At 50.6% G+C, this 68,110-nt stretch overlaps 4 protein-coding genes, 2 long non-coding RNA genes and 1 other non-coding gene across 11 annotated transcripts in view; 5 read left to right on the forward strand and 2 right to left on the reverse strand.

Moving 5' to 3' along the window:
* Positions 1–5,720: 5,720 nt before the first annotated feature.
* PIAS4 (protein inhibitor of activated STAT 4) lies at positions 5,721–27,510 on the reverse strand. 2 transcript variants are annotated; one of them, XM_050910481.1, is made up of 11 exons: positions 27,455–27,510; positions 23,609–24,044; positions 17,506–17,590; positions 15,692–15,733; positions 15,185–15,275; positions 14,701–14,829; positions 14,508–14,613; positions 11,009–11,082; positions 10,685–10,845; positions 7,031–7,161; positions 5,721–6,082 (listed from the first exon to the last, which is right to left on the reverse strand). In XM_050910481.1, the coding sequence occupies exons 1-11, from the start codon at positions 27,479–27,481 to the stop codon at positions 5,877–5,879; spliced, it is 1,488 nt and encodes a 495-aa protein (XP_050766438.1). In that variant the 5' UTR covers positions 27,482–27,510; the 3' UTR covers positions 5,721–5,876. The 2 variants fall into 2 exon arrangements, with proteins under 2 accessions (XP_050766438.1, XP_050766439.1); XM_050910482.1 differs by lacking the exon at positions 27,455–27,510 and adding an exon at positions 27,317–27,359.
* Positions 27,511–30,619: 3,109 nt separating this feature from the next.
* EEF2 (eukaryotic translation elongation factor 2) lies at positions 30,620–39,903 on the forward strand. Its single transcript, XM_050910478.1, is given in 16 exon segments — positions 30,620–30,693; positions 31,514–31,728; positions 32,493–32,674; positions 32,761–32,972; positions 33,780–33,958; positions 34,350–34,455; positions 34,768–34,881; positions 35,069–35,207; positions 35,618–35,683; positions 35,686–35,812; positions 36,003–36,261; positions 36,589–36,696; positions 36,804–37,157; positions 38,128–38,310; positions 38,397–38,529; positions 39,464–39,903. Coding segments are annotated over 16 exon segments (2,574 nt in total). The 5' UTR covers positions 30,620–30,690; the 3' UTR covers positions 39,658–39,903.
* On the forward strand, positions 34,514–34,582 carry LOC127025724 (small nucleolar RNA SNORD37). The gene has a single exon (XR_007767694.1). It is a non-coding gene; the product is annotated as a small nucleolar RNA SNORD37 (small nucleolar RNA).
* A 463-nt stretch (positions 39,904–40,366) lies between the features above and the next one.
* Positions 40,367–46,657, forward strand: DAPK3 (death associated protein kinase 3). Its single transcript, XM_050910630.1, has 9 exons — positions 40,367–40,389; positions 41,440–41,583; positions 43,243–43,603; positions 43,812–43,941; positions 44,122–44,170; positions 44,328–44,354; positions 44,455–44,607; positions 45,220–45,265; positions 45,469–46,657. Exons 2-9 carry the CDS (start codon positions 41,522–41,524, stop codon positions 46,009–46,011), a joined length of 1,371 nt encoding a protein of 456 aa, XP_050766587.1. The 5' UTR covers positions 40,367–40,389; positions 41,440–41,521; the 3' UTR covers positions 46,012–46,657.
* Positions 46,658–51,599: 4,942 nt separating this feature from the next.
* Positions 51,600–58,401, reverse strand: NMRK2 (nicotinamide riboside kinase 2). Of its 3 annotated transcripts, none has more exons than XM_050910556.1 (7): positions 58,294–58,401; positions 56,803–56,893; positions 55,321–55,369; positions 54,951–55,122; positions 53,223–53,294; positions 52,597–52,703; positions 51,600–52,180 (listed from the first exon to the last, which is right to left on the reverse strand). In XM_050910556.1, the coding sequence occupies exons 1-7, from the start codon at positions 58,317–58,319 to the stop codon at positions 52,095–52,097; spliced, it is 603 nt and encodes a 200-aa protein (XP_050766513.1). In that variant the 5' UTR covers positions 58,320–58,401; the 3' UTR covers positions 51,600–52,094. The 3 variants fall into 3 exon arrangements, with proteins under 3 accessions (XP_050766513.1, XP_050766514.1, XP_050766515.1); XM_050910557.1 differs by having other exon boundaries at positions 55,321–55,377; positions 56,796–56,893; XM_050910558.1 differs by lacking the exon at positions 53,223–53,294.
* A 226-nt stretch (positions 58,402–58,627) lies between these two features.
* Positions 58,628–60,421, forward strand: LOC127025619 (uncharacterized). Its single transcript, XR_007767686.1, has 3 exons — positions 58,628–58,768; positions 59,046–59,237; positions 60,334–60,421. It is a non-coding gene; the product is annotated as an uncharacterized LOC127025619 (long non-coding RNA).
* Positions 60,422–62,590: 2,169 nt separating this feature from the next.
* Positions 62,591–68,110, forward strand: part of LOC127025530 (uncharacterized) — an 11,140-nt gene continuing 5,620 nt past the window's right edge. For both annotated transcript variants that reach the window (XR_007767680.1, XR_007767679.1), the window contains exons 1-5: positions 62,591–62,699; positions 64,581–64,787; positions 65,198–65,336; positions 65,435–65,642; positions 67,328–67,443. This is a non-coding gene — a long non-coding RNA (uncharacterized LOC127025530). The remainder of the gene's footprint in view (positions 62,700–64,580; positions 64,788–65,197; positions 65,337–65,434; positions 65,643–67,327; positions 67,444–68,110) is intronic.

A 68,110-nucleotide genomic window follows, 5' to 3' on the forward strand; every position in this document is an offset into this window, starting at 1 on the left:
ATTGCACTTTGGGGGGGGGCTTTAAAAAAAAAAAAAGAAAATAAACTATATATTAAAAATACACACGCAGCCGTTTGGTCTTCTTGGGAGGCGGAAGAGCTTATCGAGGGCGCCAGCCCTGGGGGGGGTCCTCTATTTCGGGGCTGGTTTATGATGGTTTTTTTCTTTTTTTTCTGGGTTTTTTTTGGTTTTTTTTCTTTTTTTGGTGGTTTGGCGACGCGGCGGGAGCTCCGCAGGCCGGGGGGGGCTGCGCTGGAAGGGGGGATCCTCGGCAGCGTGGAGCAGGGCAGGTGGGTTGGGGGGGTTAACCCTGATTTGGGGGTGTCCAGGGCTGCAGAGGGGTTGTTGGGGGGGGGGGGGGGGGTGTCAGTCCCAGCCTGTCTCCGTGCCTCAGTTTCCCCAAACAGAGCAACCCCCCTTTTTGCAATATAATGGCAAAGGGTGGGTTCTCACCACCCCAGGGCGGAGTTGGGTGCCCCTGCCCAGTCTGCCCAGTCCCCCCATGGCCGGATCGGGCCCCGCTGGGGCAGCTCGGCCCAGTTAAGCCGCTTGCGGGGGGCCGAGGCACGAGGGGGTGGGGGGCGGCGCGGGGCCCTAATCCCGTTTGGGCACAGATTAGGGCCGGGGCAAACGCCGGCACCCAGATGGCCACGGTTTAAGGGGCCTCCGGGGACGGGGTTTGGGGTGTGGACCCCCCACCTCCCCCCCCGCCCCCCCCGAGGCCGGGATGGGGGTGGGGACCAACTGCAAACAGGGAAACTGAGGCAGGCAGGGGGAACACAGGTGGCACCGAGGGGACCCCACAATCCAGAGCCCCAAAATCCCTCTGCCATCCTGTCCCCAAGGGAGATCCAGCCTGGCCTCCAGCCCCCCCGCCCCCCCCCCCCCATCACTGCCATCCCTGGGAGCCCCCCCCCCCCAAAAGGGCACGGCCAGCGTTAACGGATTAATTTGTGTCATAAGCTTCCTAGTTTTCGGGAGCGCGAAGAGCTTTGGGGGTTTTATCTCCCGGGATTTAGTGGCCGAGTCGTCTTTCTTAGCGAGACGCCCTAATGCCACTTAACACCTGGGAGCCGTGATTTTCATTAGGGGCATCAGGGACAATTAGTAAGAAAATAATTAGGGCAGGGGCCTGCCGCTGGAGGGTTTAAGCCCCATATGTGCCTGGGCCTGCGGGGGGGGGGGGGAACGGGGGACACCCCTCCCACGGGTGACACTGCTGGGATGTGGGCAGCCTTGATGGGGGACATGGGGCAGCAGGTCCCCTCCTGGGGCACCCTGTGAAGGTTGGGGTGGGGGGAGTCCCTAGGGGGGGGTCCCCATTGGGGCATGGGGACAGGAGGGTGTTGGGGGGGTCCCTCAGGGGCACGCGTACCCCAGGCTCTGGCCCCATCCCGGCACTGGGGGTTCATTGGTGAGGGGGGGCGACACGCACGCGACCTCTTGGCTTGGCGGGGGGGACGGACATGGGGCTGGTGACATCCAGAGCGTCCCTGGAGCTGCCCCCACTTTTTGGGGGGCTCCATCTAGGTGCACAACTCCCCCCCCCCCCCAGCCCCAAGCAGGGGGGCCTACAGGAAGGGGGGCCGGGGATGGGGAAGGAGGGGGCCAGGGCCACGGGGAGCGGGGACCCGTCCCCAACCCCAGCGTGCCCGCTCGGGCAGGCAGCGGTGGGGGCCCACAGGCAGGGCGAGGGGGGGCAGCGCAGGCAGGGTGAGGGGGGGGGCGGGGGGTGCCGGGGGGCAGCAGGGGCAGCAGCAGCCGAGGCTGTACAGGGCGTAGGGGTGGTAGTAGCCGACGTTCACCCTGCGAGGGAAACAGAGCACCCGGGTCAGCCCCGAGCCCCAAACCCCCTCCCCGCGACCCGCCCCCCCCACTCAGGACCCCCCCCCCCCCCCAACCCCACTCACCTGCGGACGCGCCGCCGGGCCCGCCGGCGATGGTAGTCGCCTTTGGCGAAATCCTCCAGGTTGGCGGGGTGGATGGCCCAGAAGTGGCCTTTGCCGTTGTCACTGCGGCCGGCTTTGACGAAGCACTCGTTAAGGGAAAGGTTGTGGCGGACGCTGTTGCGCCAGCTCTTCTCCTGGGCCGAAAGGCGCCGTCAGCCAGCCCGCGGCCACCACCACCCCGCCACACCTGCCCCACACACCTCCGGGATGTCAGTAGGTACCAGAGTGAACAGCACCTGACCCGCCTGGAGAAACCAGCCCCCTGGCACCGCTTGAAACTGTCCTGAGATCCGGACGCCAGCACACACGTTTTCCCGGTGGATTGGGGTCAGCAGAGACGTGGTGAGTCAAGCCCAGCCCCATCCCTCACCCGACACCAGCACCCTGGGCTCAGCACCCAGTTTTGTCCACCCCAAAACACCAAAACCACACCAAAACCGGGGAAAAAAAATTCCCCCACATGGGTCCGGCTCTGGCATGGCAGCCCCTCACCTTGTTCTTGAAGTAGGGATAGTTGTCCATGATCCACTGGTAGATGTCGGAGAGCAGCAGCTTCTTCTCCGGGGAGGAGAGGATGGCAGTGGAGATGAGGGCGATGTAGGACTGCGATGGCTTGTCCCCGGGCTCCGGCGGGGGCCGGGGGGCTGGCGGGGGGCTCCGGCCGGGGGAGAGGGGGTGCGGGGTCCCCCCTCACCCCGCTCCGCCAGCAGGTACTCGATGGTGAAGGAGACCCCGGGCGGACGCCTTCCCCCGGGCACCGTGTCCCCCATGGTCCCCGCGCCGCCGCCAGCCGGAGGGGAGACCTCCTGGCCCGGCCCGGTAATTAGTGCAGATTACAGGGTTTGCTAATTGTGTTTTCACAAACGGGCCGCCTTCGTAAAGCAGGCTGTTTATCTGGCAAAGCCCCGGGTTTAGCGGGATTTGGACCTTTAAGCCTCATAAATAAAATGATTAATCCGCTGGAGGTGGAGGAATTCGCAGTGGCACCGAGGTGCCCGCGGGGACGGGGCCCTCGCACGCACCCACCTTGCTCTGGGGTCCCGCTGCCCCCCCGAGGGTGCTGGGGGGCTGCCCTGGGACCCTCCTGCCCCATGCACAGACACCCCCACCACCCCCCCAGGCTCATTTTGGGGTGAGCTCCCCGCAGCTCCTGGGGACCCCGGGGAGAAATCCCAACAAGCTGACACTGAATTAAATGTAAATCTTTCTTTTTATTTAACAAACACTATAATTTGAACTTTGAAGAATGTGTACTGAGGGAAAGAAAAATAATTTTCTTTTTGTTTTTTCTCTTCTCTTTACAAAAAAAGAAAAAAACAGGATATAAGAAAAAACATATGTACAGGAAGAGCTGGCCAACTCAAACAGAAAGCAGTAACAGAAGCATGATGTTTCCAAACAGTGGCTTGGCCTGGAAAATTTAAAAGCAATTAAATTAGAATACAAATATTAGAAAAAACTGGACTCTAAAGCTACTGTGCAGCCAGGGATGCGAGCCACAGAACTTTATACAGTAAAACTTAATTTTTGAGCTCTACCCAGGTTGGTTTTTTTTTTTTTTGTTTTAATCCCCCTTCCCACCCCTGCCCCCATTTAAACCTGAAAACATATTGCTTACACGCAAACAGAAAAAAAAAGGAGAAGAAAAAGAAAAGCCTATGTCATACAAATAAGAGTTTCTCTGTGGGAGCAAGACTGGAAACAGCGGAAGAGCAAGCGAGATGCGGCTGCCTCCCTGCCTGCTGCCCGCTCCCCCCTGCCCGCAGCTGCCGGCCGGGACACCCTCGCAAGATGCCTGGGGAGAAAGCATGGTTGGTTGGGTTTTTTTTAACCCCCCCTCCTTTTGCCTTCAAGTTTTCGTTTGCTAAGACAAAATACAGATGGGCAGGAAGGGCTGGGAGCGACGGACGCTCCCCCTGCCAGCGTCTGCAGCCCGATGCGGAGCTCGGTGCTCTCCCGTGCTGGGCAGGGGACTCAGGGATCCTACGCCACACGCGGGAGAGACCAGGGAGAATTTGGAGAGGAAACCTCCAAATATGCCAGGTCGAAGCTTCCTGCTCAACAGCATTTAGAGGATAATTCTTTGCTTTTGGGCAAGTCACTAACAAGGATTTAAAACAGTTCGGGGTGGACCTTGGTGGCTTTTCTGTTGACGTGAGATCGGCCGTGCTTCGCTTTTTCTCAAACACAGGACGAGCGCTTTGGAAAGCGCCGTCGCTTTGGTTCTGCCATTTCGCTGCCGTTGCCTCCCCGCAATGCCCCGGCTGCCGGGAGGCGAGGGCCGAAGGGAGGCGGAAGGGTTCGGGGTGTCAGCAGGGCCATCCCTGCAACTGGGCTCCGGCAGCGCCCAGCGACGCCGAGCACCCCTTGCCCAGAGCTCGGGGGTCTCGGTACGGCGCAGCCGGACGCTGCCGAGGCGGCCCCGGCTGCAGCAATGCCCCTCACGTTGGGCCCGGGGGGCATTGCTCCCGCTTGCCGCCCGTCCCGTGGGCACGGCGAGGGGCAGAGGCAGAGGCCAGCTTCCTTCCAACATTTATTCTCACCTACAGATGAGAAAAGTCAGCGAGGTCCAAAGCAAAACAGTTCAGAGGCGTTAGTGGGAACAGCAGAGCTGCTTACGCAGAGTTAATTACAAAAATTCTCTAAGACAAAGTCAAAAAGGTTACCATTTGGAAACTCAAAAGCAACATTTTGCCATCAAGAGCATAGCAGTAGCTTTGGGTCTGGGACCAAAGTCTTGAACAGAGAAGTGGAAAGTCCAGAGGCTGTCAACACGTGGTCGCAGGGCTCCACGCATCGTCCCTCGGCTCTGTCCTCAACACCCTGCCAACAGTGCCGCCAGCAGCGCCGGTGCCGGGCCGCACACTGGTTCGTGACTGAAAGAAACCTGAATTGGAGTTTACCGAGGTAGTTGGCTAGAAACTGAGATTCCCCCACCTGGCATTTTCTCGAAGGCCCAAGCACCCCTCGCCCCCCACCCCGCTCCTCCTCACGTGCCAGGTGTCCAGCTGTCCTGCAGGTCACTGCCACCGCCTCCAGAAACAAAGCCTTCTCAAAGAAAAGGGAATGCGCAGCCCTTTTAAGTCTTCAAAAACACCAAGTTATTGCACTTCAAAAATACAACAGATTTGTGGTTCGAGCCCTCCCCACCCTCCCCATGGCTTCTGCTCAACTAAAACGATTCACTACGCACAATTTCTACATTACCTTCAGATTAGGTTAAAAGATTCAAAACGTGTCTCTTTACATGAGGTGCAGAGCTGCTGGAGCTCCTATCTAGAACAGTGCGATTCAATCGTACGTCTCTTCCCTTTCACCCCGTGCCCCCCATCCCCACCCCTAAAAATCCCCTCTATGCTTGCTGGGTTATACAAACCTCCCTCACCCCCCCCTCCCTCTCCTGTCCCGCTCCCCCCGCCCCTCCCCGCCCCGGACTCACACGTCCAGCAAAAACTTTAGATTAATTAAGGAATGGTTATTTAACAAGACAATAAAAATGCACACAGCTTTGGAGATGCACGGGAGTTGGATGTCCTGTAGATCCGCAGGTGAACTCCACCGATTCAAACCGTCCTGGCGAAGGGCAGCAGAGACCAGCGAGCTGTGGATTCTGACTGCCTGGCTTAAGACACTTTCCTTACTTCAGACTCCAGTTCAGGGTCAGGCTTTGAGTGGGGTCGTTTTCCAACCAAGAAGCAGCTCAATGGTTTGTTTTTCGTTTGTGGTTGGTTGGTTTTTGTTGGTTTTGTTTTTTTTTTTTTTTTTTCTTTTTCTCTTGTTTTAATGATTTATTTGGAATAGGAAAGTCGAAGGAGATCAGGGAGGAAGGGAGATGAGGTGGGAGAGGACATTCTCCCCCTCCTCCAGTTTAATAAGCACCAGAGTATTCAAGTCTGTCCATTCTGAGATTCAGAGCTGCTTCCGCAGTCAGCAGGCAGAAACTAAACCTTTCTCATAAGAGCAGCGTCGTTTTGGTTGGGGTCCCTCATCATCGTCATCTTCTTCCTCATCTTCCTCCTCCTCTTCCTCCGATGATGAGCTGTCCAGTGTTAAATCCACAACATCGGCAGTGGCCTTGCCGTTCTCACCGTTACCGTTAGGAGTGGGCAACAGCCCGTTCACATCTGAAGAACCTGAAAGAGGTGAGGGAAGAGAGGACTAATTAAGACACTTCACGCCCAGTTTAGGGGATGCTCCGATCTCCTCTTGGTCTCTCACAGCTGTGTGGTACTTAGACTAGACTAGTGCAGTCGGAAGGGACCCACAACGATCATCCAGTCCCGCTGCCTGACCGCTTCAGGGCTGAGCAAAAAGTTAAAACAAGTTCTTAAGGGCACTGTCCAAACGCCTCCGAAACACCGAGAGGCTTGGGGCATCGACCGCCTCTCGAGGAAGCCTGTTCCAGGGTCTGACCGCCCTCTCGGTAAAGAAATGCTTCCTGGTGTCAAGTCTAAAAGGCAAAGGGGTGCATGAAACAAACTCCATTCAAGCAGCTGCCTAAAAAAAAAAAAAAAATAAGAGCCGATGCCACAAACCTGACACTCTCTCTGGGGTCAGGACTTGCTACAGTGCCCAACGGCCTGGTTCTCTGCCCGAGAACCAGGAACTGGCTCGGCCAAAGCAAGAAGCTACACAAGTACACTGCCAACCCTGTCAGTAGACGTCACCGCTGCTAGAGGACCCGGCCTCGCACAGGCTGTCCAACAGACAGCCCTTCTACTCAAAATCCTCTTTTCCCACAAAAGAAGTACGGTGCTTGGTCTTGCCGATGACGTTTCAGGGGTTGTTGCAGAGGTGCATATACTGACAAACTCGTTCGATGCCATTCTGGCAACAACCCAGCTTTGCTGAATAACCCCATTTGGGCTGGGCCCTCCTCCGCAGGGATGTGGTGCACCCTGGCGATGCTGTTCGTTTCTGGAGAGGCTGAAAACGAAGGGGCTACCCAGAGGAAGCTCTCCGAGAGCCAAACTCATGTTAAAGTATCACACAGCTTTTCCCAGGGCAGCTGGGGAACTCTAGTTTTGCAATTTGTGCACATTTCCTACAGTAACTTGAAGTCTTTAGCCCCAGAGACTCACCTAGAACTAATATTGGACATTGAGGGCTGCAGCTCCGCTCTTTCTCAGCTCTGATGGGACACCAGGAGCCATCCACCAGGTACTCTATTTCATCCGCATCTTCACATTCTGTCAGGATCTTTGACAGGAGCCTGGACAGGAGAAAAGATGCCATCTATTAAGCTCGGGGCAATCAGCAGAATGCATTTAGTGATGGGCCATCAACCTGAATCTTCACCTTAAACAGCCCTAAATTAAAAAGAAATTTGGTGTTAGCAGAAGGCTGCCAAACAGATAGCCCTTGCAGCCGAGGGCTTGTTTTATTTCCCATAAAACAAGTACAGGTTCTGACAGTGCAAACCATCCCAGTCCTTTCTGACAACGCACCTAAACCATGAACTAACATTTTAATTATGTGCAATTAGAAGACAGTCTTGCCTCTTCACCCAGTTTCCCAAGTCTGTGGCACCGCTTCCAGACAGACGTCTGATGCCCCATCTAGAGCTATGTCAGGGCTGGTGCAGGTACGTTCACACCAAGGCATTAGCAAAAGACAAAATATCCTCTGACATGAGGAAATAAGCAATCCAACAAGCAGCACTTCACTTCACTCCTTCCTATTTTTATTTCCCAAAGCCTCCACAGCAGCCACCAAAACAATATATGCAGCCTCCTGCAACAGGAAAAAACCCACTGAACCCAGTGTGGATACCTCGATGTCAGCCATCTCCCATTGCAGAGACACTAAGCAGAATGAGGCCCTTACTCTGGCTCACTGTGCCTCAGAAACCGGGTACTTGCTTTATTCTGATGTGTCCCACCATTTGCCTGGGATGTTTATCTGGACACGCTCTTGGAACCACTGTTCTGCAAGGCCTTACGGACTTCTGGATTTGAGCATTTCCTTTCAGTATAAAGGAGAACTAATAGCAAATATCTTACACGCTCAAGAAAACTATTTGTGGCACACTAGTGGGAGAAAGCCTCTGCTTTCTCTCAGCTCAAGTAAGAAATGCGTTTCCCCAGACAGTCCTGTCATCCAGCAGAGCAACCACCAAGGCTGCAATTCCAAAAAAGCTGACAAGGCCCAGAGGATCTCAGACTCGACCAACCACCTCCCTCCTCGGGAGCCTACGCCTCTTTTTTGACTAACAACATCCAGCTGCGACTGCCAGGTTCCCTCCAGCTTACTTTCAGGGAGGTCTGAAGACTACCTTCATCCAACAGAACCGGCACTGAAACCCGGTCTTGAGCACTGCAGAGCAGGGACAAAGAAATCTGCTGAGCCTTCACCAGCGATGACCTCCTCCTCCTCGTCCAGGAATGACACCTGCATTGCTGACCCGTGGAGGTCCCACAATCCAACCCCTCGTACCTTCCCTTTCAGTCTCAGCAGCCTTGTTAGAGATCTCAAAGGAACTGGATTTTCCTGTCGGTGTTGGCCAGAGGACAAAGCAAACAGGTTATCTATGCGAGGCTGCTTCAGACTGTCTAAAAAGCCACAGCTCCTGGATCAAATCAGTACCTACAAATGCAGTAATGCTCAGAATATTATCAGCCTGACCCTGGGAATATACCACCCAGGCGGAGGCTCGTCTGCTCGCTTCGCTGCCTTGTGTGCCAAGGGAGCTGGATGCACCTGAACAATTTCTCTAAACTCTTCCTCCTTTTGAGGGAACCTGCATTAGAGGCCTATTATACAAGCCATGAGGGTGGAGATCATTTTCTAGAAGCCAACAACCATACATCTTGCTCCACTAGTCCTCAGGGTTGCTCTCAGCTTGGCTAGCACCACTATGGATGTCGGTGGTCCCAGCCCATAAAACAGGCTCCCCGCACTTTGAGCCAACAAAGCTTCATCTGGGGGTGGGTGGAGATCACTGTTCGCATTAATTCACTCCTTGTTCCTTCCTTTACTCTCGGACAAAAGCCAGGCAATTTATTGTGCTCTTCTCTAGAGACAGCCTCTGGAACCCATATTTCTGGAGCTGACAAGCATCGTTGCCAGCTTTCTGGCTTGCCTCAGGTGGCCCCTGCTGTCAGCCTACCTCGTTCTGCAGTTTGCATATAGGACTCCGTCCGCCAGGTCTGCAACGAGGAGAGGGAGATCTCCTGCTTTTTAGAGTAATCCTCTTGGCACACAGCTGCCTTTTCAAGCTTTCCAGTATCAAACGTCACTCAGACATACGAGCATCACCTCCAAAGCGTTCTTGTACTGCTCAACTGTAGCACTCCAGCTCTCCTAGCTTATGGTGAGCCCTCTGCCCTTCTCTTTGGTAGAAGGACAGAGCAAACTAACTCTAGTTCAGAGATACGGGAAACACCATTCCCATATGGACTGAAAACCAGATGACAAGTTGAGTGCCAAGACTAAAGCAACCTTTCCCCAATTCACGGCCGGAGAACTCTTGGCAAGGCTCAGGGCATGCATTTCTTGCCTGACCCTTTTCCAAATGCTGTTTGGAATTTACTTTGCTTGAATTCCCTCCTGTGCTTTTACAGCACTACTCCAACTATGCCACATTCAAAACGAGACAGTAGAAAGAGAACATCCCTCGTGCAGAAGAGACAGGGGCTGCCTTGCTGGGAACACCGAGAATGGGGATGCTGGTCTGGCTCTGTCCTTCTGGCCCGCTACAGGGCAGGCAGCAGCCCCAGGACGGCAGCCAGACCCAAACGCACAGCTGGGGCAAAACTTCGTGGGCTGCCCTTCACAAACCCACTCTAAAAGTGCTGTACCAAAAGCCAGTTCCCTCCCAGCATACCCCATTTGCCTGACAAGTGCACCGGTGTCCCCTCCCACACCAAGGGGGCTGGTGACACCCAGCAGGGAGCCCCCGAGGCCCCCTGAGCACCCCAAGGTCCTGCTGCAGAGGCTCAGCCTGCTAGCAGGGATCAACCACCACTGGGTGTCCCCACAGGAACCAGAGCGGGAGGCCCAGGGAGCCCAGGTAGATCCACAGAACCTCCAGCCTGGACAATGTATCCAAAGCATTTTAATTCTGTCCGTCCAGTGCACCTGAACCTGCTGCTTTTTTCCCCTACAGGCATGCAAAACACAGAAATAGTCCCTACTGAGGCATCCTTCCCATCCCTGACACTAAGACATTCACAATGGCCACAGAAATTGTACTGGAAGAGTCACACAGACTGCACAAAAAAATCTTTCCAAATACTGCATTTGTACCTCTATCTCGAGGGCAGGACGTTCTGTTTAATAGCAGGCAGAGGAGATCCCCCCCCAATCAAATTTACAGCGTGCCAAGAATCGCTTGTCAGCTGATGAGCACCGCACACCGACAGGAAAACAGGAAGATCTTTCCTATCAAAAATCATCTTAGTGGGTGCTTAAAGTGGTTTATTCCATGCAGCATGATATCTGTCAACCAAGACGGCTAGTTGTGTGGGTTCATCAGCCTGATGAAAAGAGTGAGGCAGTAAATGCTTGATTCTCAGAACGCTTTAGTGTAATCCAAAAATTAAGATCGGCAAACAAACAGTCAAGTCTTGCTCTAACACACCAAGACAATTAAGTCAGAATATTATGTGCCAGCAGAATAAGCTTCCAACTTTGTTTCGAGGTGAACTTCAATCAGATGCACACACCAAAAGACAAGATGCCGCACCCAGCGGAGAAAAGAAGGGGGTTGAGGACAGAGAAGTGTATGTACTCACCCATCAATTATGAGCTGGTCATAGGGTGCTGGTTTGTCACACACAGGGCACATCCACGTGGGCTTTTTCTCATTCATCTGTAGGTAGAAGACTGCATCAAAGCACTGCAGATGCGCACAGGTCTCCGCCCGGCACGGGACAGACAGCCGCATCTTCACTAGCTGTTGAACCAAAGAGCAGATGATCAGCAATAAAACCCACCCAAGCTATCACCAGCCAGTTCTCCTCCTAAGTAAAAAGGTTTGTTAGCTTGCAAAGCTGGTCTGGCAGCAGAATAGGGTTTCTTGTCAAAAAAACAGACTAAAATATATTGCAAAGACTTACCGGACAGATAAGAGAGACACGAACACCTGTAGTGGCAATTTCACTGTCTGGATCCAAGCGTAGCTTCTCTTTTACTGCAGTAAGAGTAGAGAGCACAAAATTTAACAGATGCAAACTTAAACACCTTGGAAACAATGTGTAGCAGAGGTCAAGCAGCTCACCAACAGCCCTTGGCTGCGTACGAGTCACTTGCCCCACAGATGACAACCTCTGCCCGTCAGGGACAGGGGACACAGGAGACAGAAAGCTGTTGGATCGGACCAGGCTTGCGCAACCTGCAGAGCTCAGTAGAGACGCTGCTTAGCTAGCCAAAAACCTCGTGCATGATGAGGCAGTTCATGGCCTACAGGCCAGCTGCAGTATTTATTGGCTAAGGAAGCTCACATTTTTTTTTTTACAGATCCCCTTTCCCAACAACCCAGGTCTCCCAGCCAAACAGCACGTGCTGCCTCTCATCCAGGAAGACCAAATGAAGGAGCCGGGACGGACTTAGGTGTTGGGATGAGGGCAACCATCTGCATGCTATCTGCTAGCTACACTCTTAACGCTCTCTCAGCGACCCTTCCACCTCTCATTTACAAACTACGGGCTGGGCGGCTGGGGTACACAGAGGAAATCACACTGCTGACCAGCTTTTTCATGTTAGTATTATACCAAGGCAGCCAACTGGGAGTTAACTTTGTCCCCCTTCGGAGGGGACTGAGACACCCACATACCTGGACTTCCCGCAGGGAGTGAAAGAGTGGGCAGATAGAGCTCTAGCACATGGCAAGACTTCTGGAACTAAGTCACTTTAGGCTTATCTGGTCATTAGCATAAGCACGACGGATTTTATTCCCTTCTGAGATCAGTGGCAATAGGACAGGGCTAACTGCCTCCCCCTGCCCCTTGAAATTCAGAGAAAGTCCCCCCAGAAGTGAGCAAACACGGGATACAGTCAAATTGACAGGAAACCACATCCCATCATTTCCCCATCAAATAAACAAGCCTCCTTTTAGTACTACTGGGCTGTAACTCTTCAGCTTATATGCTGGCCAGCTCATTTATTCCAGCAGACTGTTTCACAGGAACCACAAACAGACCCAGAGGTACCAGGGCAGACAGCTCAAAGAGCAAGGCAGCCATGCAAAAACAGTCACAAGCAGCGATCCAGCATATATTTGGAAAGAATCAGACGTTAGGAAAGGAGGTAGAGAATCCTGCCCCCGCTGCTGCATCCTGAAAGGAAAACCCAGAGGAGCTGCAGGCAAATCAAGAAGAGCAGCAGATGTGCAGGTCCCACACGTGCAGGTCCCGCATCAAGGTGCGGAATCAACATAGAAAATTAGCTTTAAACTACTACACAACTCCTAAAGAGTAGCTGCTGCTACCACTGCTGTCTGAAAAGGCCTTTGACATTTCCATCACCATTTTTCTTTGGAGCAAGTCAACCATTTATTTTGCCCTTTTCAGATCATAACAAGATGTCTCCAGACAATGAGGCTACATGCAGTTTTGCAACACACAGCTCTAATTAGAGAGTGACTTCTCAGATGTGAAATTCCCATGAGATTACAAGATTTGGTGGTGTTTTCTTCACATTAGGCGACTTTTCATCCAAGCTTAATTTTTCATAAAGTTCTTTGTAAGAGTATTCTCTGTGCATCAATTACTATGATACATGGGAAGGAGAAACAGGCATTTTCTAGGACCTCCTGATCAGAATCAAGCTGTCTTAAAACTGCTTTTCGATCCACAGCCACGTATGTAAGCATCTCTGTTTCCAGACAATGTTCCTATACTAAAGTCAACAGAAGCATATGCAAAGGAAGATGAGTCAGCCCCGAGATGCAACTGAAGTCAAAGGGTAGCTTTAGTGAGTACTGAGGGATATTGCAACGAGCACGATACAGAATCATTTGCAGAACAGACCAGAGCTATAAAAGCAAAGTTTACAAGCTACTTTTGCTTGCCAGTTTCAGATGTCCAAACAACTTCCAAGCAGTAACAGGCCAAAGGAACTGAAACAAGACAACGTTCCTATTTGCTTAAATTTAAGGTCACCAAATGCAACTCATCTCTGCCCCGAAGTCCAGCCAAAGCTGTTAGTTATCTAACTCAGTAGAACTGGAGGCACACACTCGTTACCGAGTAGAAAAGGCAAGAAAGCTGCTTTGAGAACCTCTGCCTGCCACTCTCAGATCGAGAGGCCATCCTGCAACTGCTCGCTTTAACGGGAACAGCACATACTGCTGAGCCTGCTTTCAAGAACTGTCAGAGAAGAATGAGAGGATCTTCTGCAGTTTAGGACAACTCAAAAGCCAGCCTCTGCTCAATGCACCTTAAGGTTCTGGTGAAGAGCAAAAAAGGGAGCACAGCCAGTGCCTCAGGCTTCTGAGAACGGTGGATATTTAACAAATGGAAGTTTTCATTTCTTGTGTCAATAGATAAGTGCTGACTGTCAGAGTGGTCTAATATGATCAAGATTGCCACGGACACTACTTGGTGTGGCACACAGATACAGAAGCGTTCAGCATCTGCTGCAGAAATGCTGCACTTAACACGAAGATCAAAAGTTTGGCTGAAGCAGCAGTGTCCCCCACCCACAATGTGCATTGGGCATCTGAAGACCGGCCATGTCTGAAATCATCTCCTCCCCTATGAACTACAACCTAGCTTCAAGATTATGTTCCTTATACTCGGTAAGAGTTGTCCATGATGTGAACAGTATGTTTTAAAGACCATCACGATCCATGGTGTTAGTTCTCCCATGCAGAACTAAATAGTAAGAACGCTCTCTCCAGTAACGTTAAATAACTGAAATCCTCCAGACTCTCAGGAGCTGCAAGTCAGATTCTGCCTCGGAAAGGTAATTTCCCCTCATTTTCAATAATGTTTTGCATTTGCCTCATACCATGATGATTTACCTGAGTGGTCTAGGATAAGCATCTCTCGGGATCATCTCTTCTCTGAAGCTCTCAACGCATATGAAAGTGCTGGTGGTGAAATCCCACTGCCAGCCCCTAGGATTCGCGCGGGGGTTGGGGCAGCAGGACATTTTCACCAGGATCCCTTGCTCCAGAAATCTCCTTTGGAAATAGTGCGGGTCAAGGCCGAGGTGCTGTGGTAATGTTCGTCAGCTCATAATTACTCAGGTGAAGGCATGAAGCCATTCGCGTCAGAACGACACTGGCCCTCAGCGGCACTCACCACGATACGACCTGGGGACAAATTCTAAATCCAACTAAAGTGATTCAGAGCTTCTGCAGAGCCACGAGAAACACGCGCTGCAGAAGTGCTGCACTTGCACACAGATTTGGGCCAATTTCACACGACTGACATACAGCTTAGCAAGTCTGTTCAAATAAAAAGTGTCTTTATACAACTGGAGGAAAGAAATCGTATAAAACTTGGCAGCTGTTCCCAAGCACGTTTCTAGTAGCCTGGCTATTAGGAATGCTGCAGGCTGACAGGCATACAGCGGACCTCCCCGAGCCACCTCATAAGCAGACATACTCACCAAGTGCTTTGCAGAGTTCTGGATGTTTGATCCCAATGGTTTTCAACCTCTGCAGCAGCTCTGCTGAGGTCATCTGCCGCACTAAGTACAGCCCCACGGAATAGCTCTAATGAGAGACGGAAGGGAAAGAATGAGCGAGGCTGCTCTTTCGCACTCGTTTGTGCAGTTGTGTGCAATTTCCTTTGGCACGTACCTTCCCGTAATTCCCCCAGGTAACGGTGATGCGATTGGTCGCTGCAGACAAGTACATGAGATGGGTGAGGTTGATGGGACGACAGGGCCTTTTAGGTTCCACTCCAGGTTTGTTTGATGGATAGTAGCCCTAAGGCAGACAGATTAAATATATCTTTTTTTTTTTTTTTTTTAAACTCAAGATGCTTCTACGTGGTACATCTATTCATCAGCTTCACTAAATTCTACTCACCCACAGTTTTGAAGGAGGGGGGTAGAAGGGAGCTGAAGAGTCAGACCAAGCACAAAGTAAAAAGGATCGAGTCTTTTTGCAAGAACAGTTTATTAACAACGTAGCTAATCCATTAGAAAATTAGCTTTAAACTAAGCAGCGCACTTTTATACTCTGGCTTCTTGTCTGCATTCATCAGGAAACCAATTTCCTTCTAAATTACACAAGTCCTTCCAAAGTTGCAATGTCACACCTCCTGGCTGAGCTGACTTACCGGCACTGAGCAGTAACTATGATTCACTTTCACTGCAATGTTCGGAGGGTACTGATCCTCCTGAGGAGAACTAGTGTCTGTGTAACAGATTCTGTAAAGAAACGACACGTCTCTCAATATCCCCATGCTGTTTGCATGTTCAAAGCTCTCTGCACATCAACAGCTACCAGCAGCCAACCATCACCACACCAACCCATGCTCCCTCATCTGGCCAAAGCAAAGCCGATTCCACTCGGCTCTCCCAGATCGGATGCAGGCTTGATACCTGGGCAGCAAAATCTGACACACACTGCTGTTTTCTACTGCAGCACTAACTCAAGCAGTACATGTAGGAAGAGGTTAGAAAGTAGAGTTTAAGATGCTTGCGTTAGGCATGTGAACAAACAATTTACTGTAAGTTATCTTTGTAGCTATGAAAACCACACTGAAAGTTAATTTATTTTGGTAGCGTATTCCCTCCTCCCCTGTTCTGCACCTGATGTTCAATCAACCCATGCTCAGACATACCTTAGCACAACCTGAACCGATTTCACACCGGGTTGCAACTCCCTAGTAAATTAAAGAAGAAACAGAAACTTCAGATTAATTATGTAAAAGAAAAAAAACCAACAAAAAACCACCACCAAAACCCACACCCCCCCAGAACAACCAAAACCAGCTGTCACTTTTGCCAGACCAAGAGGTTTAGTTCTTTTTTTTTAATAGACCTTTAAAGAATTACTTTACAGAATTTTATTTAAATTGTACAATTCCCCCTGCAAATATCAGTGGCCCTGTAATTATTTTTTTTTTCCTAATGCACCATCCTACAGCCTTTCTCTGGGTTTTCGAAATTGTAAAGGTGTTGGGTGAAAGATATCAATTTGCCTGGCATCCTTTTGCTGATTTTTGTAAGCATTTACAAAAACTAGATTTTAAGGTCAGGTCTACCTGACAGTGTTCTTTCAAGACTCTCTTTGTTCAATTATTCAGCTAAAGCTGTTCATGCAAACCAAGGAACCAAGTATTATGGCACCAGCAGAACAACTGTTAATATTGCTAACTTCAGGAGTACTATTCAAAGCATTTCAACTGGTATCAGGAAAGCAACATATCCCAGAACAAGGGTATTGTATGAGCAGTCTTTACACACAGGTACAAAACATACTCTAATTTCTGCACGGGACTCAAGGCATTAGATAAGATCCCAAAATCAGTCTTGATTTGTCTCTGAAAGTGTTTCACATTCCCATTCAGTGTTTTAGTATAAATGTTTTGATTTTGGGGGTAGAAGGGATGGAACCTCAGTTCAGCTGACAGACAGGAGCTGATGTGGCAGTTTTATATCTGGGGGGAACACATCTGGATACCACCCACAAGCAGTGAAAGAAGATGGACCTGCGCTGAGCGATCATTCAAGACAAGGAAAGACTCACTGAAACTCCTGCTATGAAATATTTAAGTTGTTACTGACAGTGAAAGTTTTCTCACAAATCTGAATATATGGAGAAAAGAGCGTCAAGAATCAGCTACAACACGTGTAGTCTTTTATCACTAAAGACTTCCGTGGTCTATCATTTCCTTTCTGTTAAGTCTTCAAACAGCTTCCCCTGCACTGCTTCTGTTGACCTACTGAGATCACAACAGTAATCAAGCACTGGATATTCAAGAAACATCATCTTTCTCCGACTCTGTGGTAACAGTATGATTTTACCATAAAGAGAAATATTTAAAAGGTTTTATGCTCAGTTTTGGAGGACCTCTTCTGCATCATTGTCCTTTCACAGCAGCAAGGACCAGGGGAGCAGGTCAGCAGAAGAGGAAGCCTTACTGCCTGCACTGACATCTCTTAGGCGTTTCATTGTTTGAATCAAAAGTTGCATCACGACAGAGGTCAGGGTAAATCCTAATCGGTGCAAGATGTTTTCTTATGCAGTTACTATAGCATCCTTTACAACATGGAAGCTTTCTTTCAGATGCTAACAGCGTTACATGTATAGCTTTTGAACTTTTGATGCAAAGAAAAATCTGCAAATACTCAAATTTCTCAGAGCTCAACAGAGAATTTAGGTCATCAATAATTTCATACTGCTTTTCCTGCCCAATGTACTACTCAAAAGTAAGATTAGAGGAGCAGAAGTGAAACTTAGGGACTTCGATGGGCAAAATTGTACCTCCCACCTCCCCCAAAGCTATTTGCTTTACATGAGAAGTAGCCTGTCTGCTAATGTTCTCAAACAAACTGTGTTTCCTTGCAGAGAACAAAAGCTTCCACAGAGAGGGAACACAGAGGAATTATACAGCCACATTTTCTTGAACTGTTAATACACAACGAGAAGTACCTGGAATTTCTGATCAACTCCACTTGTCTTGGTGTTAATGCAAAAATGCACGGACTTTCCTGAAGCTTCTCATTATTCTGTGGAACTGAAGAGGAAAAAAAAGACTGTACATCAAACTGAGAATATCTAGCTCTTCTTACCTTGATAAGCACAAGGTGATTCTTTATGTTCTGGCTACATTTATTCTTTAAGTCTTGTTTTCTGCCATACAGCTGCACAAGAACTCCAATCATCATGCATTTTGGCAAATTACCGTTGATTACAGCTTTGCTCATTTATTGCTTGCCTGTTTTGCTAGTTAGCACACTAATAGTACACAGTGGATTTGGACCTGCTTTCCCCCCGCCCCGCTCAAATAATCAATGAGCCAACAATCGTGTTCATATAAGAACAAACCATAAGTGGCGTCACAGTGTGGAGACTAGAACTTAAAGAAGCATAAGAAGAGATCTATGCATGACATGAAAGCATAAAACCACCAGACTGATCAGACTGATTCTGGAAAAGAAAGGAAACAACAACGATCGGCTTAGATAATAAAAAAGCATCACAAAAAACAGCTCTAAGAGCCAAAACATGACTTACAAACACATGACCTTGAGGGTACATTTATAGGTAGGGTGTTACAGCACTTCACTTTCAGAAACACTCAGCGAAAAACCCAGCATTAATTGGCCTTTTATCCATTCACAATTTTAAGATCAAATGCATTTAACATGGTTAAAATTAAGCTTGAGATGTGGAAAACTTATGTTATGACTTCCGCTTGGTATCTTTTATTAAATTCAAACACACTAAATTTTATTGTCAGTACACGTTTCCAACTGAAGTCAAGGCCCTGAGCTGGTGAAAGTCACAGGACAAACACAAAGAACAGGAAGTGATAAAACAGCTTTTATTTTTTCTTTTTAGCAAGAATTGGACTTTTTTCTTTGCATCACTTCAATTGCTGGTTTATTCAAAGCCAATATACCAGAATTTGAGAAGGAGAAAAGTGTGCTTTACTGTCTATGAATAAGATGAGGATGAAGGAAGGAGAAAACCTCAGCAGCTCTGAGATCTTGGAAGACACAGTGACAATCTGATTCACTGACTACGGATACTTCCCTTTGGTAATTCAGCTTTAAAAATGCAAAAAGGGCTTTCAGAAATAAATAAAAAAAAACTAAGGTATCTTTATGAACTTTTAATTTAATTCCAGTTTCCATCCAAATGTCTCTTGACCAAAACAACCATCGAGAAGTAAAGCATTTCATAAGGACTGTTATTTTTAGAAAGTGATGAATGATAAGAACAACAAAAAATCATTTTAATGTTGTTGCTTAAACAACTGTCTATAGACACACCGTCCTCCTGATTGTTGAGCTACAAAAGACAAAGCAAACCTGATTAGGAAAACTGAGAAGCTGTTCATGTTTTATTTTGTGTATCAGCTCACCCTTCTTTCACAAAAAAAGCGCCTGGCTGCCGAGAGCAGCCTGCCCGCAGCACTGACTGGCACTGTCAGAGGATGCCATCAGAGACAGAAGTCAAACTCTGTGAAGCATCCAACAAATTTGCTATCACCTCTCCATTAAAATATTCTAGTATTAAAACCAGCACGCTACCGAATTTCAAAATAGGTAATTTGCTCACTTCTGTGACACACCAAATAGTTGCTGACAACACCAGAAGCGAGTGCTGCTCCGGGGCTGAGGCTGAAAGACCACCGCTACCACGAACAGGATACGATGGCGAGTTTGCACAGCAGCCCTGGCCGTGAAGCACCAGCTACCGGGCTACGCAGTTTGACTGTGCAACCACCGGTACAGGAAGACAAAAAATAGTGAGGTGCCTACATTTCTCTACAGCTACTTAGTTAACAACTCTCCTCTTTGTGCGTAAAGTAAGAGAAATGAGCAGCAGCGTATGGTCCCCATTTTCTTTATTTCTCACTGTGAAAGACCCTTCTCCAGGCACGAATCGAGGGGTACTTCTCAACTGTCCTCACAGAAAGCTGCTGGAGAGTAACACAAAGCACTCCAATGTTACCTGGACAAAAAACAGCTGAAGGGAAAACAAAAATCAAAAAGATACAGACTCAGGATGTGTCCATGCGTACCTTGTTGCCAATAGCAATTAGAACTGGATGCTTCGGAGAAAAGTGCAAGAGAACATTCCCCAAAGGACTGGAAGAAAAACCTCTCTTGAGACAGACCTGTGTAAAGACCAATTCTCCTTCAAAATCTTAATGCTGGAAAATAAGCCGAACTCCAGGAGGTACACTTTCAGAGTAGCTAATCAGCTATTCATTTCTTCGCTGAGCAGCCAGAAAAAAATTTACAGTTTTTTTTAAAAGCTAAATATTTTAAGATAACTGAGTTTCATTCTTTTTCCAGGACAGATGCCTCAGCACACAACTCAGCTCCTTGACTTGTAAAATGGCTGCTGGGATCAATTTATTTTAACAGTTGACAATAGCAGGAAATCAATTTTTAAGACTGAGCTCGATCAGCAATCCTCAGAATGAGTCAAGACATAAAACTTCCAAAACCCAAAAGGACTTGGCAAACCATATTCAAGACTTTAGCCCAACGTAATTGCAATGGATTCCCATTCTGAGAAGCCAACCTCATCTGCAGTTCTCGATCTGGCAGGCTAGACCATGCCATGCAAAATAAGGACTACGTGGATTTCAGGGTTTTAGGGTTTCCCTGCACCAAGGTTTTTTTTTGTTTTGTTTCTTTTTTTTTTTTTTAAACTTAACATTCTTCACTATTATACTTATTGGTCAAACTCTCTAAAGGCATTATATACCCCCAGGAAAGAGAGATCATATTGTCATCACCGTGGCCGGAGATCCCAAAGGTAGATCAGCCAGAGATGAGCTGCTGGCAGGAGGCTTCCATAGGGCTGAGGAGCTTGTTGCGAGTCCTCCTTCACATCCCTACACCTCCAGAACAGCCCACCTCAGGGCACAACACAACAGACGGGTGGGTTTTTGGCTATTGGCACTACTCTGACTAGACTGAGGGGCATTTGTGTTCACGTGGGTCTGGGGAGATGAGGCAAGTTGACTGTATGGCATCTTTTATTTTTGTAAGCAGCGGAAGCACTCATTTTAATGCATACCACAGTTTGTTTAGGTGGATATAGCAACAGCGTGAGCGCGTGCTTTTGCTGGGATTCCTTGGAGATCGCTCAACGCAGCAGTGTTTGCTCTGCCGTCAGGGGAAGGCAGTTGCCTTTGTCACAAAATCGGTGGCCCTGTTTACAGCAACTGAAGTCCGGCTTCAGAGGAGGGGGCTGGAGCAGCAGTTTCACTACTTAGAGATGAGAGAAGAGCAACGCCACCACTGCAAGGCAAGTATTATCAAAGGGAAAAAACCAAACAAATCCTGTTTACATTGACAGTGGCAGGACCTCCCAGCCTACATGGCCTTCTGCTCCCACAGCTGTACCGCAAGATCTCCTTTGGCACGCCTCCAGGAGAAGACCAGAAGCCTCAGTATCTACAGCGAGACAGGCTGTCACAGCTAACATTCGGAACAAAAAAATCATTCAGAATTCCCTACAGCACGCTATTACCGTCATAAGCTATATTCACACTGCTTACCCAAAAAGGTGCCAGAGGATAAGTACGCTTATCAGCAAGGTGCTCAGATACCACAGAGCTCACACAAATACTCCGCTTGTTAGCTACTTAAAATACAATGCAGGAAGATTTTAGTATTCATACCCTCTAAAAAGGTATCTGATCAATCTTAATTTTAAGCCCTATCTACCCAAGAGAATTGTGGCGCTTTCAGTACGTTAGAAGAATTCTTTCATGTTGACATCCTTAGACCAAACCAGAAAGCTGCGGCAGAAGCTGTTTTCATGTAGATAGCTCAGATGCTAAACTCAATACTTAAATTGACTGAAATTGTGCGTGCAGTTACCAAATATGAGATATTAGCTGGTTCGCAATGGACCTAATTTATCTGCTTTTAGCTTAAGCCACCTTTGTCTACAAGTATAATAGCAATTTGATAGTTCCTCAGGGAATCTTCTTGCCTACAGACCCAATTAGGCATCGCCCACCTCACCTTTGATCTCAAGGCAATCATCTCAAAGAGGCAAGAAAGCCTTTTCATTAATAAAGATGCTTCCAATTGAAGTCTGGAACATATAAATTAAGCTTCCCCTACTCCCACCATGGCTATATGCTTAAAATACTTCTTTCGTAGCCTAGGGTAATGGGGTACTACAAGCAGCTGGGTGTTTCTAAATGGATGCGAGATCTTAAATCTCTTTCAGGTACTTCCACGTTATGGGTTTCTGAGGTTGACAAGGAGCTTATGCTTGGTCCAGATACATAATGGGAAATCTGGGCAACACAGCACGAACTGGTGCAGCTTCCATATGGAAAAACTCTTCCTCAGAGTGCTTTGTTTTATCATCCTTCCACACTAAGCAGAGCCCCAAACAAGCATAACTTCTGATGTCGAAGTTATTCCAGCACCCGGCTGTTCCAGGTAGCAATGGGGAGCAGCTGATATCCGTGCAGTGTTGAAATAACCCCAGTTTTACAGAGAAACAAACGCTTCTTTATTCACATCTGTTTAGGCAGAAGGAATTATAGTTGCAGGTCACCAGGTTGGGAAAATAAAACAAGTGTCTAGAAGATGTGGTTAGGTTCTGAACAGCTGACTGGGACAATGAAGACCGAACATCTGTTCATACCCAGCTATTCACCACCAATCCCCACCGTTATGCAGAAAACACTCTCACCAAAAGGGAAAATTAGTCAAATACGCTTTAGGGAACAAGCTGACCCGAGGGAGGTGTCAGCTAACAGAGGTGAGATACTAAATTTAATGAGACCTTGGTTCTGATGTGGAAGATTTAATGTCAACTTTTAACAAAATCTGTCAATCACAGTTAGTATATCCAGGCTTTCCTCCTACCTCTGGATGTTTCCACCTCTTGAAAATTTGTTTTCCTTCAAAATACTACATTTGCGTTTCTGACTAACAAATGCCACCCCGCATTTAAGACTGAACTAACCCATTCCCCAAACAGCATCTAAAATATTTTAGCTTTACACTGGCAGTCACCCCTCAACTGTTTTAATGGTCACAGCATTAACATATTTAATGCCTCCAAATGAAGATGAAAATTACATAAAGTCTGATGAATCAGTCTTTTTTTTTTTGCACCTGCACCATCATATCTTCATCTGCCTTTTTTTTTCCCCCTCCAATCCACATGCACATCAAGCATTTTTTCAGCAAAGACAGACCAGTTTCCCAAGTTCTAGGTTCATTTAGCAGTGAAGCCTGATATTACCACATTGACTTTATAAGACACTGTGGCTCAGCAGACTACAATGGTATTTCTCCTCTCTATACACTGCCTTCACTACAAGAACATTATAGTTAACATCAGTGATAATACTCTTCGTTTCTCACAATTAAAAGGATGAAAAATCAGTCTCCTAGCCCCAGGCTGGGAAAAAGCACTTCTTCCAGTTTTCCTAGTTGCGCCTCAAAATACACAGCATCACGCACAAATAACTATAACAAGCACAAAAGAAAAAAAAAAGAGTCAGAAATACTGTTTGATGTGTGTACCACCCTCTTTCATCCATAGGAGGCTTTAGGTCAGGTATTTTAAGCACTGAAAAATGGCATTAATGTAGAATATGCCAGCATACTTGCTTAGCACAGGTGCGACACCAACACAGAAAGATTTTCATCAATATACTGCCAAATTATGGAGATAGAAGACAGATTATGATTCACAGCAAAAGACTGCAACGTGCAAGGAACTGCACGTTGGACTGCAACATCCAACGAAGGATATGAAAGCTACAGCCAAACAAGACGGGCTTTCAAATGACGTCTCAAAGTGACCACATTCCTGTTCTAAGGCAAGGGAAAAAAACCAGACACAAATATTCTTCTCTAAACTCTAAGTATGAGGGGAGAGAGGAGGGCATCCACCACTGTATTAATCAGTCTCTCCTCTGTCACATGACTTTACAGATCCTTGAAAACACTGCTTCCTTTTGACACTTCTGTTTTACTTTTCTCTCCCAGACCGACTCCATCATGAACGCACCAGCATATTGAAAACTCACCTAATTCTGTTGGCTTCAACAGTTCATCCAGGGTCGTATAGAAGGGAAGTTTCACCAGCCGAACTTCAGGCTTCGCAACTTTGGGTGGCAACCTTCCCAGTCCGTTAAGGTATTTCCCATAGAGCGCAGGATAGTCAATATTAGTCGTGGAGATAGAAGTCCGAGCAACGGTGCTCCCGCGGTCATACGATGAATGTATGGAGAGTGCCTCGGGAGACCGGTGCTGCTGTGGCTGAGGCTGCGTGACTTCAGAGCTCTTCTTGGCGTAGCGAGTCTCATAGAGCTCCTTAATTTTCTTGAAAACTTCAGGGCTGCAGTCAAATTGGACCAATTGCAATGCTCTGGTGACTAGTTCATGTTTAAGTCCGCTTTTACTCCTGCCAACAAAACCCAGCAACATCTGAAGATCTGAGACTCGGAAACTCATCACCATGTTCTAGGGGATAAAAAATTAAAAATGTTCTTACAGTTATAAAAAGGCAAAGTGTCAGTTCTCACTATACTCTATAACTGGAAAACAAAATAATAAAAAAATCCCTTATAAGACAGACACCAAACCTTCTGTTCAAATCAGCTGTTATTCACCTGATTAGCATCCCATTTCTTAGGTACTTGTCTGAGCAAAGCAAATACAGAGGACACCATCAACTGAAATAACACCAAATTCAGAGAAACAACACGATAGTCATCAAATCACTCAACAAGCATTTGTGATAGATGTTAAGCATCCTCAAGACAGGTTGACTGAAAGCAAGAGTGACCACAAAGGAAAACATCTCAAACAGCAGGCCCCACACGTGAAAGAGCACATTAACTCCTTTAGCACAGAGGCTCAAACCATCCAAACTTCCCAGGCACCTTTGGGTATGAGAGCTACATTCAAAACTTCATCTAAAATGAAGTATTAGCATAAGGCAAAGGAAGAAAACAAATGTGAACTGGAAGGCAGATGACATTTAAGTGAACTGGGGCTGCCAGTTCTGTTGTACTGTATTTCAGTGCACCTGTATGTTATCTGTACGAGCAAAAAACCCCTCCAGAATCCTTCCTATGTATACAGGATCTTTACAAAAACATCATGTATTTTAGACTATGGAAAGATATTGCTCTCTTTAATAGTCTTCGAATACATTCCCATGAGAACAATGCCTCCAAACTCTATTTGGGTGCTTTGCCAAGCACTCCCCCCGATCACAGCCAGCAGCTGCCTTTGCTGTTGCACTGCTATTATCAATTTCAGTGTTTTGATAAGCAGCAAAAAACTCTCTCTGTCTTCAAAAATTTACTGTCTTGCTGCTGTGGAAACTCAGAAGGCCTGTAACTGTCAACAGATTCAAAGACCATATTATGCTATACGGCAACTTTCCGTCAGACTAAGAACTAGAAATTATTTCTGTTAAAACTACTGCTAGAGTCTGGTCAGACTGATGTTTCAGTTCTCCCTCATGACAAAGCAGCCTTATGAATGCACAAGACAAGCTTATCAAGTACGTGTTTTTGAAAATTCAAGCTGCTCTGAAAATACACTTGACCAGTATGCACACGTATTCACTCAATATCCTTCCTGGTTTGTGGAAAACACAGGAGTTCAAGAAACCCCAGCTGTCCCACAGTTTAAAAAAAAAAAAAAAAAAAGAGGCAGAGAGATCCAGCAGGTCTCTTTTCCTCAACCTATACTGCACTCTCATTTGTGGATTAAATAAAAAAAAAAAAAAAAAAAAAGCATAAAAGTCAGATTTCTGTGGAAGTTAATAGTAGCCTTGTAATTTCGTGGAATAAAACAGCTATGGATTTATTTATTTATTTCAAATTAAGAAAGCTACTACTGACTCCAGAAACATTTAAACAGCCGTTTTTGCATGTGTGGGAATTAGACTATAGAGAAAATGCCATTTTATTTTCTCCTTTTTCATTAAATCTGTCATTTAATCTGGAAGCCCAAAAGATGTTACACAAATGTCACTGGCTGTAGTTAAAATTTTTGGCAGTCGTGATGTGTCCCAAAATACCTTTGATGAGAGGAAAAAAAGGCAGATAACTTTAAAGAGGAGAGAAAGGATGTTTAATTGCCAGAAAGTCAGGATTCAAGAGATCTGGATTCATATTGCTGCTTCACTAGATACCACCTGTGCAATCTTGGAGAAATCTAGTTTCTGTGTCTCAGTTTTCTTCAACTACAAAATGGAGAGCGTACTGTCCCCTCTGAGGCACTTTGAGAATAAACAGTGTATTTGCAAAGATAAATACATTGAGGCAGCGACGCATATCAACTGCGCGGTACCAGGGAAGCCACAGGAGCACAGCAGACAGGTATTCCTGCACTCACTGCTCCTCCACCACCGGTCACTTGGGACTGTCAGTACGTAAAGCGGAGTTTGAGCTGACAGTCTTCTGCAGTTTACATTTAGAAGGATTTAAGATCCAGAAGAATGACCAGATTTGAGCAGCAACAGAAGAACAAGCTTCAGACAAAGAAAACCTGTCACTGAGGCTTGGACCTGCACGATAGTATGAGTAATAGAGAGATCACATTAACTACTGAGATCATTAACGCTAAAGTCTATTCCTCCCCTCGAGGAAGCCTTGCATGTGAGCGGCAAGGAGTCCGTCAAACACCCGCTATGGGGGCAACCACGACGCCTTGGAAGCACACCTCCTCCTCCTCCTCCAGAGGGGTCCTGGGCTCAGCTCACAACACGGAGAGGGGCCCAGCAGCAGGGAGAGGGCGGTGCCTCCTAAAACAAGCCTCTTCCAAATCTTATTTTGGCAACCATCTAGCCACATCCTCACTGATGGGCTGATCCTGCAGGCGCTAAACACTTTCCATCCGTTGGCGTTGCTCAGTAAGCTCCCTCAGCACCAGCTTCCCCATGACGCTGTTGGATACAGCCTGCTCAAGTGCCGCCAGCCCGTCCTCCGTGGTGCCGTGCACCAACAGCGGGACACAGAGAAGTCCCAGCTCCTAGAGAGCTGCCAGTGAACTGGGACCCAGAGGGAAAAGGAGAAACCCGCAGCAGAGCGGGGGCCCCTTCCCCCAGAAGGCCCGATGGGGTGCATGAGACACCCTGGAAGCACAACGCAACTTCAGGCACGTTTGCTGTGCAAACGCTTCACCTCACCCCACCGCGGAGGAGCTCCAGGGGCTGCCCCAAGCCTCCCCGCCACGGAGAGCCGGGGGCTCTGCCCCAACACCCCCAGTGCCGGGCACTGCTCGTCCCACCGCCATCCCCCCAGCCACGGCGAGACAGGCAAAGCCGAGCCGGGGCCGCTGCGATGGCTCCCGGGCCCGGCTGGACAGCTCCGCTCCGCGCCCCAGCCGCCACCGAGCACACCCGCACCCCCAAACCGGTCAGGGAGCCCAGGGCAGGCCGCGGAGGGGAAGACGGGCACCGGTGCACGCCTGGCCCGGGGCTCCGCGGGGAAGGGGCGGGGTCCCGGGGAGCAAGGGAAGGAGCTCCGCCGGGCAGCGGGGGAAGCCACCTGCGCTAATTAATCACTGGGAATTAACTGCAGGGGAGGCCGTGGCCCGCCCCGGCGGCCCAGGGGCGGGCGGCTCCCCGGGGCTGTGAGCCGGGCCGGGCCGGGCCAGGCCCGGGGTCCGGCGGGGGCTACGCCAGGCCCAGAGACTGGGGCGGGGCAGCCCCTGAGGTAAAAAGGGAGGGGGGGAAGGGGGGGGGCGGTCCCGGGGCGCCGCCCCCCGGCTCTCACCGCTGGGGCCGGGGCTGAGGCCGTGCCGCCCGCCCGCGGTTCCCCCGCGGGGTGCCGTGCCGTGCCGTGCCATGCCGCCCTTGCCCTGCCCGGCCCGGCCCAGGCCCCGCCGGCGGGGCGGGGGCACGGCTCACTCACTTTCGCCTCCACCAGCTCCGCCGCCATCTTGGCCTCCAGCGTCCACCGCGCCGGGAGCCGCCGCCGAGTCACGTGACGCCCGCGGCGGGGGAGGGGCCACGAGAGGCGCGCGCCGCCCAATCCGCGCCCGCGCTCTTCTCCCCGCGGGCCGCGGCCTCTCCGCGCAGGCGCAGTGGCCCCGCCCCGCCCGGTCCCGCCTTCCCGGGTGGCTTAAAGGGACAGCGCTCCGCGAACCGGGGCGGTGGGAGTCATAGCGCTGTACCCCGCAGGAGCGGGGCTGGAGACGCCCCCCCTGCAGCGAGCAAGAGATTGAGAGCGAGTGGGCAGGTGGCAGCGCAGCCCCCCAGGAGGGATGTGTGGTGCCCCCAAAATGGCGGCGGGTGGATGCCCCCGGCCAGGCCCCACCGCGCCCGGTGTCGGCCCGGGCCTGCCCCGGGGCCCGGTGGGCTTGTCCCGAGGCCTCGCTTCCTTGTGCTAGCCCCTCCTGCTGCCCCGGAGCGTGGCTGGGCCCTGCTCACCCTCCCCGCTGAGGAGGGCAGCGCTGGGGCCATCCTGGAGGAACCTGGCCGAGGCTGCGGGCCCCGGGAGGGGAGGGCTGGGGAAGGGACCCCCCCCCCCCCCCCCCGCACCCTGGCTCCCGGCCGAACGCCGGGGTGCTTTGCTTCGGGCTGGGGTGTCTTTGGCACTGGTGCCTGGGGGCAGTTCTGTGCTGAAACTGGGGAGCACCGGATCCGATCACTCGTGGTTTCACTGGGAAACGCTTTTGAAGAGCAGGCGGCTGTCGTAGGCTTTTCTGAAGGGAAAACACTCTGGAGAAAAACCCAAGAAAACAGCGCTTATGGATCTGTGTCTTCATCGGAGAAACCCAAAGGACACCGGCCTAACCATCCTCCTCCTCACCCCGCGGCAGCCTCTGCTTGAACTTGAACTGGCAAATCCCAGATTTTCCTGTTGGATCTCAGACCTCGGAGCTGCCCGACCCTCTGACGTCCTCCGCTAGCGAGGGATGCCGCTCACCCCTGCCTGTCTGCTTCAGGGGCCTCAAGAGCCTCCCGCCATGCCTTCCCCTCAGACACGCTCCCTGCCAAGGCACACGTGGCACCTCGCGGCCAAAACCAACCTGCTCCGTGGTGATGGCATCCCAGAGATCCCCCAGCTCCCCATTCCTGCCCCCCATGGGCACCTGGGGAGGAGACTTTCTCTCCAAAAACCCATCACTTATTCAAAAATACCTTCTACATAGGTAGAAATTATTTCTCCTAAGCCCGATACTGTTCCCCCTGGGATCTGGCTGCTCCATTTCTAAGAAGCAAGCACACAGCGACGTCCTCTCCAGCTCCAGGATGAGTTACCAGAAGGTAACCCCAGTAGTCGGGGTGAAACGCTGCACTGGGAGAGGTTTTCCAGCACTTTCCCTTCCTTATCATCAACCCTACAAGCTAATTAAACCAAAAGGCAATTAGCTAGTTTCCTAGGCAGGCCAATATGTTAATCAGCCTCCCCAGTGTTCCCTTCCAGTGTGGCAAAAGCCAGCGTTGGTGCTAGAAATTCAAATGATTGCTATGGAAACCCCAACAGCTGATAACTCATCCTGTCACACCGAGAGTGCAGGGGGCCAAATCCGTCCCGGGTGTAGCTCCTCTGCCGTCCTGCGGTCCCTGCCTGTGACCGGTGAAGGTGGAGGGGACAGACAGGCTGGGGATGCGCCGGGAATTTGGCTGCGTGGGGACAGAGCGGCTTGGATTTGTGTGAGCTTTCTTAGGCTGCAGCTGACGGAGGTGGAGCGACGGCCTCCCGCGATGCTGAAGAGAAGGAAAAGGCAGCAAAATGTTTATGCTGTGGAGATGGGGAGCTGCATTCCCCCCGTCTGGAGCCCCTCTTTCCTCGCCCGTGCGTGTAACCTCCCTTTAACGTGTTCCTCACTCGGGTAATGCTCTTCACCGCCTAGAGCTTCAGCTTCCCAACGCGCTGGGACACAACGAGGGGAGTTTGGCCCTTCCTTCCCACGCCGGGTTGGAAGGAATCCTCCCCAAACCGCGCGCAGGGTCTTCCCTGGCGTTGCGCAGCCATTCCGCATCCTTCAGCCGGATCACCCCGGACTCGGCTCCACCGGAGCACACGGAATCACGCCACGATCCAGGGAGGAGCGGGGCTGCTTGGGCTCCCCAGAGGGACCTCGATGGTCCCCGGGGTCCCAGCCGGAGCCCGTCAGCCCTGGGCATAGCCACGGCGCCGAGCCCAGCAGCACGGCCCGGGCCTGCAGGGTGAGGGTCCTGTCCCCGTGCAGCACTGTGCGCCCACCGCCCCCCTCACCCCCCCGGGACGTGGTGCAGGGGCGATGAGGGCACGGCCAGGGCACGCGGGGACGCCTCGGTGCCCGAGCTCTGTCGCTGCATGACAGCCCCCAGCCCAGCCGGGTGCGGGGCCCCGCGGGTTCCCCCGGCTCCGGTGCCCCCGGCCCGGCCCCGCCGCCGGGCGCCGCGCTCCTCCCCGCCCGCAGGGGGCGCTGTAGCGCCGGCGCCCCCTCTTATGCCTGGGTCTGTCGGCGCATGCGCAGCGCGGGGACCCTGCGGGGTCGGGGCGGGCGGGGGGCGCCGGGCCACGGCAGTGCTCGACCGGCGTTGGCGGGCAGGGCCCGACGGTGGCCGGTGCTGGTGCCCTGGCCGTGTCCGACACCGGGCTCTGCCCTACCGCCTCTTCCCGGGAGCCGAGACCCCAGCCTCGCCTGCCGCTCTGGTGGGGCCGGCGGCGGGGGTCCTCACCGCTCCGACAGCGGCGGCGCCGCCGCCCCGGGGATTACCGCTCGCAGTGGTCGTACCGACTCCGGTCCCCCGGGCCAGTTCCCACCCGAGTTACCGGCCGCGGGTGGGGAGGACTTTCCCCCCGCTGCGGCCCGGGCAGAGCCACGGCAGGGCGGGGTGGGAGCTGCCGGTCCCAGCTCCCCCGCAGGCCCCGGTGCAGCTCCGGTGAGCGGCCACGTGGTCCCGCCCCGGCGGAACAGCCCTCGCAACCATAGAGCCTGTGAGCCGCTGCGGGCCAGAGAGGCGCGGTAGCGCATGCGCATTGGGTGCCCGGTGCGCAGGTTCCGCCCCCCGGCCGGCGCCGTCGTATAAGAAGGGGGCGGTTGACGTCAGCGTTCTCTTCCGCCCGCTCTGCGCTCGCCAGCGAGACAGGGCTGTTGCCGCCGCCATTGCTGTAACCCCCCCGCCCCGGAGAATCCACCGCCATCCGCCACCATGGTGAGGCCCCGCGTCCTGCCGCTGCCCTGGAGGGGCTGAGCGGGCACCGCGCTCGCCGCGTCGGTGGGGATGGCTGCCCCGGGAGGGTCGGGGGGCCTGCGGCGGCGGCAGGGGCCTGTCGTGCTGGGCTGGGCCGCTGCTGAGGGGAGAGGGGTGGGGCTGGAAAGCGTGCCGGGGGGAGGAGAGCGTCCCCGGGGAGACTCGGGACCCTTGCCCGGCGTGTGGGGCTCGGCGGTCCTGGGGGTCTGTGTCAGCCCCCGTAGGGCCCTCTTCTCCCGGTGCTGGGGCTGCCGCGGCCGTGCCGGTGGGGCCCGGTGGTGCTACGGCTGCCGTGTGGGGAGGGGGAGCGGCGGCGGCGGTGATGTGGCACCGGGGAGGTGTTGACGCCGAGGACGGGCCTTTGCGGTGGCCAGCGCCTGCCTTATGTAACGCTGCGGCCCGGGCGGGGGCAATCATACCGGCGCACAGGGCTGTCACCCGCCCGCCGCGGAGCAGCGACCAAACGAGGGTTCGGTTTTAGCGGGGGTTTGCCTCAAGGAACTGTTTGTTGACGCTGCCGCAGTTGGCAGGACACTGAGCCAGAGAGGGAGCGCGCTGGGTGCTTGCGCCACAGGCCCAGGCCCCTGCGCTTGTAACACCGGTGTCTGCGGTGCCCTTGCTGTGGGTTGTCTTGCAACGCAGGCTGCACAGGCAGAGTTGATGTCGGTGTGACTGCGGCAGGTATTTGTGGCATTGGTTGGGCTTCCTAGAATTGCCGAAGCCGTTTCTATATACCCTGTGGTTTTCTCTCCCCCTCCTCCCCCTTCTCTCATTCTTCAAGGTGAACTTCACAGTAGACCAGATACGGGCCATCATGGACAAAAAGGCCAACATCAGAAACATGTCTGTGATTGCCCACGTTGATCACGGCAAATCAACCTTGACTGATTCTCTGGTATGCAAAGCTGGTATCATTGCCTCTGCCCGCGCGGGGGAGACCCGTTTCACCGACACAAGGAAGGATGAGCAGGAACGGTGCATCACCATCAAATCAACGTGAGTTCCCTCCCTTCAGGCGCCTCAGTGCTCCCACTGCATGGGGGGGCTGAGCTCAGGGGGACTTTGAGTCCTCCACTGGTTTGATCATGAGATGAAAGAAGACAACATCAGGCTTTCTCTAGTCTAGTTTAGAAGCTCGTCTCTTGCTTGTGAGGGTTGCTTCAATGAAAGAGCAAGTATTGATTGGCTTCTGGTAAATGACAGAGCGCTACCTTGGTGACTGCTGGAAGACAGATGAGCGGCGGGAGCTTCAGCCTTCTGTTTTAGTACTGGGACTGTTGGATGTGGCTGATGTCCGCTGGATTCCTGTGGATGCAGTGCAGAGACTGTCTTGGGAGCATCTCTGGCGACATACCTGGCGCCTGTGTCGCTACGGGTGGTTTGAGGATCCTGAGGGGCATGGAAAGGGATCAAAAAAGAGGTTGGGCCTAGTAGAAAAAGCATAAATCCTTGATTGAAAGAAATGGAAGCCTCTTTGGGCACTTTAAATTGCACAGAGTCAGAAGAGGTTATGATTTCAGAAGAGGTTATGATTTCAGAAGAGGTTATGATTTCAGAAGAGGTTATGATTTCAGAAGAGCATAGGAAGGGCAGATTTTAGCCTGTGTTCCTGGCTATCTCCCACACTGACCTCCCAGGAGTATGCTTCAGGAAATCCTTAAGCCCGGGTGCAGCTGTCTGTGTGGGATAAAAGGCTGTTTCTAAGCATTTGGGAGGGGTGACATGTAGATAGTATTTTAATAGCTTTTCTTTTATTTCAGAGCTATTTCCCTATTTTATGAGCTCTCTGAAAATGACTTGGCCTTCATCAAGCAGAGCAAGGATGGTTCTGGTTTCTTGATCAACCTGATTGACTCTCCTGGGCATGTGGACTTCTCCTCAGAGGTCACTGCTGCTCTTCGTGTCACTGATGGTGCCCTGGTTGTTGTAGACTGTGTCTCTGGTAAGGTTTTCTGCAGCCATATGCAACTGGAGTGTATGTTGGGCGAGTTTGAAGACGAGGATAACTAATTCCCCTGTGTTTGGCAGGCGTGTGTGTGCAGACAGAGACTGTGCTGCGTCAGGCCATTGCAGAGAGGATCAAGCCTGTCCTGATGATGAACAAGATGGACCGAGCGCTGCTGGAGCTGCAGCTGGAGCCAGAAGAGCTGTACCAGACCTTCCAGCGCATCGTGGAAAACGTGAACGTCATTATCTCCACATACGGAGAAGGAGAAAGTGGCCCCATGGGAAATATCATGGTAAGTGGGAGGCTCTGAACGCTGTGTTCGAAATAATCCCCTTTAGTGAGAGGGAGCAGTTGTCTCCGTAGTTGTTCTTTCCTATCTCAAGTGGAGAAGTGAGAGTAGAATAACAAGGACGCCCATACTGCCCAGGCTTGCGCTGGTTTGGAGCTCTCGCTAGCTTTCCTCTGAAATCTTCTGTTAGTTCAAGGCTTGAGCAAATAAAGACTATAAATACAAGAAAGTATTTTCTCCCTCTACCAAGGGTGCCCTTGTTTTGTAGGACACCTTCTTGCCCACGTCACATCTGTGATGTCGGGCGATGCGAGATCCTAGGCTCCTACGCAGCATCCCTCCCCCGGCTGTCTTCTGAAATGGAAGGCCAGTAGGTGTTTACCAGTCCCTGCGCTCCGAGCGCTGCTCCCCGCTGGGTTCCTGGGTAGCGAGCAGGGCTGTCAGTTCTGAGAAAAAGCTTGCGCTTTGTTCCTGTTGAGTGCTCTACTGCATGCTGCAGGCTTTCATGTACTGCTGATCCTCCCGTGAAGGACAGGAATCTTAACCTGCACGCAAATCTGCGCAGCTGCTGAGCTGTCTGAGCGCGTAGTTGGTCAAAGTGATGGAAAAAACTGATCTAGTTCTGCGGTACAAAGCTAAAATGGTGGGTGTGTGGCCAGGCTGTCACAGAACTGCTCGAGGGTCCCATAGTTCTGAAGCTCGATCTTCAAACTCTTTTCGTACTTGAGTGTTGTTTGGGACTGAGTAGGCTGCTGTAACGCTCCGTGGCTGTTCCTCTGTAACCCAGCTCTCCTGTTCGTTCCCTTTCAGATTGATCCGGTGCTTGGTACTGTCGGCTTTGGTTCTGGCCTGCATGGCTGGGCTTTCACTCTGAAACAGTTTGCTGAAATGTATGTTGCAAAGTTCGCTGCCAAGGGTGATGCCCAGCTGAATGCATCTGAGCGTGCCAAGAAAGTAGAAGACATGATGAAGAAGCTGTGGGGAGACAGGTGAGGAATCGCGGCTGTTGATTTTAATTCCTGATCAGCTCTGTGGGGCTGTAACCTGATGCTGTAGAAGATGGGTAAGGAGGGAGGATGTGGTTGTGCCTGCTTGCAGCCCTGTCTCGGTGACTTGGTCCCTGTGCTAGCGAAAGAACAGTTTCCCATGAAATCTTTGCAGAATAGGAAACATACAGATAAATGGGGAGGGGACGGTGAGTTGGCAACATGAGTTAAATGCATTTTGGTGAGCTCTGAAAACCTGAGAGTGGTGGGGGAAAGTATGAAGACGGTTCTTACTCAGCAGCTCTTTCTTCTGGCCTGAGCAAGTAGAACAACTTCACGTACTTCTGCTGCTGAACTGAGCACCAATACTTGTCTGACGTGATTCTTTCTCCAGATACTTTGATCCTGCTACTGGCAAGTTCAGCAAATCTGCTACCAGCCCTGATGGAAAGAAACTGCCCAGGACCTTCTGCCAGCTCATCCTTGATCCCATCTTCAAGGTGAGTTCCTTAGCGTTCAGCCCTCGCTGGTGCCTTGCGCTCTCTGGTTCAGTTGCAGTGCGTGATGATGGAAAATTTCTTCACTTTGACCTGACTTGTCTGATTGAAGAAATTTGAATATCTGACACAGCTTGTTACTCTGTGCGGGCAGGGAGGCTGATAGTCGATAATTGTGCAGGCAAGTATGTGTCTGAGCCTCCAAATGGATTCAGCTGGGTGATGAGCAAGAACAGAGATTCTCTTTAGAGACATTTGTGCTGCTGCTTCAAACTGGGTCACTGGTGACATTCATGACTGCTGCTGTTGTTCCAGGTTTTCGATGCAATCATGAACTTCAAGAAAGAGGAGGCGGCTAAACTGATTGAGAAACTGGACATCAAGCTTGACAGCGAAGATAAGGACAAGGAGGGCAAACCCCTGCTGAAGGTGAGATTGGTCTGAAGTGTCTGTGGGGAGTTGTGCTGCTCCAACTATGTCGGCTTACTAAGCAGCTACAAACCCTGCTTGGGTAGGAAGATGCTGTTGGCAGCTTGGAGGTTGGGGAAGCAAGGGAAGGTTAACTGGCAGGTTGTGAACAATCTGCCTGGCTCTTACTCCCCTGGTCTCTGCTCAGGCCGTGATGAGGCGGTGGCTGCCTGCCGGAGATGCCCTGCTGCAGATGATCACCATTCACCTGCCTTCTCCTGTCACAGCCCAGAAGTACCGCTGTGAGCTGCTCTACGAGGGACCCCCTGATGATGAGGCTGCCATAGGTATGATGAGCTGCTGCTTTGCTGCCTGGCATCTCGTCACATAAGTGCTCCAACACGCCCGTAGCCATCTTGTTCTCCAAGTACACAGCTCGGTAGCTACTGCAATTCTTGAGTCTGTAGCTTTTCCAGTATGGATCAAACAAGCTTATGAGCTTTACTCTGGAGGACTGAGCTAGCTAAGGAACTGGAGAGTAGCCAGGGTATGTGCCAAAGGCTCAGGCTGAGCCTGTGTTCGTTTAAAACATCTCCTGGTGATGTGATCTTTCTGGTTGGGCTGGCCAGCTGTCCGGGCTGGGACAATAGTGGGTACAGATCTCGTGTTGGGATTTGGGGTGAGTTGGGGGGACAGGGCACGTATGCCAAATGTGAGAAATGGTACTCAACTAAGTTGATCTCTCTCCCTCTCCCAGGTATTAAGAACTGTGACCCCAAAGGCCCCCTGATGATGTACATCTCTAAAATGGTGCCAACCTCTGACAAGGACGTTTCTACGCTTTTGGACGTGTCTTCTCTGGTCTCGTCTCAACTGGCTTGAAAGTCAGAATCATGGGACCAAACTACACACCTGGCAAGAAGGAGGATCTGTACCTGAAGCCAATTCAAAGGTCAGTCCTGGCTGGGCTGTGCTCTGTGGTTCAGATTTGTGGTTCTGGTACTGTCTTGGGTCTCCTCTCATCTCATGAGGCCAGGCAAGGCGCTTGGCCGTGGACTTCCAAGTCTGCTGCTGAACTCCAGGATACTGCTTGGTGGGACCTCCTCTTTCAGACTTCATTAAAACAACTTTCTCTTTCCCAGGACCATTCTCATGATGGGCCGCTACGTTGAACCCATTGAGGATGTGCCTTGTGGAAATATTGTTGGTCTGGTTGGTGTTGACCAGTTCCTTGTGAAGACTGGAACCATCACCACCTTCGAGCACGCTCACAACATGAGAGTCATGAAGTTCAGCGTCAGCCCTGTCGTGCGTGTGGCTGTCGAAGCCAAGAACCCAGCTGACCTGCCCAAGCTGGTGGAGGGACTGAAGCGTCTTGCCAAGTCTGACCCTATGGTGCAGGTGAATGTCCAAAATGGTTTCGGGGACAGGAGAAATCCTGGTCCTGCTGGTGCAGGAGGCTTCTGCCTTTAATCGTGATTGCACTGGGGGTGCTGGCGGAAGAGTCTTGAATTGAGTATTGGTCCCAGTGCTACCAGAGTGGGAGGGAATGCTGCGTTTCACCTTGGGGTTAGTGCTGAGTCATCCCCGGATCAGTGGAAAGAACATCTAAAAGTAGCTCTGTGAGTCAAAGACAAAAATTGGAGACAGTCACTAGTATTTTATGTGCTAGAGCTTTCATTGCATTGCAGTTGAAAGCCTCACCTGCTGTATAAATGGTCTTTTCAGTGCATCATTGAGGAGTCTGGGGAGCACATCATCGCTGGTGCAGGGGAGCTGCACTTGGAGATCTGCCTGAAGGATCTGGAAGAGGACCACGCGTGCATTCCTATTAAGGTAGAGGGGCTGCAGTGGCGGAGCTGTTGGTGAGCTCTGAGCGGGTATCCGGCGAGCTGAGGTTTGGTTGGTGGCTCACTGCTCTTCTCGGCTCTTTGTCACTGCAGAAATCAGATCCTGTTGTGTCCTACCGTGAGACGGTCAGCGAGGAATCCAACGTGATGTGCCTTTCCAAGTCCCCCAACAAACACAACAGGCTGTACATGAAGGCCCGGCCCTTCCCGGATGGCTTGGCCGAAGACATCGACAAGGGTGAGGTCTCTGCTCGTCAGGAGCTGAAGCAACGAGCTCGTTACCTGGCTGAGAAGTACGAGTGGGATGTGACCGAAGCCAGGAAAATCTGGTGCTTTGGTCCCGACGGCACCGGTCCCAACATCCTGACGGACATCACCAAGGGAGTGCAGTACCTGAACGAGATCAAGGACAGCGTGGTGGCCGGCTTCCAGTGGGCGACGAAGGAGGTAGGGGCAGCGCCTGGCTCTGGTCGCAGTGGGGCTGGGATTGCTCCGGGGCAGGCGGTGTGCGGCGTTATAAACGGCTACTGCACGTCTTTCTTTCCAAAGAAATTTCAGGAAAACCTGTCACGTACAGTGCAACGTATTTATAATTCAGAATTATAATTTTAGGATAAATGAAACTCAGTGGCAGCTGGAGTGAAGATGTCGTACCAGTTCAGATGCACACAAAACACACAGCCTCAAGACAAAAAGCTTTCTCCCAGGACTGCAGAGAAGCTCGTCATGGCAGCATGTACTTAAAATTTCAAAAAGCTTTTCAGAGAGCAAAATGCAACAGCAGGGACAGAAACTATTGAGGTGAATAACACAACTGGCGTCAAAAGAAAATGGGTGGTACTCTGAGAGCCTCAGCAGAGATCTGGCCTTGTTTACCAGTTATTTTTTCAGGACTAGACAGGAGATGACTCCACAATAATGGGTTGACAGGTAGACTGGGAACAGCAACAGGAGAGGTTTTTTCCCCGTTTACTTTTTTCTTTATTTTTAACGTTAGTCTCGGTCGGAAGAAGACGATACCATGCTGACAACTTTTTTTGTCCCAGTAATGTGAAAAACTTCTTTTCCTGGCCAAATATTTGGGTTGCAGCATCATAAATGTGTGTCAGCACTTCTGCTGATGTGAACCTTGGAGCTGTTGCATGAAGATACTGGTAAAAAATGGCTTCAGTGCCTGAAGCCTTCTCGGAGGAGCTGCAGTGGTGCCTCGGAGGCAGGAGTAGCTGGTTCTTAGGTCCTAGGCGAGGAAGATGGCTTGCCGAATGGCTCCTTGCTGGGCCAAGCGGGCTCTTGCGCTTCCTGCTCTAGGACCCGCTTCCAAGGAATGCCTGTAAGCCGAGGGACCGGAGCCTTCTGGTAGGGAACGCCAGCTGTCCCCCGACACGGTGTTGGCTGACCCCCTGCTCTGCTTTTCCAGGGGGTCCTGTGCGAGGAGAACATGCGTGCCGTGCGTTTTGATGTGCATGATGTCACCCTGCATGCCGATGCCATCCACCGCGGAGGCGGGCAGATCATTCCCACTGCCAGGAGATGCCTGTACGCCTGCGTGCTCACCGCTCAGCCCAGGCTCATGGAGCCCATCTACCTTGTGGAGATCCAGGTGAGGAACCTCTGCTCAGCCCAGAAGATCCTGCGTGAAGAAAATGCGAGCGAGCTGTTTGCGGTCCTAACACCTCTCTCTTGCAGTGCCCGGAGCAGGTGGTCGGTGGCATCTACGGTGTGCTGAACAGGAAGCGTGGCCACGTTTTTGAGGAGACCCAGGTGGCTGGCACCCCCATGTTCGTGGTCAAGGCCTACCTGCCTGTCAACGAGTCCTTTGGTGAGTGTGCTGGTCCTGGGCGCTCCCCTGGGCCTGCGGCAGCTCCCGGGAGCTTGCTACCGACCCTGGGAAGGAAGGAGATCCTTTGTGTCCAGCTGTCTGACAACAACGATCGTAGAATCGTTTAGGTTGGAAAAGACCTTTAAGATCGAGTCCAACCGTTAACCTAACACTGCCAAGTCCTCCACTAAACCACGTCCCTAAGTGCCACATCTATGTGTCTTTTAAATAGCTCCAGGGATGGTGACTCAACCACTGCCCTGGGCAGCCAGTTCCAGTGCTCGACAACCCTTTTGGTGAAGAAATTCTTCCCAATATCCAATCTAAACCTCCCCTGGCACAACTTGAGGCCGTTTCCTCTTGTCCTATGGCTTGGTACTTGGGAAAAGAGACGGACATCACAGAACGGTTTGGTGGGAAGGGACGTTTAAAGGCCATCTAGTCCAACCCCCTGCCATGAGCAGGGACATCTTCAACTAGATCAGATTGCTCAGAGCCCCGTCCAACCTGACCTTGAATGTTTCCAGGGATGGGGCATCTCCCACCTCTCTGGGCAACCTCGTCCAGTGTTTCACCACACTCATTGTAAAAAATGTCTTCCTTGTATCTAGCCTGAATCTCCCCTCTTGTAGTTTAAAACCATTACCCGTTGTGCCATCGCTACAAGCCCCACTGAAGTCTGTCCCCATCTTTCTTCTAAGCCTCCTTGAAGTGTGGAGAGGCTGCAGTGAGGTCCTGGAGCCTTCTCTTCCACCCCAACTCCTCGTGGGAGAGGCACGCTGTGGTCAGCATCTCTGTAGGCTTTTGGGTGCTGCTTTGGGTTCCTTGGCTCTAGACATGCCGGTGGTGACCCGAAACGTGGGTTCTGCTAGAGGTGACACCGAAACCATGCCTGTTTCCCCTTCCACCTCACCCGTTCTCTTCTTCCTCACAGGTTTTACAGCGGATTTGAGATCTAACACGGGGGGCCAAGCTTTTCCCCAGTGCGTTTTCGACCACTGGCAGATCCTGCCCGGGGATCCCTTCGACAGCGCCAGCCGTCCTTGCCAGGTGGTGGCCGAGACCCGCAAACGCAAAGGGCTGAAGGAAGGCATCCCCGCCCTCGACAACTTCCTCGACAAACTCTAATTAAACTCGTCGGACTCTGGGAGGAGGGGGGTGGGTGGGAAATTAATTAACATTAACGCCCGTGCAAAGGGGTAGACGCCGGTGACCACCACCATCTCTTTGCATCGTTAATTAATTGGTTTCATAGCGATTTGAGACTTTAAATGAGGAGACAAAAAAAAAAAAAAGGAAAAAAAAAAAGCCTTATAGGTTTCTGTGTTGCACATGACTCATCTTTGCCATTGTAACTAAAACATTTCCACTAGATTTGCCCAATTCTGTATTTATTTGACTCGAAGCGTTTCTGCGGAGGGTCGGGGGGAGGGGATGCTGCTCCTTCTTTTCTTCCCCAAAAATAGGGTAAATCGATGCAAAAATGAGGAAAAGGGGGTGGGGTGGGGTGGGCTTAGGGGAGGACGCCCGTCTGCAGTGTGACTGTCGTGACCATCGCCGCCTGTATTAGTGCCACTGGAATTAATAAAATCGGATCATGGTGATCGATGTGCTTTGGGTGCTTTCCCAGGCGAAAATGGGGCGCCTCCTGGCGGGCGGGAGGACCGGGTGGAGAAGAGGGGCGACGGGTGGGAGGGGCTGTACTAGCGCGCCCACCCTCGGGTCCACCCCCTCCTCCGCGCGGCGCCCCGCCCCAAGGGGGCGGGGCGCCGCGCGGAGGAGGGGGCGGAGCCGAGGGTGGGGCGGAGCCGGCAGCAGTGGTGGAATGCGGCGGCGGCGACGCGGGCGGCGGCGGCCCAGGTGGGGCCGGGGGGGGGGGGGCTGTGGGGGCGGGAGAGAGGCGACGGCCTGAATTTGGGGGTGTGTGAGGGGTGGGATGGGGCTGTGGGGATGGGGCTGTGGGGCCTGTGGGGCAGGAAGGGGTTGTGAGGGATGGGGGGGGCCTGTGGGGCAGGAAGGGGCTGTGAGGGATGAGGGGGGCTGTGGGGCCTGTGGGGCAGGAAGGGGCTGTGAGGGATGGGGGGGGGCTGTGGGGCCTGTGGGGCAGGAAGGGGTTGTGAGGGATGGGGGGGCTGTGGGGCCTGTGGGGCAGGAAGGGGCTGTGAGGGATGGGGGGGGCTGTGGGGCCTGTGGGGCAGGAAGGGGCTGTGAGGGATGGGGGGGGGCTGTGGGGCAGGAAGGGGCTGTGAGGGATGGGGGGGGGGGGGGGGGGGGCTGTGAGGGATGGGGGGGGGTTGTGGGTTTGGGGGCTGTAGGGCAGGGAGGGGCTGTGGGTCAGGAAAGTGCTGTGGGGGATCGAGGAGGGGGGGCTGTGGAATTGGGGCCTATGGGGCGGGGAGGGGCAGTGGGGGATCGGGATGGAGGGGCTGTGGGGCAGGGAGGGGCAGTGGGGGCTGGGGCAGTGCTGGCTGTGGGCAGGGTGGGGGCAGCGGGGTGCCGCTGGCTGGGTTGGGGGTCCCTCCACCACAGCCCGGTGTCACTGCCTGCAGTGACAAGAAGTTTGGGATTGAGGATGGCCCACAACCATGGGGCCCATGCAGCCACCGCCCCTATTCTTTCCTCTCTCCCCCCACGGTGTCCCCGCCGGGGCCAGGGTGGGCAGCGGGTTCCCACGGGCCTTGGGGCGTGATGAGACTGGGGGGTGTCCCCGGGACTAATCTGCGGCTCGGCCCCAGCCGCCCCACGGCGCAGCACGGCATGGGGCTGCACTGCTTCGAGGCTTCCTGCTCTCTGTCCCCCTGGGGGGACAGGTCCCTGTGCTGGGTCCTGGCCCCGAGCTGCCACAGCGGGTCTGTTGCTGGTGTTGGTGTGTGGCTCCCGGAGCATAAACCCCCTTTTCTGGTGCCGCAGGTGCTGATCCCCGGCTGCTCCTTGGCGTCCTCCTCCGCTGAAAGGGTCGGGGCGACTTCAGCTCCGTGAGGGCCCCGCAGCCATGTCCACCTTCCGGCAGGAGAGCGTGGAGGACTTCTACGAGATGGGGGAAGAGCTGGGCAGGTGAGTGACATCCCACTGCGCTTTGGGGGGGTCTTCCATGGCTGCACCCCCTGCCCAAGCACGGGGACAGGAGCTTCACCCGGCTGCTGCAGCCCTCGTGGTGTCCCCGTGCCGGTGGCATCCCCTGTGCCACCTCTGTGCTACCTGCAGGCAGTGGGTCTAGGGGCCGGGGGCTGTGCTGAGAGCCAGGCGCCTCTAGCAGCTATATATTAAAAAAAAAAAAGGCGTTAATTAGTGTTAAACTCGCTGCTATATCTGGGCAGGCCTAGCAGGTCCCTGTAGAGCTCCCATCCTATCTGGGTTTGGCCAGGGCTGCTGGGCCGGTGCTGGCAGCTTCCGGCCCTTCTTGGTCGCTGCCGCCCGGCTCTGCGCCTGCGGGACAGATCTGGGGGTGAATCACTGCATGCAAATGGGATTTAATCATCCGGGATGCAAAGGCGGCGGCGGTGGGGGGAGTGTGGGCTGGGTTTGGATCCTCCAGCGCTGCCTCGGCCACGCCAGCCCCGTGCCGGCACCGCCGGGACTCAGAGGTCTGCCGCAACCATGGCTGCCTGGGCACAGGGCTCCCTGGGGGTGCTTCTTCTCGGGCACTGGGAAATAATTGTGCAGCGGAAACATTTTGGGTGGTTTTAGCGTTTTTTTTTAAAAGGGGGGGAGCTTCCAGGGGCTTGCTCCGGGTCCCCTTCCCCTTCGGGGCTGCACTGTAGCTGCGGTCCAGTGTGAGCCGTGGGGATGGATGTGGTGCCCGGGGGCCAGATCCCACCTGGGCAAGGCTGGTCCATGCCCGGGGGGGGCTGTGGGTGGCTCCGGCCATGATCCAGGGACGTGTAAAGGAGTCCTGGGTCCGGGCGGGCGCAGAGGCGGGTGACGGGGACTGCACGTCACTGCGTGCTGGCGGGGATGGCCAATGGCCGGGGCGGTGGGGAGGGGAGGGAGCAGCCTGGGGACGTGGGACGGATCCCGTCCTCGGGGGAAAGGTGTTGAGGGGCCCTTGTGCATCCCGGCAGAGGGGCCGCAGGGGGCTCGGCCGGGGCGGGGAGGGACAAGGGTCGGGATCCTGCAGTAGGAGTGATGCCGGCATCGGCAGGACCCGGCTCCTTGAAGCGCCTGTCGATGCCCAGAGCCCTGCCTCCCCCCGGCCCCTGACCCAAGCATGCTTTGAACTGTCGGTTACTCTTATTTCAGGCATTTGTCCCCCCCTGCCCACCTTACCCATCAGAGCTTTATGGTCCCCTGGGACCGCCAGGCTCTGGGGTTCACTCCTGGGAGCAGCCTGGGGGCTCCTGGCTGGAAATGGGGGCCGATGGGCATCTCCCAGCCCGGGTGGTCACAGCAGCACCCGAACAGCCCAGGGAGGGTCAGCAGCTGCCGCGTCCCTGGGAGGGATTTCCTTCCTCCGTGCCGGGCAGCGCTGGGGTTTACATGCCTGCTCCGGCAGTGGCAGGGTGTGTAAACCCCGGGAGCGTGCCGGGAGCAGGCGGGCATCATCGGCTGCGTGTGGGAGGACCCCAATTCCCAACAGTCCTGGGGGAAACCGTGCGTCCTCCTGCGTGGCACAGCATCCCCCATCCTTGTGCCGGTGCTGACCCCGCTGCCAAGCACATGCCGGCACGTGCCATGCAGGAGATCCTCTCCTTACCTCCTCCCCGCATCCCGCAGCGGCCAGTTTGCCATCGTACGAAAATGCCGGGAGAGGAAAACAGGTCTGGAGTACGCGGCCAAATTCATCAAGAAGCGTCGGCTGTCGTCCAGCCGTCGGGGCGTGAGCCGGGAGGAGATCGAGAGGGAGGTGGACATCCTGCGGGAGATCCAGCACCCCAACATCATCACGCTGCACGACATCTTCGAGAACAAGACGGACGTGGTGCTGATCCTGGAGCTGGTCTCGGGTGGCGAGCTCTTTGATTTCCTGGCTGAGAAGGAGTCCCTGACAGAGGAGGAGGCCACCCAGTTCCTCAAGCAGATCCTGGATGGGGTGCACTACCTGCACTCCAAGCGCATCGCCCACTTTGACTTGAAGGTGAGGTCTGGGAGGTGCAAACGCCCCGTGCTCGGCAGTTGGGGAGCGGGGATGAGCATCCAGGCTCCTGCGGAGCAGTGGGGCGGGCTCTGGGATCTCTCCCTACTTGAGACGTGTGTCCTCTCCTCCGAGGAGGGGAGCCCAGGGCAGCAGAAGGCTCCCACAGGTGAGCGTGTGGGGGTAAACGCCGCCTCCTCTCCCCCCGCAGCCGGAGAACATCATGCTGCTGGACAAGAACGTGCCAAACCCTCGCATCAAACTCATCGACTTTGGGATCGCCCACAAGATTGAAGCTGGGAATGAATTCAAGAATATATTTGGGACCCCAGAGTTTGTCGGTGAGACCCGGCTGGTGGTGTTCCTGTGGGGCTCCTCTGGGCTCTGAGAGCTCTGGCTTAATCCCGGAGAGATGCCCAAAGCCCTGGTGCGGCAGGCGGGGCAGCTGCCGGGATGTGCCCATGGGGACAGGCTTCTTTCCCCCAGAATAAGCTTGTTTTCTCCCCTCTTTCCTTCTAAAGCCCCAGAAATCGTGAACTACGAACCCCTGGGGCTGGAAGCCGACATGTGGTGAGTGAGTCCCCTCCCAAGCACCTCCCAGTGGCACCAGCGGCCGGTCCCCGGGACTGGGGTCGTGCCGGCGTATCTCCCCTCTTGCTGAAAGCGCAGGGAGAGGGGCATGACAGGGCTCTGCGGGGCTTCAGCCTCGTCTTCCTCTCTCTTCCAGGAGCATCGGGGTCATCACTTACATCCTGTGAGTATACGGGGAGTCTGGGGGAGATGGGTGCTGCAGGGCGAGTCCCCCGCCTCGGGCTGTCGCCTTTTGGGGGTGTCACGACCCGCTCTTGCCGCAGGCTGAGCGGAGCCTCCCCTTTCCTGGGGGAAACGAAGCAAGAGACCCTGACCAACATATCCGCCGTCAACTACGACTTCGACGAGGAGTATTTCAGCAACACCAGCGAGCTGGCCAAGGACTTCATCCGCCGCCTGCTCGTCAAGGACCCCAAGTGAGAGACCGGGAACAGAGCTGGGGATTACCCTGGGAGAGGGGATGGTCCCTCCTGCCCGAGCCTCTGCGTACAGGCAGCTCCCATGTCTCCTGCCCGCTGCCAGCCCAGAGGCCTTTCCCATCCCTGTTGTGCTGCTTGTTTATAAATCCCATTTATCCCCGTTTCCCTCCTGCTGCTTGTAGGATTTGATGTTGCAAAACATCTGGAAACCAAAGTCTCTCCCCTGCGTCAGGCATGGCGTGAATTCTGGGATCACCCTGAGGGTGCAGCAGCTCAGCTGAAAAGGAGGGAATGGGGTTTGGAAGGGATCAAGGGCTGACCTGAGCACCCAGGAACCTGGGCTGGGGCGGGAGCAGTGGTGCTGCATGATCGGACATCGGTCGGGAGGTTTCTGCGGGCTCTTCTGCATGTATTTGTTCTTGGGAGGCTGGCTGAGGGCATGGGAGCTGGATGCAGCCCCTGTCTGGGGTGGCCCCTGAGTACAGTGGGTTTGTCTGGGCTCATCCCTGCCCCAAAGGTGATAGGATCTGAGCTGCTTTTCCAGGACTTTGACAGGGAAAGAGGCAGCAAAGCCTCTGCCCCTCGATCGCAGCCTTGCTGTCGTTGCAGAAAGCGGATGACCATTGCTCAAAGCCTGGAACACCCTTGGATTAAGGTGAGAAGTTGAAGAATCGGCACTTTTGGGGTGTCAAGCATCCAAGAGGGCGGGGGTGGGTATGGATGCACCGGCAGCTCTCCACTGCTCTTCCAACTCCCAGCTGGGGCTGGTTTGGTGCCGCTGGCAGCCGTGCTGCTGGGGGACTGTGGGCTCCTGCTGTCCCGGCAGCGCCTCACGCCTGTGGCTGTCCCTCTCCGCAGGTGATCAAGAGGAGGAACGTCCGCAATGAAGACAACTGCAAGAAGCCCGAGCGCCGCCGGCTGAAGACCACGCGCCTGAAGGAGTACACCATCAAGTCCCACTCTAGCATGCCGCCAAACAACACGTACATCAACTTCGAGCGCTTCTCCAAGGTCATGGAGGAGGTGGCTGCAGCCGAGGAGAGCCTCCGAGAGCTGGAGAGGAACAAGAAGTCCTTCCAGGAGGACATCGAGGCCCTGCTGTCCATCTATGAGGAGAAGGAGTCGTGGTACAAAGAGGAGAACGAGAGCATCAGCCAGGACCTCCGCCAGATCCGACAGGAGCTACAGAAGACAGAGGCCCTGAAGAAGCAGGCGCAGGAGGAGACCAAGAGCGTGGTGCAGGTGGCCAACGGCCTCAAGAGGCGTTACCGAAAGCTGGAGAACCACTACGAGGCGTTGGCCAAGCAGGTGGCTTCGGAGATGAAGTTTGTCCAGGAGCTGGTGTGGTCCATTGAGCGGGAGAAGCTGCAGAGCGGCGAGGGAGACGGCAGCATCCGCTAGCTCGGCCGGTGCCGGGGTCGGCTGCCCTCGGGCTGAGGTTGGGTCGTCCTTCCCGATTCCCCCCCGCTGACCCACAAGCAGCAGGCAGCGCCGAAGGGACCTCGGTGGCTCTGCCCCTCGCCCGCCTGAGGAGCCGGTCCACCGACAGCCTTTGGTAAATGTTCCCAGGCTCTGCTGGCCTCGCGGTGGTGTGCCGGGGGCTTGCCGCCTCCCTGGAGACCCCCGCCTCGGGGGGCTTGAGCTGTGCTCACCTGGGTTTTGGCTTCCTGCGTGTGGCTATTGCTTGGCTTGCCGTCCACGTGCTCCCCCCGGCTGCTCCCCCACTCACTGCCGCAGTGCTCGGGGACCAGTTCTCCCCGTCCCACCCAGGGACTGGGTCTCCAAGCTGCCACAGCGCCCTGCCCGGGGCGGCGGGTCTTGGTGGGGAGACCCCTCCTCTAAACCCTCGCAGCAGCTCAGCGTCTGCCACGCGTGAGCCATGACCGAGGACCGATTCCTGCATGGCCCAAGGTGCCGCAGCCCCCGTGGGTGACCCCGGCCGTCCCCCATTCCCCCCAGGGCATCGTATCCCCCTGCCCCTGGCCCCAGCCCTCTGTCCCACCGAGCGCTCCCCCTTTTAACAAAATAAAGGTTTCCGTGCACCGGGGCGGCCGCCTTGGCTCCTGCCGTGGGAGGACGGGTGGTGGGAAGGGGGCAAGGACATGCTGGGGGGTGACAGCTCCTCCGCTGTGCCCCCAAATGGTGTTTGTGCTCCTGTCCCAGAGAGACTTCCTTAATTTGGGAGGAGAAAGGCTTTTTTTTTGCCTTATCAGCCCCAATGCTGACAGGCGAGCTTCCTGCGGGCTTGGAGGGGGCTCTGGGGATGAGGCGGGGTTGCAGGATGCTCCCGGGCTGGGGGAGCCCCCAGCCCCTCTTGCCTTGGACCCCGAGGGAGGTCTGGGGGGGCTCAGGGAAGGCTGGGAGCTGGTCCTGGGAATTGGAGAAGGTCTTTGGGGTTTGGGGAGGTCCCTGGGGCTCTGGGAAGGCCCTTGGGTGCAGGGAGGGTCCCAGGGTTTCTGTGGGATTTCACCCTTTTCCCCAGTGATCCCTCTTTTGCAGGGGACCAGCCAGATCCCGTTTTGCATGGGAACAGAGTGGATAAGGAATTAGCTCCAATATTATCAGGGCCAGGAAGGGCTGCTGGGCTCTGGCATCACCAGATGTGCCGGCGAGCGCGGGAGAGCAGCTGGTGGCCAGGGGCCAGCATGGACTGGACCCTGTCCCCTCGCCCCTGGCCTCCTGGGGATGGTGGGGGACGAGGTCCCAAATCGCCGGTTTCCGCAGAGCGTGCGCGGGAGCCCGGGGCCGGGGCCAGGTTTCGGCCAGGAGCACCGAGGGGTTTCCGGCTGCCCACGGCCCCGTGGCGATGGAGCCAAGATTAATTTGATCTGGGGGAATCACCGGCCAAATCCCAGTGGATGGCAGGCGTCCCTCTGGCTCGCCAGCACCCACGGCAGGGAGGGGGGGGGCAGCGGCGGGTTTTCCTCCGGCCGAGCTCCAGGCTGAGCGGATTTGCTCAATTCAGGCTTTATTTGTCACTCCAGTGCTTTCCCCGCTGAGCTCCCTGGGGGTCTGGGGTGGCGGCGAGACGGGCACAGCTCGGGCAGAGGGGACGTGTCGCGTGCCCCCATCCGCGCCAGCCGTCGGGCAGCCCTGTGTGCCGGCCGCTGCCCGCTGACGTCCCGCGGGGTGTAGGTTTCATCCCGGCACGCGGGCCTGGGGATAATTTTAGTCTGCCCCATTTTTCCAGGCCAAAGTGCTTTGGCATCCAGGGGCGACGACGTGACTGCCTGGCTGGTAGCAGCATCCCAGGGCAGAGCAGGATCTGGATGGCGGCTCCGGCCATGGTGGGGGATGCCGGAGCCTGGCTGGGGGGGCTTGGGGCCGTCGTCCTTCCCCCCGGCGCTGCGTCCTCGGGCTGTGGTTCGGGGGGAGGCTTTGGGGTGCAGATTCAGCTGGAGTCCCGGGCATTTGATCCGCTCTCGCAGAGCTGATTCATCACCAGAGCCAGCGTGTGAAAGGATGTATGGAAATCCTATAGGAACAGTTGTTCCCGAGCTGTGCAAAGTTCACATAGTGCTAAGGCTTCCCAGATGCTCGTCGTGCCGTGGGTTTCTGTTTCACGCTCCCGAAAGGCTCTTGGAAGTTGCTGGCTATTCACCCTCGCCACTCCGGAGGGAGTGGTAGCAGGAGATCTCATCCTGGTGGATGCACAAGATAACACCAAAATATTTTTTAAAAAGCAGAATTCGGAGTGGGTTTTGTTGCCGCGGCGCTCAGGATGACCTGCTTTACAGGGTTTTAAATTGCAGAGTACTGGCACAAGTTCAGCAGGCTGCACGATGTACCACGTACAGCTGCAGAGAAGGGGGAAAATACCTACCGCTCACCGCGGAGGCGGATTTACTGGGGAGAAAGTGTCCAGGAGATAAATACTGTAGGAACTCGGCTAATACTAAACGCTATAGGAACTAGGGTGGTGCTCAGAAACAAGGGGCTGTGCTGGTCCCCAGATTTCGGCGATGGGACGTATTGGGATGTTCTGCCTCGGTCCCCCTCTTTGCAACCGGAGCTAACGCCGCCCTGGGGCATTTTATATTCTCTGCAGGCAGAGAACATCAAAGTGCCTTTTTTAGGCTTCGATTTTTGTTTCCTAGAGGCTGGCTTGAAGCGAGCGCGATGTCTTTTCCCTTATATGTCTTCATGAAAGCAAAATGGTTTTGTACGGCTTATCAGGTGAGGGTTAAACTTATCCGTTAACGCCGGGGAAACCCGGATGGATATTATATGCCAGATCCCGCTGGGGAGCTGGGGCTGCTTTTTTTTTCTGCCAGCGAGCAGAGCTGCAGCTAATCTGCGGGAAACGCTCCATGTAACGATGTCAAATGGACTTACAAGGTATCGGTGACAAGTCGCAGCACACTGTCCCTGGCCCAGGCGTTCCTCAGCTTTGCCATTGACAAGCGCCCGGCCGTGTAATGGTGTAATTATAGTTTTGTGGGTCTCTCCAGGCACGCACGGCGTTGCACACAAGGAAATATGCCTTTTTATAGCTTGTGGAAGTGTGGGTGATGCCATCAGTATTCGCGTCTCGTTTCTGGCTGCGGCGTCCCCGTTCCAGCCAGACAATCGGAAAATATCGGTGTAACACGAGGACAAGGTGGTGGATCTGACTTGCTGCTGGTCTCGCTTCTGGCTGCTTCACCAGGCTGTTTAAAACACCCCTTGAAATAGGCTTGGTGGTTTTTTGGGTGACTTCTTGCTAATCTGTGGCAGCTGCTTTTCTGGAGCAATGTTTCTAATTAAGGCATGCGCAAAAATCTTCTGAAGTGAGCTGTGCTGACACCATAGCCAAGTTATTTTAGTGCCCAAAAGATCACCACACTCATCCCACGTGAGAGGTTTTGTACTTCAACATGGTGAACCTTTTATGCGTGGTGCGCCGCATGTGCTTTAGTACATCAGTTTAATGGCACTTCCTATCTTTAGCCGGTGTATTTCGGTAGCGGGTTGACAGATCTCAACACGCTCACCTATCTCCCCACAGTATTTACGCTCAATTAGTTACCAGGCACAGAGCGGTGTGGAGAGTTTATTATTAGCTTGGAGCTAGCCACTAGCTGAGGACAACGCTGCAACCAGGTCTTCTCTTCACTCTGGGTTTGTCTCGTTTGGAGACAAGGAGGCCGAGAGGCGACCTCGTTGCTCTCTGCAGCTTCCTGAGGAGGGGATGTGGAGAGGGAAGTGCGGAGCTCTTCTCCCTGGGATCCAGGGACAGGACACGTGGGAATGGCTCAAAGCTGCGCCAGGGGAGGTTTAGACCGGACACCAGGAAGCATTTCTTTACTGAGAGGGCGGTCAAACCCTGGAACAGGCTTCCTTGAGAGGCGGTCGATGCCCCAAGCCTCTCGGTGTTTCAGAGGCGTTTGGACAGTGCCCTTAAGAACATGCTTTAACTTTTGCTCAGCCCTGAAGCGGTCAGGCAGCGGGACTGGATGATCGTTGTGGGTCCCTTCCGACTGCACTAGTCTAATCTTTCCTGCAGCCTTGGTGAGCTGCAGTTGTCCCCGGCACACACAGGCACGGACGTTGCCCCAGGTGTGGCTGGTGGCAGCACAGACCCATCCGAGCGGACGGGGCAAAGAGGAGGTGACATTTTTCGTAGCACTCACCGTTGTGCTGCTGGTGCTTCCCGCGGGGCTGCCCGGGTGAAGGTCGCCGTTCGGCTGACGGGCGGAGGTTCTGCCTAAAAGCCTGGTGAACAATAGGAGTTTGCCCTGTTCATAAAGGAGGAAACTCAGGCAGAATGTTGTTCTCGAAGAAAGTACGTGGTAAGCAGGAAAATAAAGGGCGACCACTCAGTTTTGCTTCAGGAACAATATCCCCCTTGCTTTCTCAAGCACGTTATGCTCCACATTATGATTTATTTCAATATTGCGATTGTGTTTGCCGAATTACTTTTGTGCTATTTTGCTTGGAGTGGGAGGCTTTTTTTATCTCACTGAAATACTTGAGAAAAAGCCTACCAACAGAAAAATCAGTAAAACTATTGCCACTGGTATTTTACTTATAGTTTTGCTAGAAAGGGAGGACATGGATGAGTAAGAAATCTGTGGGCTTTCGACAAACTTACCGGAAGCATTTGAAAAAGCAGAACCTCCCGTACCTACATTTTACGGAGTTATAACGTGGTATCTGGCACTTCAGTGCAGGATTTTGCCAAAAGTCTGTAACCTGCTTGGGCTTAAGCTCCTCTGCATGACACGTGTTGAAGGCAGATTACACAGGGGTATAAAGGACAGCTCTCTACAGCACGGATTCCTTACAGCACTTTCACAGTGACTTAACGAAAAGTCTGTTGGTAAATAGACTGCGTGGGTACTCCAAGGATGTGTTGAAATGCTGTTTCTTTCAAACTGAAATTAGAATGGCATATTCAGTACTAATTCCCGAAAAAGTTTCCTAAGGTAGAGCAATTTTAATACAAGGCTGCTGCTCTCATTCCCTGAGAAGTCCCACCGAGTTGCCGTCTGGATTTTATATTCAGAAATATAGCCACTTCCACCTCTTGAGGTTCAGCTAGCTGGAGAATTTAGGACCAAATAATGTTCTTGTTTGGATTGTGAAAGGCAGAAATAGAGGCTTCTGTCCAAACTTCTCACCTTGGGAGCACTCAACTGTTGTGTGAAACGGGCCATAGTATCTTCGTGTGCTAATTTGTTTTGAGCGTGAAGTGAGAAACGCCACGAAGCTGAGGCTGACATAAAACTGGTTTCATACCAGCACTTTAAAAATATCTGAAGTGCTGTTCACCTCCCCTAATCACCTCTGAGAATCTCACTCTTGTGGGGATGTCCGAGCTGGGCTTCCAGGCCCGAGTTATCACTTAAACCAAAACAGTGACACAGGAAAGGAGGTTTGAGGCTGACCGGGATGACATTTCAAATGCCATACAAAAAAGCAGGGGCTGTTGGTGTGTTTTGGGGGAGTTTTGTGCCTATTTCTACTCCAGTAGAGGTGACTGACGTATTAAAACAGGACCTCAAAAAGAGATTTTTAAATTGATTTTTACTGAGTTTAAGAGATGACGTTACAAACAAGCCATTACATAAAGACTTAATAGCTGCAGAAGCACATAAGCAGAAGAGTCAGTTGTTTTCCCAATGCAGCTCTACTTGTTCCATTACAAAAATGCATTTTCAGCTTATGTTTAAGCCAGTGGAATATAAAATAAGAAAATTAAAAAAAAAAAAACCAACAAACCCAAAACAATCCTGTCCATCACAGTTGTGAATAAGTTATCTGCATTTTTCAATTATATACAAAAGATACTTTCCAAAGGACAGTATAAGAAGAGTTTACACAAATAAACCCTCATTCCGACTTCTAAGTACTATTTACATCGTTCTGTACATGGGTCTTTCAGGTCTTCTGAGACCCTGAAAAGCAAGAAGGGCAAGTGTGGCTATCCAAGCGTGAGGGCGGGTTGTTTCCAGCAGTCAGGCCCTCATGTTTCACCCCCTCAGAAGCAGGGACGTATTTACCTATAAGCAATTTAAAAGCTTGTTGTGAATATCTTCAAAGACTTGATTGTAAAGTTCATCTCTAGACTTCAGGCCATCTAAATAAACTGAAAGAAAAAGACGGAGTCAGGAGTCAGGCTCTGGGTTTCTGATCAGAACAAGATTTCTGTAGATTAGTTTAAAAATATTTCATACTCTGTTGACCCAAATGACAGCTTGTTTTCCAATTGGAAAAACAGAACCATCCTGAAAAACTATGGCCCGCAAAAATCTCTTATCCCATTATAAAGAATGTGGTTTTTCTTTTCCCCCCTGTTAAGTGCTTATAATATCAAACAAAGGGAAGAAGTTCTTAGCTATAAAGCTGCATATATTTATCTGGATAGAAAGCAGGCCAGGATTACAACTTAGTAGTAAAAATGGTGCCTTGCATCATTACAGTTAAAGTTTCCTTGAATTAAATTACTGACTTCCTTAAAATCCAAAGTACAATGCCAAAGGATTTGTATTTAGGGAGGCTTACCAACATCAACACCGCAGTCCTCCATTTCTTTCCTGTGTTTTAAGTACATGGGCCAGACGTGTCCATCAAAGAGACCCGGTGGGTCAGGAACAGTGTAGTTACGCGTGCTGCAAATACCAAAAGGAAGAAGAACATCAGGACTACCGGGATCGCGCTGCCTCTTGCACACTGCTGAAGCCTGAAGTTTATCTGGCAGCTGCTTAGTTGCGTTTATGTAAAAGCTGATTGTCACAGTCCAATTTCTCATCGATATCGGTCTATGTTTTGCAACAAGTTTATTTAAGCACCCAAAGTGAATACAGAAGCTGCAGGCAGCCGACGAAGGCAAAGCAAGCAGTCTCTGAGGGTTTACTGATGCTCGCGGGGGAAGCATGCGACTGTTCCTTTTGCACCGATGTGCCCATCTCCATAAAACCCACACAAAGGGGACTGCCAGATCTAAAGTTTCAGAAAATGCCACATGAAAGTCTCTTTCTTCACTTATATTAAAATTTTCAACTGTAATTCCAATTTGTGACACCAATGTATCCCATTAATAGCAACATAAAGGTAGCCTGAAGGCTCACCTCTAGTAGAGAGTCTTTACTGGAAGGAAGGATTAGACTTACGTCAAAGAATCCTCTTACCTTCTCCTCCTTTTGCATTCATCGTATGGAACTGCCAGGTAGTAGCGTATGTCGAATAGGTCTATCAGTGGTCTAGGGTAGGGTGGAAAGAAAGAACGTGTCTGTCTATTTTTTTCTGACAGAGAAAAGTGTTAAATCACCCCTGAAAGCCATAAAAACCCTTTCTGCCTCTCATATTTGTGTCTATTATAGACAACAGAAGCATAAGTGTTTTTGTTAAAATGCAAGCTAATGTACAGTAGCTTTATTAGTAGCTACAAAACATGGAGAATGCTGTTTCTGAAGGTCAGAGTGGTATGCCAGGTACTTTTCCCACCCAAATACCTGCTACTAGTTACTGTGGAGGAGCAGACACTAGGCTGGGAAGACCTGGGGTGTGAACCGTGACTCTTTCTAGATCATTTCAAATTCTGCTTGCAGTAGACCAGAGTTGCGATTCATCAATCTGATATGAACTGACTTATCAAACCGTCTGGCCTGTTGTGCAGAAGCAAGCTGTCAAAATGTGCATGGGCACACAGATGTGGTACAAGGCAACTCATCACCTCATGTTCTTTTCCAGAAATACAGGGAGTTAGCCCTGCCGCAGCTTACTGCGTTGTGCTCCTCTTAGGCTGAAGAAAATAAACCCAGAAAAATCCTTAAAGCAAATCCAGTTCGAACCTGGTGGGACTGACAGACTTCTCAAAGCCTGCTGAGGGTTGCATAAATGCTTAGTGTAGTATGAACTGAGGAAGCTGCAGGTCCCTGGATGAAATACTCCCTCTGGACTAAGGAAGGGCTCCCGTTAACGAGACAGGGCGCTTCAGAGGTATTTGTAACCTTCAGGAGAGACACCGAGTTAGCTCCCCGGGGACAGGCCAAGAACACCCGGCAGTTTGCCAGCGCAATCTCCAGTTGGCCATTCTTGGTAGGGATAGTCCGAGACTGCCATTTTACATTTTCCATTCAGTTTGGTACGCCGGAATGGTGCTGCTTGTCTTATGGTACAGCTTATAAGCAGCTCCGGTTTTGCCAAATGTCATGCACAGCTTGTTCCCTTGAAAGAGTTTTGTAAGCAAAACTGTAGTTTGGAGCCAAGAATCTTTTGTTTGTCATGTTTATAGCATGCGATTTTCTGAAGTTTATATATTTAGCTATTGGAAGTTTTCTCTCTCGTCACTGCTAGTCTAGTCTCCCCATCTTCCTGCCAAGCATTTTTTCGCCATATAAAAAAAAAAAAAGGTTGATCTTTGCTCCAATGTACAATGAATTACTAAGCTCAATTTAGTCAGTGTTAAACAAGCACGTGTATAACATGAGAGAACTGTTCCTAAATTCCAGGAGAGATTCCAAGTAGTGAATGCAGAATGGATTATCTCCTTGTTCTCATCAATGACCTTTTCAGGTCAAGGTTTAGGCACCGCGGTGGGAGACCAGGAGGGAAGCCGGCACCTTCACTGCTGGCTCAGTATTTACAAGTTCCACTCTAAAGCTCCCCGTGCCCTAGAGTTCAAGGGTGTGCCCTAAACGAGAACTTCCTACGTTACCTTGAGGAAGTCACCGTGTGCACCTCACTTTTACCAGCATTTACTGGCAAATTTTACGTTTTACATGAGAAAAATTCTTATGCATGGTACCTCAGAACAAGACAGGAGGGGTGTATTAGTAAAAAGGAGGTTTTTAGCCCTGGCACTAGAGATCTAGTGTTCTTCCCTGTCAAACCGTTAATAGTTCCCCAAACCTTACTTGTAATTATAAAGCAGGAAGCCTTCAATGACCAATATATGGATATCTTTGGAGGCTGGCTCTTTAGAGCCAGGCGTAACATTCACCCCGTGGGAACGGGCAAACTTCACTGGGTTCTCAATCCACGCACGCACAGTGCTCACCATTGCCTCCATATCCAAGGAGTCCAACACTAGTTAGAAGAAAGGGGGTGGGTGGGAAAAAGGTATACAATCAAATACCATGAACCACGTAGGCTTGAAAGTATAATTTAGAATGAACTTGTAAAATTGAAATTACATAAATTTACTGTTAAGTCTTTAATAATTAAAAAGAAATACTTAGGAAAAATATATACATTACTGCATCCTATAGCGAACACTGCTCTTACCATCCCATTGTTTAAAGCCGTCTTCCCCGACTTCTATTTGATCTTGTGGCTGAAATATAGTGAGCAATAAAACATTGCTGCAAACTCAGCGTGATCAGTTACCTAAGATCCGATCACAACCTGGACGCTACTGCAATACACAACAAAGCAAGTGTTCACTTAACAAAACAATTACAGACCCTATCTGGACTACATTCAAATTTAAGTTCCCATCTTTCACCAACCCCAAGAACTTTGAAAAGTTTTCTTGGCTCAGTTAAGCCACTTTGGACAAAGAGTTCTAGGTTAATAATTTGATATGGTGTTATTAGCCAAAATACTACAAGGCCCTGTTTATAAGTCAGCATATAAGAACTTAAAATGCAAATACAGCGTTAACTGCTAAAATTTACATGTTCAAGAATAGCTATTTTAACTCCTAACAGGTCTAACAGAAATGCAGGTCAGCATAGCGTGACTTGTGGTCACTTAGTTATAGCTTTAACTTGCACTAGCACTTGCCAGCTAAACACACCAGTGAGAAGTTACAGATCTTTATGGAAAGTCAAAAAGAACTTCCCCTCTACTTTAAGGGCTCATATCCCACCAAATTTGTACATGAGGCTTCTGGCAAAGAAGCTCTTCCAAATGAGTGTCTCGTTCCATTTCCTACGGCACGTGCTCCTGCAAAGGCAGGACAAACCGACCATGCGGCTGCCGATGCTGGAGCACCTTGCGTGTCAGGGGACGACCTACCACTACTTCAAGTATGTTGCCACATCTCTTGGACTTCCACATACGGTGGAGTCCAGCTATATCGCAATTCCTGTGACACGGCTGCAGCGTACAGGGTTTAGTAACACAGTTCTGATGTGACCGCTTCCCCTGCTGCTCTCCCAGGCTCGGTGCAGAAGGCACCCAAATCAGCACACGTCTTCTGTATTCATCTTTAGCTGTCTTTGAATTGGGTTTCCGATACGGAGCTGTCAAAGCTCCCCAATACAACTGTCTTTCTGTATGTAAAGCAGTGTAGGGGTGCTTAAATCCTAAAGTATTATTTAGAAGCAGCATTCTTATTTAAATAAAATAAGGGGGAAAACCCAACATGGAGAAAGTGGTTTGTGCAGAGTACAGTAAATAACCTCTAACTTAAATCAGCAGCTTGACCTAAAGTTAGATCTGTTGTTAAAACTAAAGGAAGCTTTTGCTGCAACCGTTCTGTGCTCAGCTGTGCCAAGCTCTGCTTCTGTGGAAGCTGGCAGATACCGACATTTGTAAAGGTCAGTATTATCAGTATATCAGTCGCCTGTCCTAAGTCATTTAAAAAATTAAATACATATGTTTAAAAAAAAAAAATCAGAAAGTGTGTTGCTCCTAAGCTGTCAAAACTTACTTGGAAAGCATGCACAAGTATATAAAACTTACAGGGGGGACCTACTACAACTATCACTACATATACAAGCAGCAGTTAATGTTTTAAACAAGGGGAGGAGGTCAGCTTACCTTGAAGAAGTCATCCTGATGGACCACACAGCAGTTGGGGAGCGCCTTGATGATTCTGTTGGTCAAGGTGGTTTTGCCACCGTTGGTGACACTGCACGGAGAGGTGAGACAGAGGCGGGAGAACCGCGCTAGAGCCGCTGGGACCCCCCCGGCCCTCAGCGGAACCCCCTGAAGAGAGACGAACCCCGGCAGCGCCCCGCGCCCAGCCCGTTTGAATTTCCCGCCTCGCCGGCGCCACGGCGCGCGCTGGCCGCCGATTGGCTGCGACCGTCCCCCGCCCCGCCCCTTCCTCGCCGGCAAGTGGCTGTGTCCGGCGCGCGCGCGCGGGTCCGGCGGCGACTCGCGCCGCTCCTAACGGCCGCGCCGCTTCCCGCGCGCTCAAACCGCCGCGCTGAGGGAGCGCGGGGCCGCGCCGCCATCTCTGCCCCCCTCAGAGCGGCTTCCCGGCGGGAGCTCCCCCGCCTTCGCTTTCTGCGAATCTGCCCGAGCTGGGGGAAGCCCGGCGGGCGCCTCCTCAAGATGGAGGAGGCTGCGCGGCTCCAGCCCCGCGGGGGCTTCGGTGACCGCTGGCCCCTTCCCCCGCTGCGGCCCGGCAGGGCTGCCCCCGCGCAGGGCGCTGGCAGCTTCCGAGGCCGATTTAAAACAAGCCTTTGCCGGCGTTCGTTGCCCTAAAAAACCCTTGCCCGTTAGGAGGGTTACGCTCATCAGCTCGAGAAGCCACCCCGTGAAAAGCAGGCTTGCGAAATGCGCTTTTTAAAAATGCCTTAAATGAATTATGAATGAGGGAAGCGTGCTCTTTTCTCGGAGTATGACTCAGGCTTCCTTATACCTGCAAAGCCCGTTTTAATATAAAAGGCCCGAATAATCTTCCTTTCCAAAGGAGAGAGCTGTCAAGTCTGAATGTGCTTATTCCTAGCTTTTTAGTCAAAGGCTATAAAAATCTCATACTGCCTTTAACCCGTGTTATAATTCAAGGTCTTGCCCGGTATCAGCTTTGCAAACCCTTCTGCAGTCAGCAGGGACGTGCCAAGCTCGGTCGCCCTGTCCTAGCACATGCAGGCTTGCTTCTAAATCCTACTTTGTTGGAGAAAATAAAAGCTTTTTGTACCCGCCCCCCCTCCCCCGGCTTATTTGAAGCAGGAATTTTTTCCTCTTTGTCTTTCAGAGAAGCTTTTAAAAGCGTAACTTAATGTTGAAAACACCCTTTTTCATAGTTGAGGTCCCTCTGACCTACAAATTTACTTGAGCTGGTTTTTTCCATTTCAGCATACCTCCTGTTAATCCTATAGAAGTTTGGTATATGCCACCCTGCAGAGCTCTCTGCATTTAAGCAGCACCAATGAAGAGGCAGCAATTTGCATCATTTCTAGAATCCTGTAATATTGTTTTACAGTTAGATATATAGTCTCCAAGTCTTAGATCATCTTACATACAACAATTAAACGGGAAGAAAAAGCGGTATATACGCATGCAATATTAACAGGAACTCACCCTCCGATGCCTATGATGTATTTCATCTCCGTAGCGTTGCCTCCTTAGCAGCAACGTGGCGAGAAAAAACAACTTCAGAAACGCTGAAATTACTTTCAGCGGAACAAAACTACACCCGATCCTTTCCCCTCTTCTTTTCCCCCCGCTCAACCCTGCCTCGCCTTACTCTTTCATTGAAGGAAAAGGCGGGTTTGCCTCTTAATTTATAGGGCCCCGCCGCCGTCCCCTTCCCTCCCTTGCCGCCGTTTCCCCGCCCCGCCTGCCGATGGAGAAGCCCTGTGACTATCATGAGCCCAAGATGTCATATTTTCGAGCCGGGATGAGCCAACGCTCCCCGCGGCGGATGGGGTCATGCGTGCCGGTGCCGCCGCCGCACCTGTTGCCGCAGCCCTCGCAGACCCCGCTCCCGGCCCTTGCCGGCCTGGCTGTAAATAGCTTTTTGGCAGGCTCTTCCTTTGCCTAAATTAGTAATGGGGTAGGTGGAAATGTCACCCCTTTTTACAGTTCCTTTGGGAGTTCTGGGGAAGGCACAGAGGTGTGCGAGGATAGAATTAAGTGTCGGGTTGTTTTTTTCCCTTGAAGTCAGACAAGCTATCTCTTTGCCTGCCTCTTCATTTTTCCCCAATTCCTATTTAATTATTTGAAATGCATCCAGGAATATCGTGAGAAGGAATTTTTTTGTTTCCCTAAGCTTCTGATAGGGAAGGCAAGGGAACTAAATTTTTTTTTTTTTTTTTTTTTACTCTTTTTAGTGAAGCTGTTCAGAGGAAGGAATATGCAGAGGCTGATGAGTGAATCCATTTGGACCACTATCTTTTGAACCTTTAGGAGGAACTTTTTGCACAGCTTATTCTTTATACATAGACACAAGGTCATAAAATGACACCAGCTCTCCAGAGGGCCTCCTTCTCACAGTTTACTCATGTAAGGTAGCGCTTTTTAAGGTAAGTTAACTCTAGCTGGACTGCTTCCTCGAGTAAATACCTCTCACCATGTGTAGAAGTTGTGGAACCTGTGCTTTAATGTTAATTGTTTCAGGTGCTTCTAAAATCAGGGCTGTCTTGAGAGATGTTAGGTGAAGGTGGAGTTAGCAACAGTTCTGAATGTTTTTTTCAGGTGAACACAATGATGTGAAGTATATAGTATGCATTTTTAAATAATATCTTGTCTAATAGAGCTTAAATCAGCCAAACCATTTTGTCCCTTTGTTCTTCCTTTTTATAACATCAGTCTATGGAAGTATTAAAAGGCATACTTAAAGATTCCTTGTCCTACAGCGGTTTGTAAAGTAATTGTAAAAAACTTCGTGAGACAAATATCTGGGTGTGTGGTGTCCTGTTCACTTTCTTTACAGCTTTGGAGTCTGCAGAGCTGGTTCTTGCATCGTGATCTTGTGCTGATCGATGTGTGTGCAGCATATGAGTGTTGGTGCGGGGCTTGCCCCTTGGCTCATACCACAGTGGGGTGATTTTCACTGTGCTCAAAGGAGTAGACGGACGCTGTTCCTATTCTAGTTTTTTTGTAGTGCCTCAATCATTTGCTTGCTGGCCACAGAGTATTGTCCCTTGAGCTTTTCAGCTGTTGCCATGTAAAATCCACATATCCAGAATTTAACCATCAAGAATCTGAGGAAAGCCTGTTTGAAGGGGTATTCCTCAGCGCCGCTCCCGAGGGCAGGGAGGGGTGCAGCTCCAGCATCGCAGGCAGCTGCTAATCCAGACTGTGGAGACGCACCTCGGGGCTCACCGCTGCCTAGATGCGCAGGGGTATGTTTTGTGGAGCTTTCCCATATACAGGATGTTCCCTAAGTAATACAATGTGTATAGGAGCCTACAGAACATTTTAGTTCTGGCAGTTAATGGCATCTCTTTTGGCCCACGTGGTATCCTATGGCTTAATCATCTCACACCTTATTCATATCCCCAGTATTTCATGGATACTTTTTCCTCAAATTGGGTAATTGTTTGACATCATTAAGTTTTATTCAGAGCAACTGCTCCCAAGCTGTATTTAACTTGAATTTTTCTGCTTCTATTTCAGGCCTGAAGAAGGGTTTTGTGGCCTAAAACCTTGTTTGTCTCACCCCAGCTATGTCTGTTGATCTAATAAAAGATGTTACTTTTCCCTACGAAGCTGTTTTATGCTCATTAGCCATAAGGTCAAGGTCCAGTGCTTTGATAAATTGAGCTGATCATGAATAAACATGGGCTGCAAATTAGAAGATTATTAACCGTCAGAGGTATAAGATTCTGGAAGTCGTGCAGTGAAGATATTGAAGGCAAGAAAAGAAATTGGTTTTAAGATAGAACCTGATAAATTTATGAATGGGATTATAGTGAAAGGTCTTTTCCAGTCTATTATGCTGTCTTAACTCTGTGTGTTTAACGAATAGACCTCAGCCAGTGTTTCCACTGTAATTTTTAGTTATGGTCAACATTAGTACACTATTCGATTGTTTCTGGACACATCACTTGCAAATTATACTTTCATCATCATTTCCAAGGTAGCTACATAAAATGATCGCTCCAGAGAAATTTGGAAATTCTTGAATATGAACAAGACATGACTCTCAGGGAAGTTAGATCTCCAGCAGCTGCCCAGCATTTGCAGTGGAGAGTCACCACGTCAGCCGCTCAGCTGGTGTAAATTGTCATTGTGCACTGAAGTGGAGCAATGCTAATTTACACCGCCTGAAAATCTGACCTCAGATTAGCTCTCTGCTCAAATTTTTCATGCCCTTCATTGTGTTTCTCTTCTGTCCGTGAGCTAGGAAGGTGTCTTGGTTAAGAAAGCAAACAGTGTGTTACTTCAGTGTTTATTTTACCACGTTTGACCTTATGTGCTAGGCAAAAACTGGGATGCTCGGAAGTTGTATGAAAGTTAGGAGGGGAAACTGGTGTCAGCTGCCTCTGATCCAGTCCTCTTTGCATTGGGGTCACGCTAATCCAAATATTTTTGGAATGTGCCGTCCTCGAGGTGAGTGAAAATTGTATTCTGCCCTGTTGGATTTACTAATCTGAATGTGCTTCAGAAATACAAGTTGGGTTTTTGCATTGAAAAAATGAGTATTTGGCCTAAGATGTGTCAAAAGAAAAAATACATTTCTAGTATAGATAGCAAACAAAAAATAATTGTGGCAGTAGCAGCAGCAGTTCCAAATACTAAAGTATTTGGCTGAGTTGTTTGGGATCAGTGAATTCCAGAACAGTGAAGTCCCACTATCTCTATAAAGAATGTTAAAACTCTGCTTCTTCTGAAAACGGAAGGAATGAAGGACAGAAGGCACATTTTGTTGTTGTTGTTGGGTTGTTTTTTTTTTTTTAAGCTCACAGTTGCAAATCTCACTCATGTAGCCCTCAGTGGAAAAGCTCATTTTTTAAACCTTTTCTTCGTGGTCCCTCAGTTCTCCTGTGGATGTGTCTGGCTTTTCCTGAGTCTGTTTTTAAGCTACTTGTCATGGTTTTTCTATCACCTGTATTCAGACTCATGCACCAAACAGCCAGTGAAATCGTATTCACCCACATAGCTCAAATTCTCGGATTCCTGAATGGCCTCAGACTTGCTGTTCCTTTAGGTGGTGGCATGTGCCTGCCTGTATTTGGAGATCTCCGGCATTTCAGCTGTCTGCTTCCCCAAGAACAAAAAAGACCTCGTACAAAAAACTGTCCGAAATGAATGGTGACAGTTACACTTACCAGCTACAACAAACTTTACCCAACCCGTAAAAATATGTCTATGCAAATGCCAAGTGTTCATAAATGCTTTTTTTAGCAAGTTATGTTAGCCGCATTTCTCAGTGAGTTATGTGTTGGTCATCTGAAACTTCCTTTTTTTGGGGCTTGTTTATCCTGCAGATACGTTATCTCCTTGACACTTTACTAATACAAATACCATTCAACAGTGTGCTTCAATCAAAGATAGAAAATGTTCCCTCTCTTTACATTATTTTTAGAATACTAACGTTTACTAAAAGTTTAATATTAATCTTTTTTGTTAAAACTAAGATAAATTTGGCAGAAGCCAGTTTAATATTCATGGAGCCATCATGACATCATTTCCCTGGGTAGTTTAGTTTCTGTGTGTCCACTGACCTTTCTGTTGCCGAATATGACTCATTTATTCTAAAGCTTTAATTCAGAATTCAAACCCTTCCCTAATCATAAGACATTGTTTATGGTATGAGCAAGGTTATGCCAAGGTTCCTTCCGCTAGAGACCTGGGGGAGGGGGCTGGATGAGACGGCATACCAACTAGTGAAAGAACAGGCAAAGGAATGAGAGTAATTTTCACTTGTGAATGTTTAAATCGTGGGTTTATTTGTTCTTTTCAGAGAGTCTTTCTCCAAGGCTTTGGAGGCTGCTGGTGTCTCAACAATGCAAAAACTGTCATACCCCCTCTGGAGGAAGGTAGGCTTTTATCTTAAACAAAAACGAGGGAGAGAACATCAACAGAACAGTACTTCACTGTGAACTGCCAGTAACTAGAACAGCTAATAGTAAGGAAAATTAGGCTGGCAGAATAACAAGCTTAAATGGTATAATGCCTAACTAGCTGGCATCTTGTCACAGTGATATGCAGCGTGGCTCGCCGTCAGGAGCTGCCGCCGTCAGCGGGGATATTTTCTGCCACTGCTGCAGCTGATGCCCCGGCTGCCGTTGGTGGCAGAGGGTCTGTGGTCCCGTGGAGGAGGCAGGGACGGAGTGGGAGGGTAGACAGGTCACACGCCGCGAACTTAGACAGGATGGGATTGGGGAGAAGCAGCTGTGCACGCAAAAAAAAATACAGATGAAAACGTTTCAGTATAGCATTACTTTGGGGATATGGGATTAACCCGGAACAAATATCCTAGAGGGAAGGAAAAGCGATGGAGCGGCCTGAATGAAAGGACAAGAGGGTAAGTGTAAAAGGAACAGATTAGGAGGTAATCTGAAGTGAAAACTCTGTGAGGGAAGGGAAAACTGGTGCCCAAAGGCAGCCAGCTTGTTACTGAAGAAGTCCAATCAGAGATGGAGAAATTCTTCTAAATTCTCAGTTCCCAAAGTATCAGGTTCTGCAGTTGTTTCACTCCCCACGCTGCACTTCCCAAACTTTTCCTGATCGGAGCCCTTTGGAGCTGTTGATCGCGATGCTCCAAGAAAGGACTCTCCTTAGATTTCAGTGGCCTACATGAGGAATTTGTTTCATGGGATTAGTGGATGTAGAGGCAAAAAGGAGTAAGATATGCAAGAAATGCTTCTGGTTTGTGTCTGTGTGGTGCCAGGTAACAATGGCAGTAATTCCAGGAACACATTTGTAAAAAGATGCCAGACATTTCTGGTGCCATATGATAGCTGAGCTATGTTTGTAGATGTGTGACATTGTTAAATTAGTCCTGATCTGTGTGTTGCTATAAATGGTATAGTCAGTGACAATGAATTAGAAGCTTTTTAAAAAAGTAATAGAATCGCAGTTTTTAACTCTCTGGTGTATATTCCAGGAGAGATAATGTCTAATCTTGCTCCCCACTCAGTTGAATCTTTTGGCCAATGTTGATCATACTGATGGCATGAGAGGAGAGGAAGTAAGCAAAACTTGAAGGTAGTTTGGAAAATGAAGAAGGATGGAGAATGAATAAGGCATGAAATAAGTGTTCAAGCTTTTCACAGCAAACACGCAGTGAAGAAGCTGAGCTATAAGGCGTTGTTGTTAATGTGTGATGATTCATCCAGTGCTCCAAAATATTCTGACAGTTTTTCAGGTGTGTTTGACAGACTCTTCAAAATCAGTCTGAATAGGTAATATACAGACAACAGAGGGAAGTTTTCCTTTTCCTGCTCCTGTTAAAAGCTCGTCCTTGCCCATGCTGCTTCATTCTGAGGTTGGTAGGAGCTCAAAGCCAGCTCTCAGGTTTTGAGGCAGGTTTTGAGGTTTCCCTGTGCTCTGTCCCTTGCTGCTCTGGTGTCTATGAAATTCCCAGGCCACAATCCTCTCACTCCACCACGCTCCACCTGCCTGTTGGAGAAACTCTCTGTCCCAACGCGATTTCACAAGGGGAAACAGAGAAGCCCTTTGCGTTGGTGTAGCTGATAAAAAGGTGCCTCAAGAGAGCAAAGAATTCAGCTGGGGTTGGGGAGAGGAGAAGGAAAGGCAACCACAGGGTTCCCGTTTTTGTCTTTAGCTTTTGTGTGTTGTTTGTCCCTACCGTGCTACTTATGTGGGGTGCATTTCTGGGTAGATTGTCCGTTTCAAACGTTTCTACCAATTCTAAATGTTACCAAAGATTTTTCTGCTCTCTTCTGTATTCTTAGCGTTCTTCGCTGCTTCTTTCTGACCCTTCCTCCTGCACCATCCCGGGTCCTGCATGACTGGTTCCTGTGAGATGCTTCAGTGCAGTCCCTCTCAGAACATCGCGGTGCACTTCAATCCCCTGTGTCACTCAGACATGCGGGACTACGCGTATTCTGGACTGCAGCCTTTCAGCCTCAGCCTTGAAGCCACTTGCCAGAGAGTTTACAGTGGGTAACTTGTCCTCTGAGTTATTTTGGCTTCAATTTCAGTTACTTTGAGTTATGTTTTAAAGAAACAGAGAATATCAGTTCTGACCCTCGTATGGGATATATATATATAGAGTGTATATTCTAGTATACACTCTTTCTTCTGGTAACACTTAAGAAAAATCAGGGTGCTTCAGTGTGTTGTAGTTGCTTATCCAGATATAATCCTGGGGTAAAAGACAATTAAGCACACTCAGCAGGGTGTGCAGGGCTAACACGCTGAATGTATTTTAGAAAGGAAATGCTGTAAATAGAAGACAAGCTAATGAATGCGCATTTCTCTTCTTCCATTCTTTGTGGTTCTCTCCTGTTCGATGCCGTTAATACCTGTCTTGCTACTCTTCACTTATAACCATGCTAAATATGTTCAGTGCTGCGCGAAGAACAGAGCCCATGCTGCCTTTTTGTGCTCCCCTTGTCTGCCTTGGCTAGAGGTAGCTGAAAAAAAGAACAAAATGCTCCCTTCACTAGGAGTGAACTGCCTGCCTTCGTGGTCACTGTGACGTGCAGGTATGGGATCCAAATCGGACGGCAGAACAATTACCTCCCGTTTTCTGGAATCAGTGTACTTCTCAGTGCTAGTCCTTGTATATCTCATCTCGTTTCAGGGGCACGGAGGTGCCTGGGGCCGGGCTGCTTCTCCCACAGCTGCGAGATGCCGAGAGGAGCTTACAGACCAGTCCTGCCCCCAAAGGGAGTGTGGTTCCAGTGATATAGGAAGATCATTTCTTACGTCCACCCGAGTCGACCTGAGGATGGGGTTCATTCTGCTCAGCCATCTCCAGGTTGAGGGACTGATGCCATCCAGAGCTGCCGGTAGGATGGATGGGCTGAGTCATTCTCCGGAGGTGGCCGTTTCCACCTATTGACCATAGGCCACTACAGTGACCGCACAAACTTAGGCTATACGTGTAACTCGATGATGGCTAAGATCTGGGGAGACATCCTGCGCAGGGAGGTGATCTTCACTGAGTAAATTAAGTTGCTGTGGAAGCATTTTGTATAAACATTTAGTTCTCTTGGTAGATTTACTGATGTGACTAACGTTTTGTAAGGCTATTTTTGTTGTTAAAGACAGACAGAAAAAGGATACCGATCTTCAATTTTAGTCAAAACTTGTGACAGCAACACCATACACAGAATTTTCATTACGAGTTGTTTTTTTGTTGGTTTTTTTTTTTTGTAATAGGTTAAAACTTGGTCACACGCACTGTGTTCATATTGAAATTTCCCATGCTGAGTGCCTGCCTCAGGCTAATGGTTTTTGATATTTTTTTTCTAAAATAAGTTGAGTGCTTGATATAATGAGTTTAGCAAAAACTCACTGTTTTTATTATGATCGAAATCTATACAATTCGTTTATTTTTAGTTTGCTTTGGAAAAAAAAATTCCACAAAAATAGACATACACAACAAGCTACCTTAAAAGAATTTTAACACTGCAAAATTAACATACCTATGAGCTAGGTGCCCTGTGTAAAAGAATGTTTTTCATTTATCATGTAATTAATGACTGTGTTGTCATTCAAACAGAAAGGGTTGATAGCCTTTAAATTCTTAAAATGGATTTTAAGAATTCCTTCAAATGGATTTTTGCGGATGTAATCTTTTCAAAGAGGCTATATTTGGAGTTTAGAACGTAGTTCATGGTGGTAGAATTATTAATCATTAACCTTGCTTTATTTGACTGCAGTATGATGTACTAATAACAATCAAAACACAAGAAATAAGGGAATAGAAATTTTGGGCATTTAAAGAATGAAAAAAATGTTAAAATGGAGTAATATGATGCGAGAATACTGACTGTCCGCTGTCTGATGTGAGGAGTTATGCGGATTTGGGAGACTGTAGGTTGTTTGGGGCAGGATGGGGGACACTGAGAACAGAATCAAGTTTATTTTGATGCTGTGCTGCTTGCTTACAATAACAGTAGGAGTCAACGTCTTTACATTCAAGCCCAGTCAGTCTTTAGCTCAAGTGCTCTCACAATTAGTTTTTCTCAGAGCTATGTTCTGAGCATGTATTAGCAATATTGCCCAATCCCTACCTGTAATATCTCTTTTCTTTCCATTCCAGGTACAAAATCTTATTCTTACAGCTCACATTTGAACATTATTAACTTTTATCTAGAGGCTGAGTTTTCCGTTGTGGCTGTTCGCTGATGGACTAAAAAAAATACGACCAATCTAAAATGAATTTTAACTGGAATGCATTGGCTTTCTCTCCTGCTTCAAATCTCTTCTCAAAACTCAGCTCTTCAGCTAACATTCCCTTGTTAATCTCCAGTCTTATGTTACTCAGGGAAACTGACTGCTTTTGATCATATTAGATTGTTAAACAAAAGGTCAAGTAAACAAAAAGTCTCAAACACCCTGAGAAGTTAACCCAAGGTGACAAGTTGAATGATCAAAGTACTGAACTCCCGTGTGCTAAAAAAGGAAGGAATGTTCTATAGCTTCCTCCCTTTTTCACTTGCATTATCGCTTTGTTTTCCTCCCCTAGGTTGTGATTCATTTAACCGGCAGTCTAAAAGATAAGTGCGTAGTGTAAAGCTACATCTCTTATCAGTGGAGAGAGAGGGGCCTCACCACCGAGTGATTCATCCCATCCTGAGACAGGTGAAATCATCTCTTTTCGTCGACTGTAGGCAGAACCTAAAACGAATTTAGACTCTGTATCTAATTTTTAGATTGATAAAATTAGGTGAGATGAATCTCATCCCTAGTGTTGAGGTTAATTGTTTGGAGAAGATTCTAATTGTTTTAAGCTGGGAATCTTGGTTTCTGTCTGTGGCGCATCATGATTAGTAATGATGGCAAACACCTCAGAATAGTCTACGCCATAATTAGCATGTTCTTGAATATTGCTTCATTCAGGAACCTCAGTCATTTTAAAGGGAAGAACAGCCGCATGATGCACAGGTGGGAGAAGGGATTTCCACTTCCAGTTTAGTTCACGACTAAACTCTTGTGACAGAAGAGGTTTCAGTACTGAGAAGGAGTGGGAAAATACTGACTTTTCATTCAAACTGCAGAAGTGAGGTCTAGATGGGAAGTGCTTTTATGTTTTGGAGGAAAGATGGGCTTTTGAAAAATATTTTTAAATCACACAATATGGTGATGTTATAATGGTTTTTTTCTGCCTTAAAATTAGAGCTGATGGTGGAGTAAATGTGAGATTCATAAAGGCAGCATGCAATTTAGGTGAGTTTCAGGCACCTAATTCAAAGAAGATGAGTCATGAAAACTGTGCGGTTGATGGAGAGCTTATAGTGTCTGAACTTTC

This window comes from Gymnogyps californianus, chromosome 24 (genome assembly GCF_018139145.2).
Source record: "Gymnogyps californianus isolate 813 chromosome 24, ASM1813914v2, whole genome shotgun sequence".
Taxonomy (NCBI): Eukaryota; Metazoa; Chordata; class Aves; order Accipitriformes; family Cathartidae; genus Gymnogyps; species Gymnogyps californianus.

Bases quoted from the DNA above. Each gene is read 5' to 3' on its own strand.
- PIAS4 (XM_050910481.1), bottom strand. From the start codon at position 27,481: ATGGCGGCGGAGCTGGTGGAGGCGAAA. The intron at 14,830-15,184 runs GTAAGTCAGCTC...TGTCTGCCTTAG, and splicing joins ATAGTTACTGCTCAGTGCCG to GGCTACTATCCATCAAACAA. The intron at 10,846-11,008 runs GTAAGTCTTTGC...TTGGTTCAACAG, and splicing joins GTGTCTCTCTTATCTGTCCG to CTAGTGAAGATGCGGCTGTC.
- DAPK3 (XM_050910630.1), top strand. From the start codon at position 41,522: ATGTCCACCTTCCGGCAGGAGAGCGTGGAGGACTTCTACGAGATGGGG. The intron at 41,584-43,242 runs GTGAGTGACATC...CGCATCCCGCAG, and splicing joins ATGGGGGAAGAGCTGGGCAG to CGGCCAGTTTGCCATCGTAC. The intron at 43,604-43,811 runs GTGAGGTCTGGG...CTCCCCCCGCAG, and splicing joins TCGCCCACTTTGACTTGAAG to CCGGAGAACATCATGCTGCT.
- NMRK2 (XM_050910557.1), bottom strand. From the start codon at position 58,319: ATGAAATACATCATAGGCATCGGAGG. The intron at 56,894-58,293 runs GTGAGTTCCTGT...CTCTCCGTGCAG, and splicing joins TACATCATAGGCATCGGAGG to TGTCACCAACGGTGGCAAAA. The intron at 55,123-55,320 runs GTAAGAGCAGTG...TCTTCTAACTAG, and splicing joins CGGCTTTAAACAATGGGATG to TGTTGGACTCCTTGGATATG.